We start from the raw sequence: 71,664 nt of genomic DNA, 5'->3' as shown, positions 1-71,664 counted from the left end.
TCTTTTATGGGAGTTTCCATGTCTGGACTCAGAAGGTCACACACAGCAGATGGGACAGGATATGGTGCTTTCCCACTTTTGGAGTACCCTGTTCTTCAGAAATGAATTTGACTTGTGCTTTCACAAGGCTTTTACAGAAAAGAAAGAAAACATGGACAAACATTCCTTTTTTATACTCACTTTTCCTTCATTTGAAATCAAAGGCAATACTTTAAAAGCAAAACAATTTCTCTTCTAAAAGCACAAAAATCCCCTTCTCAGAAGAGCCAAACAAAAGATCATGACTCAGACATGGAGCTTTAACTTCCTCATCCTGTGATCCAAACCTTTGACCTCCAACATTCTCTGTGTCTCTGAGGGCATCATAGGTCTGCCTGATCTCCATTTTGTTGGATTGATCTCAGAGATCCATGGCACTTCTCAAATACATTTTGGTCAATTCAACAGCCCTCAGAAGCAGCACCTTGGAACTGGAAAATTTGACCTTCCAATTGTGGTTTTCTTTTATACATAAGATATTTGGGCGAGTAGGGAGGGCAGGGTAATGACTGGTGGAGAAGGTGCTGTGTTTAAAGAATACAGCCATCAAAACCTCTCTGGCTGTCCATGGACTTCAGGGACCACTCCCCTCCAGGGCAGGCCAGAGGGAGTTCCTGGCTGATATCAGGTAAGGAAAGATTTCTGCTGAATAGCTGCATGTTAAGATGTATTTTATAACCCCCTGGTTAGCCCAGAGGAATTCACTGGCTGTCAGAGGATCAACACGTCCACAGTGCTGGGATGCCTTGGTATTAAGTTACAGCTTTGGCATCACCCTTAAGTTCAGCAAGTCAAAGGAAATTGTTGCAGGTTGTTTCATTTACTGAGCACCAAACAGGCAATAAGATTACAGACATGCAAAATCAAATTTTTAAAAACTATAAATGAACATTTAGAAGGTGTCTCACATTTTTTAAGGATTCAGCAAACAAAATGCTCATTAGTTTAATACAGTCCTTCACAGCAAGGGGTTTTTTTGTGGTACAGGGTGTTTCAAGAGATCCAGCCTTCCTCTCACAGCCCATGGGCATTCCAGGATCACAAGGATTAAAAACCACTAATTTCCCAAATCTCAGGTCAAATCAAGAAAGAGCTTTGGACCTTCCTAAGTCACTAGATCAGCTACATCCTTCAGAAACATCCATGCCCCCTGCAGTTCTCCCAGGCCCAGACTGTGAATGCAGCAAGGTTCCTACTGCTTAGGGCCTTGCTGAGCTCAGGGTCAATTCTGACCACGACCATTCTCTCCCACCTCATAGAACAGCTCCCAGAGGGTGCTCTTGCTTCCAGCAAGAGTCAAATGATTCCCCAGCTCTTACATTCCCAGACTGGTCTGGAGACAAATTCACACAGCCAAGGCTGAAAATCAGTGAGGAAGTTCTCCAGATGAAAGTCTGTGCAACCAAAAGGAAATCACATAATGCTTTATGATGGCATTGGGAACTTTATTTAAAAAAACATAAACAAACAAAAGGAGCAGCAGTGGAAGGAGAAGTTTCTGGCCATATTGCCACCAGAAGAAATGCTCAGCAAACCCTGACCTCAGCATGAAGCCTTTTCAAAGACCAATCCCTGTTTCATAATGAGCTTGAACCACCACTCCACATTATACAGAGGTAGCAAGGCATTTAACCTATTGTAATCTTGATTGCCATCCACCAGCTCAGAGCAATGTGTTAGGAAAGCACCATCAAGGAGAAGGAAATAGGGATTGCTGCAGAATAGCAATATTTACATTAAAGAATACTGAGCACCCTTAAAATTACAATTCTTACATTTTTATATGTAAAGAAGGGCAGCAGGAATAATCATATTGGTCTCCTGCATAAAAATGTTCTTAGACTTCATTTGATGTCCCAAACTACTTCTGGCTGAGATAACAAGACATGGATTCTTCAGAGGCTTGAAGAGACAGAACCACCACTGTATCCCTTGGTAATTGGTGCCAATAATTATTTAATTGTTGCTATTTAGTCACTGTTAAAAACCACGTACCTTCTTTTACTAGCTCACGTTTATCTAAGTTGAATTTCTAGCTGCTGGTTCACATTATGCTTTCATCTGTTTTTCATCCACACACAGGCATTGCTTTACCAATGAAATTCACCCCTGCATTTTAAGCTGACACAGCAAATGACATTCAACAGTTTTGGCCAGAAAGGAAAGGATCCTGCACCATGCTTCATGTGAAAGGCTGCCATTGAATTCAGACAACAAAGTTGAAAGGTGACATCTGCCCTGTAGTTAAGGCTTGCTTAATGCAGTAAGGACAAGCATCACCCCCCCAGATGTTTCTGGAGCTTTCTGAAGGGGTGGCCTGAAGCAGCCAGTCAGCAAGGCTGGTAGCAGTTGACTACTTTTAGCATTGCTGTTGAATTACTGCCATCATCAACTAAAGTTATGAGTATATGGGAGTCCAATAAAAGACACCAAGTGCCATCAAAGTTGCAGAGAAAGTTTTGTAACCATTCCCTAAGGGGAGACACATGGGCAGGGGTGAGGACATGAACCCCTCAGCAGCTCTGCAGGATGTGGCTGTGCTGCCAGGCTTTGCTCTTCCAGTCATAGCCCTGACACAAGCCACGTGGGCAAGATGAGTCTTGGCAAAGAGGGCAAGTCTGAGTGCTGAGATTAGGAATTTCCCCACTCTGGGCCAGTGGAGAAACAAAGAGCAAAGGGGAACCAGCCTGCTACATTTAACTGCGTGGTTAGACCAAACAAATCTATTTTCCTTATGTCTGCTGTCAAGATGTGGAGGATTTTTTCCATAAAAGAACTGACAGTGAGATATGCATGTGAGATACAGGGAGCAGGTCTCTCTTTTTCACTGTGCTGACTAGTTTCTCCCAAATGACATTTTTTATGTTTAATTCCAAGTACTTCTTAGCGTAAGAGAGGCTCCAGACAGGACTGATGCTTGGACAGCTGGGAGTCACCCCCACAGACCAGAGCCAGGACAAAGACAGTCCTCCAGGTAGACTGTTCATCACAGCCTAGGAAAATTCCTGTTTTCCCTTGTGCCTGAGGCATGTGCACACACACATCCCAGATCCAGCTGCAAAGCAAACCTGCTCTAGTTTGGAGTTAGCAGGCACAGGAAAAAGGCTGAAACCTGACTCCAAACCTCTAGTATTAATTGGGCCCAAGTGTTCTCCTTTCCATGTCTTGAGACTTTCTCTCCCCCCTCTCCCACAATCACCCCTTCAGTCACTGGATCACCAAGATGAATTCACCAACTAAGCACCCCATGTTTCCCAGCCTAGCAGGATGGAAAACCTGTCTGACAGCTGAAGTTCCTGCTAGAAGCATGATGAGGTGCTAAGAAAATAACTGTGCTTACAGATTCTTTGGGCTGAAACAGCTGCTTTTGTAGCTGGACGGGTTTTTGGCTGGCAGTCAGCTCTCCCTACAAGGCATCTCCACAAGACACTCCATTTACTTCCTGTTCCCTGGCAAGTCCCTGCAGGAAAGCAAAGAAACTGGGATTAAACATATATGACAGACCCAGCCAAGACACACAATCTGAATTCCCAGACAAAGTGCAAGACAAATATAAGCATCACAGAGGAACAAACGTAATATGGGCTTAAGTCTTGTATGAGCCCTCTGTAAATGTGATCTAACAGCAGGCTGCACCTTCCAGCCTGGCAGATTCCATAAATGCAAGAACTCATAAAGAGAGACACAAGGAATCAGGGATTTAGAAAGAGAACTTAGGGACTCACCACAAACTTAAAGGACATAGAACCCCTACACTCAAATGGTGGTTGGTGCACTGACATAAAATGAAGGGGTTCTCTGAGTCCCACCCCAGTTCTGCAATTGGAGCTGCACAGCTCCAGGCTTTTGATTGGGAAGGGAAGAAATTAGAAACAAAACACTTGCCTGAATTCTTGTCTCCCTGTCTGTCTGGGACAGGCACCCAGTGGCCTCTAACACCATAAGAGCACCTGATGTCTGAGACATTATCAGTGTACCTCCAGCTGTACTACAGACATGTCAACACCAGGGTAAAGAAGGAATAAAGGAGTGAAGCAACACTGCCCAGCGACAGCCAATCTTTTATTCTTAGTTTTCCCAAAATAGTTCTCTGTGGTCTCAGCATAACACTCCAAAACCTACATTTCCTTCATAACATTAACAAATCCAAGGGCTGCCTTCCACCCATGAAGGATTTAACATCATACCTACTAGCAAAACTCTCAAGTGTGAGAACCTTGAGTATTTAAGTTGAATGTGGTTCTTGACAGGTTTCTGCTCTGCTCAGGAGGAGCCTGAGACTCGAGGTACCGAGCAGACACGCCATGTCCTGCTCCCCACAGGGGAAATCCCACTGAATCCAGCAGCATTGTCAGCCCAGCAGGAAGCATAAATCTCACAGGAAAGGCTATTCTAGTGATGTTTCCAGGAAGGTTTTCCAGATCAGAGACATTTTGGGATCAAAGCCAAGGCAGAGCTGGCCAGCACCTCCAAGATGGCAGCTAAGTGGAAAATCTCCACAGTGGTATAAAGAATAAAGGGTAGACACTTTTTATGAAGTTTCAATTACTCCTGAAAGCAATGGGAAGTTTCTCTCCCTAAAATGTTACATTTGTTTTGGCAGTGGGGAAAAGGATCCCTTCTCCATCATGCAGACATATTTCCATACTCCTGAAGTGAAAGAACTGAAAAAGGAAAAAAACTTCTGCCACCAGAGTAATGATTTTTAACAAGTATTTTTAGTATTCACCATGAATAGGGAATATCAAAAGCAACCAAGTCTGCTTGATACTGTTGACACCTTTTCAGGAAGCAACCATCAGGGCCACAAGGACATTTTCTGTCATGCTGGCAGGGGGGCAGTGAGCTGCACACAGCAGCTCAACAAACTCCATTCAAGGGCTTTGTTGAGCTGGGGTCTAAGCAAGGAAATGCTAAAGGAAGCCTGGAGCCAGAGCACTTCCCATGAGACAGTGAATCAAGACCTTCCCCCTCCTGTGAGTCAGTGTCACAGAGGCTTCTGGCTGGCTGGAGCTGCAGCCATGGCACTGCAGCAGACTGGCCCCTCCGGACACACGGAGACAGGACAGAAGCAGGACAGGAGACCTGCTGGGGAGGGCCCCTGTTGCAGCTGCTTCTGTTCCAAAGCCTGGCGAGCATCAGTCATGCTGAGAAGATATCAAGGGGGTAGCCGGCACCGCTGCTTCATGCAGAAAAGTGGAAGAGAATAAGAAAGAACAGCTCAGGAGACTCAGAGGAAAGTACAAGGGATGAGAAACACACAGGTCACAAAGGACACATGCAAAGTGCACAAAAACCATGCAACTACCTGCTGCAGAAATGACAGCAGGATCGCCTCATTTCACAGATCCCTTGAGAAAAAGCAGCCTTTCTGCCACTCCATCCTGCTTCAGAGGCTTTCTTTCATGCCTCTCCTTAGCCTCCTGATTGATCCTCTCCACCCAGCTCTCCTGCATCTATGAGCAGAGCAGGGACACTACTGAAGAGCAAAACAGCTGACGTGCTTCTGAGAAGCCTACATTCCTCTCTAGTCACCAAAACAGCCCAAAACCAGCAAGAAATGGTGACTTCATGACAGAAAACAAGAGCAGGGAGAAAGGAAGATGGTTTACAAAGCCAGCCAAATATTAGAAAGTAAAGTCATTGCATTCACATATAACACAAAGCCTCCGGTTCAGTGTGACCACATCAGAGCCTGTGAGGATTACTAACAGCCTCTGCATGGGTTTGCTGCCCACACCCATTCAGCAAAGGGTACCCACAGCTAAGAGAACACGTGTCTTCCTCTTGCTTACTTATTTGGAGCTCTTGTTTGGAAACTCAGACTCAGAAAACTAAGAGCAGCAATTTCCAAATACTTCTTAGGTGGTTATTCACACACTTGCAATATTCCATAAGGATTTGTCATTGCTGATTATCTTAACAAGCACTGTTTGCAAAGCAGAGGTGAAGAAATGGTGCAGGGCCAAGCAGTTCCCATCCCATCTTAAAGCAAGCCTCACTTTTGTGTAGGATGGCTGAAGCACATGGACAACCTCTTCCTAAAAGGTTCCAAGGACAGACACCACAAGCTCTCCTCTGATTGACAATCTACGTCTTGCTTCATAACCCTCAACTACCTAACAAAGCCTTCCCTCTCCAAAGTTTCATATTGTATCAGATATAACAGCCTGCCTAAAAGAGGGAGAGGTGATGAAACATCAGAAGGAAAAAAAGTATGAGTGCAAGGAAACCCTGCAATTTCAATCCACCTCATGCAGTCAGCCTGAAGAACAAGAGGTGAAACGCCAGCTCTGGTGAGAACCACAGGAGTCTGGCAAATAATTTAAGAGCTGCTTAAGGTACTGTGCTGAGGAGGTGCTGCAATCTCCACCCCAGCATGGAGAGAGCAAAAACTGAATTTAAAAATCCACTGAAAGTGAAATGGTGAAGGGCTGTGAGTTTTCATCAATTCCCACTGCAGGGTCTCCTTCTGTGAGTAGCCCTCCAACAAAGGAGACACTCCTTGTTTTCCTCTTTCACTCCAGGAGTTTCTCTCCAGCTGTGAGCTACTCACTGCTAATGTGCTTTCTCCTGAGCATCTCACCAGCAGCAAGTAGTGCTGCATGGGTCATGCTGGAAAGCGCGGTCTCCACTTCTTCTGTCACCAGGGAGAGTCCTGTAAATTGCAAAAGTTCAGGGATGCCAGGTCCCTGAACAAAGGGAAGAAGAGGCACCAGGACTGAGTAAGTCAGAGTGACTGGCTTAATGTAATAGCTGCCCAAAGGGCCAGTCTCAATTCCACTGTTACTCTGTCCTCTGCTGATGTTTCCAGCACTGGAGATGCCTACATGAGCCAAATTCAGTTCACTGAACTGACCAAAAATTAACACTACAAAAAAACATTGCAGCAATGATGGGCTCAGTCCTGGTCTGGCTGCATCCACCCAGTGCATGTGAGACTACTGCAATGAGTGCCCAAAAGAGTTATTTTGAGCTGAAGGAGCACTGAACACTTACTCTCTTGAGAAACTCATTTTGTGCATGCTGAACAGACTTTGTGTAGGCTGGGCTTACGTGCCACTAGCCCTCCAAAAAGCCATGGGACACTCGATAATTCTGTGCAGCTTTTCCCAACTTTCCACTTATGTATTTTAACATATTTTTCCTTGTGATTTAGAACAATCTCTTCCTACCTGTGCATGCCTCACACAAGAAGATCCCATCTCTGATGGGAGGGCTTTGCACATCATGGCAAACAGCAGCAAAGCCCTGCCCTCCACTGAAAAGTCCATCTCTACATACAAGTGGTCACTCCAACCTCACTGCTGGGTGAAGGTGTTTCTTCCTCCCACAAGAGATAAGCTACAGGACCTGTACAAGTCACACTCCCTGCAAGGCAAAGCAGGGGCAGGTAAGGCCAGTAGACACTCCTTACAAGGAAATGGAACGTTCCCTCACTTACGCACAAGAACAACCATCGTCACCCTAAAGGGTGGTGGGAGAGACAGGACTGTGAGCAGCACAAGGAGATTACACAGAAAACCAAGAAATGTGTGGATTCATTGTATTGTTCAGGCTTGAGTTCTTAGAAAAGATTTCTTTCCCTGGTCTTCAGCAGCTTGAAACATCCTTCAGATGACAGCAGCACTTCCAAACCCTTACAGCACTTGGGGGGAGCTGGCAGAACAAGTCCTGGCCACTTCCAACCAGGCACCTCTGGCTTCTCAGCTGCCACACTGTCTGTCCCATCTGACCACAAGAGAGCTGGGTAATTCATTTAGTTTTACAGAAAACTGTAATTTCACAGGGAAACATATGAAACTCTGCAAATTCCCAAATAATTCTGGCAATAAAAAGTCTGAGGGTTGGAAACCCTCAACTATTTTGAAGCAGCCATTTTAAACCACACTTGATTTCAGCCGAGAAGATTACTTAGAGATGATATACTGCCTCTTGAACAAAGGCAAAATTTGAGGTGAAATCACTCAAAAGGACAGTGGGGAGGTATTTCTACTGGCACACCTGCAAAGGCAACTAAAAGAAGTGACAGAAAGCCTCAGCAAACATCAGTCTCTGCTCCCACTAGTCCTCCCAAAAACTCACACTGAGAGACAGAAGTCACATCTCCTGGTTCTACTGTCCCTGGCCTCTGGATGAAAAGCATTTCTGGGTAAAAAGAAGGATAATTCTAGGTCTTCCCTTACACTTCCAAGTTAAAATGAGGAAGGCAAGCCAAGGGCCTTGTCACAGCTACCAGTCCCCACAGTATTACATCAGCCACAATGCCACAATTCCAAAGAGAGGCGAGCATGAAGGTTAAAAAAGGAGGCTGAATCAAACCTGTGATACTCCTAAAGATATCCTGAAGCTTAATTATTTTTAATCTGGGGTGGATTGTGTCGTCCTGGAACTGAGTCAAATGAAAAGCAGACATTCAAAGCACTTTACTCTCCCCCTGCTGCCCCTCTGCTCTGTGTCAGTCATCACTTCTGGGTTTGTAAAAGCTTAGTGGGATTTGCACAGGGCCAGGCGAATCAGGCTTCTCCATTTACTGCTATACAACAAATGTATTCCGGTAACGGGCTGTTCTCCTGCCAATGCCTTCTGTTTTCCAACTCATTTCATTTTCTTTAGTGACTTTATTTCAGACAAGTGGATAACCAGAGCCTTGAGTTGACTCCATATGGATTCTGCCTCTCAGCAGTGCCAGTTAATTCTTTGCAGAAATCCTGCTCATGTAGGACACAGGTACAAAATCTCTCCTTCCCATGCCGGACCCAGTTTATTTGCTCCTGTTTCAGCTCCCTTTTCACTACCAGTCAGCCCACAAAGCACTGCCTGCTTCTCTGCCTGAGGCTTTCCCCTGCTGCCTCTCTGCCTTTCCTGTCAGGCTCTTGCCAAGGAAACCTGTCCACACCTATGCAGGCTAGGGCAGTGCCTTTGTTTTGGGCAGTGACGTGTGCTTGGGGTGGAGGTCACCATTGTTTCAGCTCCCTGATTCCACAAAGGAGTGTTAATAATTTCTCAAAACTGCAGTAAATGAAGAGTGGCAGCTACACCCAGTCTATAATATTAGACATCCTTGCTTTTCCTCTTACCTGCCAAAAAGAGGGGCTCTTTCTTTCACCTTGGGGAAGTGCCTGAGGTTGCAATGTGATCTAGGCAGAAGCCGCTAACTTTAATGGGCTTTCTCTCAAATGTATCAACCATATTGGTGCATAAGAGAGGGCCACCCTGCCCTGAGCCAGGCCTAAGAACTCCTGGGACTGTTTGGATCAGAAATAAGAGCTGAAGTCCCTCCCTCATGCACCATCACATCTCCCCTCACAAGGAGGGGATGCAGTGGATAATGCAGCTGCCATCTGTGGTATTCAAACAAAACAGTTACAGTGCTAACACAAAAATACAACCGTGCTGTGGAAGGCAGATGCACGATCACAAGAATTAAGTACCCTTCATGGAGCCCATAAAAGATATTTCTTGCAGAGAAATTGTCCAAGAGTCAGTCAGAAGATCTCTAATTTGTCTCAAGAGGTACCCAACTTTTAAGGTGCTCTCTGACTTAAAGAGTGCAATTCTACACCAGCCTTTGGCTTCTTTGAGCATCATATAAAGAAAAGAAATCAGTAGGAAACATCTCCAATGCCCCTTCCCTGCCTTGTGTAGCATGAAGGTTATGTACAAGAACTAAAACATCAGAGCCAGAAGCCCTAATTTGCAGAAAATAATCTCATTTTTCATATTCAGAGCAACATTAAAACCATCCTCCCAAAACTCAGCTGTGCCAAGGCTTATGAGCTTAGAGTGAAATTATCCCTCAAACAGAAAATTTTCACTGCCCAGTAAAAAATGAGGAGCAGTGGAAAACAGAAACAAAATTACGCAAGTGGTGAAAAGTAAAAGGAGGTGGTTTAGACACATCCCATCTTGATATGCAGTGTTTCAGTAACCAGGGTGAGGAAATGCGTTTTCCTTTTAAGGAAGGGTGGGCCAGATCCTTGGCTGGAATAAATCAGTGGCCCTGCTGAAATCAATGGATTGTTGCTCATTCACAGCAGCTCAGGGTCTGGCACATGGTTTTCTCCTGACAGTATCACAGTAATGTAATTCTAAATTAAAATCATGTGGAGATGTTGTTTTGATAAAATGTTGTTAAATGCTAAATATACCAAATATGAACTGAACTAAAATGAACCCAATATGAGAAAGAGCAAAGGGAATGCCTTTCTGTTTTAATATGGACTCAGAGGGTAGAAAGAATTACAGGACAATTTGATGAAACCCCTTGAAGCATTCTCACTGACTAATTAGTCTCTACATTCTGGAAGGTTTCAGGGTTTAACACATTTCCTCACGCTCACTAAGAGCTCACTGTAATTCCTGCAGCCAAAAGCACCAAGGATGCAGAGCAGATGGACCAGCTGGCAGAGAGGTGACTGTAATGGTGATCCCCTCACTAGCCCCCAACAGCCCAGAGGGGCCTGCTGGGCTTGCAGCTGGTGAGTTCTGCACAGCATCCCACTGCCAACTGAGCTGCTGCAAGCAGCTGAGAGAAACTAAAGGATATTCTTCAGCTGCAGACTTGGAAGCAGCACCCTGGGAACCCCTTGAGCATCACAGCAACCAGACAGGGGAGACATTGCAGTCATTTATGCAACTCTGTCTCGTTTAGTCACAAGGTGGATGTGAGCAGGACTATTGCAGCCACACCAAGTAGGGAGTAAGGGATTTCTCACAGAGCACCCCAGGCACTCTCCTCCCAGCTGATGCTCTCCCTCCTAGATTCCATCCTCATGGCCATGGCAGTGACATGACAGAGACCCACCTTGCCCTGTCTAGCCAAACCCCAGTTCCCCTTGGCCCCAAGCAACCAGACTTCTCAGCCTCTTTCAGGATCAGTCAGGAAGATGCTAATTCCCTGCTGAAGTGGGTGGCAGTCTTTATGTTTCAGGCCTGAGAAATCTCACCAGTGCACTGAGAACCACAGGGCGCCTTCCTAATTAGACAGCAGAGCACTACATGATTAATGTCAGCAGCTCCCCAGCCCCCTCAGCTCCATCCTGGCTGGTGTGACACAACAAACCCAAGTGGAAGTGATTAGCAGGTTGCAGCCAGGGCCGCCTGCCTGGCAGCACCATTGCCAAACACTGCACCCCAAGGAGCCTGTTGAATCACTGCTCCCCTGCATTGCAACATCGGAAGTTGCACTTTAAAGCCATCACTGGGCTGCTCTCCCATTTCCCAGTGGAGCTGGAGGAAGATGGAGAACTCAGGCTGAGTACATTATAGATGCATTTTTGAATTCCCAGGGGAGGCTTGAAAATTAGAACTAGCTCTAGGCGCCCTTTTGTTTTTCCCTTCCCTCCCCTCTTTCCTTTTGGTCTGATTAACTTTGGTGACTGGCTTGCACAATTTTATCAAGTTGGGCCTGATGAATCATTCATCTCCACCAAGCAACAGTGAGAGATTGCAGGCCAGGCAGGGTCTGTGTTGCAGTAACCAAAAACAGCAAAAAACCACCCCCACCAGGAGACAGGGAATGGGGGCAGGGAAAAATGAGACAGTGGGCCAACAGCACTCATGGACAGCTTTCCGATGTCTGGTCGCAGACAACTAGCAGCACATTCATTTGTAAGCCTGCCAGACCTCCTAGGAAACCTAAAAGGCTGCTGTTATTTATAAAGCAAGATATAGTTATTCTGCCTGTGTGCAAGACTAGCTCATTGTATTTATAGGTACCTGTCCCATTCACCTACTTCTGGGCCCTCATTCCCATAAATCCATGAGGCTGGCAGGATCTGCCTTCAAACACTGAGATACCTCTCCTTTCCAGGCAGGGCCATTTGGAAGTGTCTGTCACCACTGCAGGGCTCAGCAGCATGCACATGTAAATATATACCTGAAATCCTCACATTTCTGTCAACATACGGGAAAACAGATTCAAGAATTTGTCTTCCACGTCGAGAGCACCAGATTTTACATTTCATTTGTAAAAAACTCCCAATAAATCTTAACGACAAAAGTTTGATTTAATGATGGTTTAAAACTGTCAGCTGGCTTCAGTAAGGAAGATATACAAGCCAGTCCCATCAATTCTGGCAGCCTGGAGTCCCAGTCCCCCTTAAAAAAAATCAGCCATCCTAGATTTTATGCCTGAACCTCAGACAATCTTCCCATAAATCCAGCTTGGAGCTCATGTGAGCAGGACAAAGAGCTTTGCAAACAGTGAAGCTGGGGCTGTGGGCAAGCAAAGGCAGCTCCCTACAAGTTGCACTGGGGACAGGAAAAGCAAGAGATTTGGCCTTTCTAGTTTGTGGATGTTCACACACAAACACAAGAGAACTTTTCTATTTTGAAGGTGAAAGACTTATATGTCTTCATATAACAACAAAGCAAAAAAAAAGTAAACATGGCAAAGACAGCTGTATGTCATGTCTCACTGTTGAGACCAGCTGGGCTCACTCCTGCCAACCAGAAGCCTTGCCCAAATGTAAATACAGAAACTGAGGCAGTGCTACTTCCAATTGCCCATACATTCAGAAACTTTCCAGAAGAACCAATGTTCTACCAGTCCAAATCCCAGATTTCCTAAGTGCTTCAATTTGTGCCATTTTGGACTAGCAGTTGCTAAATCACATCTAAACCCTCATGCAGTTGTCCAGGCCTGGCTTCCTCAAGCAGGCACACAACCATGGCAAGAAGCATTTTGGCTCTCTGCAAGCTTCAACAGTGGGCACATCTTGAGAAGAGTCTCAAAGAGCCCCCTCAGAGGAAGAAACAAAATCCAAAGGCAGATACCATTTTCCCTGCTTAATCTCTTGGAATAATTCCCTCTCTCTCAGTCACTGATTAAAAGTCATCCAGAGAAAAATATCTGCCCTTGTGTAGTTAATTTCAGGGACTGATTATATAACATTTGATGTGGCATAAATTCAAACCCTTAAAAAACCCTTAAAATACAAGAACCAAAGAAAAATAAAGGTACTCCCTCAGCTTAGAGCATACCCATACCCCACATATCTATCCAAGAGAGCCAACAGTCCAAAGCCGAGGGGGAAATAAGTTGAGATCTGTGGGGCTGGATCTGGAAGCAGGAATTTTCACACCTTCGTTCCAGGGTCTGACTCACTGCTGGAGTGAGCAGGTGTCTCTCTACAAGAGGTAGCCATAAACATTTTAACCCAAATTTATATTTCTCTATTAAAGTTGTTATCTACATAATGTAGCATTTACTAATAATCATCTCAAAAGATTCCCAACCAATTCACCTAGGAACATAAACAATACAGCTTTGGGTTAAGGGTGTGAGAGAGACGAAGCAAATCTGACTCAAGCTGCTTCCAGTGGCTAAGCTGAGTAAAATACAATAAATACAATCAAACCTGATTTTCCCCTTGCTGCTGCACACAATATTTGCAAGCAATTACACTGGCTGCTGCAGTTTAACACACAGGAGAATATCAAGATATTTTGTGTGTTATTTACACAACTAATTATGAAATTCAGGTCATAAACTGAAAAGAAAACTAGATTTTTAAAACAATTTTATGCTTTAAGATGCCCATTCCAGGAACAAATGGAAACAACTAAATGCATTTGGGTTCTTTTCTCTGTGAACTTCCATCTCAGATGATCATTTGTACCTCTCTAGGATTAACAGCAGCTCACAGTTCCCTCCTCTTTGATCATCATAGATTTTACTTCATCACTTCTACCTTATAATCCATAACCACAGATGATTTATAGCATGTTCTTTAGAAACCCTCCAGTCTCACTGTAAGGCAGTGAGGAATCCATGTTCTCTGCTAGGTTAAGGCCACAATCAGTTGACCTCAGAGGAATGAAATGCCACCAAGTGTCCTGGGAGAATGGAAAGACAACAGCACCTCTTGGAAAGAATGAAGAAAAAAAAAATCCGTGCAGAGTTTATTTTGTTATCAAAACCTGGCCATACCCCAGGGACCTTAGAGGATACCTGAGGACCTCTCTAGCAAAAGACATGTAGGACTGGGTGACTACCTGGGCACTGTGCACTCACAGCCCAGAGCTCAGATTTCATAGAAATAAATTAAATAGAAACCTACAGCCACCACTGCCTGAAAGCTGAGCAGTGACCATAGTTCAGCTCCTAGAAAACAGCCATACCTGCCCCAGCTCAGCAGCAAATCAAGCCTGGAAGCCAAGCAACCCCTCCATCTAAGAGCTCTTTCCTCTCAATAGGAGCAGACACAATCTACAATGGCAGGTGGAAGCTTCCCTGGGTCTGTATTTGAGGGACACAGGACCCTTTGGACCTCTAGTTTGCCCTGCCCTTCTGCTGTCATGCTTTTAGGGAGCTGGAGACTGGGCTACAGCAAGCACCAGACATGGAGTGCCTCTGCAGGTCACCACCCCATCTCCTGATCTTCTCTGGTGTGGCAAATGCCAACTCCCTGTCTGCAAAGCAAGCACAGATTTCAGGAGAATCCTTTTTCAGGGGGAAAGCACCTTCTCTCCCCACTACCCCCCATCCTTGAAGCAGCACTCAGCAGCCTCTGGAGTCTGCTAATATTGGTGTAGCAAGATTAGCTCTGCAGAAGGACTTGTAACATCATCACCAGGACACCTTATTTTTCAGTTCTGAAGTGTTACAAGAAGCACACCTCAGGAACAAAAAAAAAAAAAAAAAAAAAAAAAAGAGGAAAAAAAAGAGAAAAAAGGAAAGAAAATAAAAGAACATTTACTGCCAAAGTAAAACTAAAACAGCAGAAACAAACACTTTCATTTCTGGAGTCTGGGGAAGAGACAAAAGAGTTTCTCTCTCAGGGTCTCAGCAGCAGAGCTGAGCAATGGATGACAGAGTAGCTCTCCAAGCCATTTGAGGAACATCCCACAGAGTCTGAAAGCAGCATTTTCAATGGTGTTTTGCAACTGGGAGAAGAATCACAGTATGATCCAGTAATCAAGGAAAGGAGTCAGATTCATAGAATATTTTTTAACCCATAATAAATTATAGTTTCCTAAACTTTATTGCGGTCACAAAGTCAAGACAAAATTTGATAAAAAAATACAATTATTCTGCACAGAAAATCTTGAAAAATGTCACTAAATACTCAGGGGAAAAACAGTGAGTGCCTTTTTAATGAAAACCAAGCCTGTGGATTGCTGCTTTCTGAAAGCAGTTTGGTAAATGGTTTTGTTTTCCAATAAGCAAAACAAATACTGGAATGGGCCCATAGTCCTTTCTCTTCTCTTGCTCCAAACCTCCCCATTTTTCAAAGTGGAATAAAGGATGTCTCTCCTCCAATTTTAAAACCAGTAAATTGCTTCCAAATGTACTGTGAGACAGAAGAGAGATAGGGCAGTAAAGGAAGGTCAGGAGGCCCTGATGTATCCCAGGAATTGCAATGAATGGACAACAAAAAGCAAAAGCAAAACCTGCTCCTGACAAACTAGATTGGGAAAGTGCCTGGAGATGGGGCTTATCATGCCCCAACTTGAAACTCCCCAAGCAAGGCACACACCCATGTCTCTACATGAAAGCAATGAGATGGGAAGGAAGCACAGTTAGGGTTTGGTGCAGCTCAAACCCCATGCAATTACAGGCAAGAGTAAACACCTTATTCAAGGATGAGCAATCATCCCTCAAGGGAAAACCCTGGAGCTTCCAGCCCTCCCAGGAAGGTCACAAATGGGTACAGGAAACAAGCGGAGACTTGCACAAAGGAATGAGCTAAACCTTACTGCCTGTGAGTGAGGATCTGAGCAGACAGGTCCCTGTGCTCCAGCACTGGGCACAGATTTCAGAACAAACACATGGGAAGCTGTGGTGTCACTGAACCTTTTATTTCTGAAGCTCCAAGATTATTATTTAATCCTTCTTCCTAATACAGCAACTGCCATAAAAATTCCAGTTTGGCAAGAGCACTTAATTTAATGCTCCTGACAAAGAGTGTTTCCTCCATGGCAGAATAGTTGGCAGCATGAAGCTGTGAGCAGATCTGTTCCTTATAAAGGCAGGGGATCATCAAATTGTACCAGCTCTCGTCAGCCCTCCCTTAACACGTCCACATCCCATTACTTAGGCTTCAACATCTCCCAAACTCATGGCTTGAATAGTCTTTAAATTCATTTTTCACTTTCAGGGCTATCCACTTGGTACAGCCAAGTTTAGAGCCTTGTAGATGCCATTTCCCATTCATAAGGGCCCAACAAGGCGTGAGCTGTACAGTGTCTGATCCAGGAAATTCATACTCTGAAGCCTTACTCAGGGGAAGTGATTGAGAACACTTCTGCACAGCTGTGGGGGTCCCAGGAGAGGAGCATAGGGGCTCCTCTGTAGTCACATCCCTGCCACCATCCCACACAACAAGGCAGCTCTCATCAGGCTCAGAAGTCCTTCTTCTGTGGAGGTATGAAGTTGGCCGCAGAATTGTTCTTCACAGATGTAGGGGGTCATGAAAATATAGCCAAACTGTGGTCAATCCTCCCTTAACACACCTACATACCCTCACAGCCAAACTGTGGTCAATCCTCCCTTAACACACCTACATACCCTCACATGTCAGCACAAAACATCTAGGTACCAAATGCCTGAGGAAAAGTCTATTGAACTCCTTCAGCAGGCTCAGGAAGGGACAAGTGACAGCTCATTTGTTGCCATAAGTACTTGTTCCTCAGATGCCAGGGCCAGTCAATGTGAGCTAATTAATCTCCCTGAAAAAAATGAAACCATCTGGCTGCACAGCAACCACTCTTCCTGCCTGGGCTCCAGAGCCCTCATGGCAGATCACAGAGGGACCATATCAATGAGATACTCTTTGCTGCTGTCACACAGCCCAAGTAGCCACCTGGGAAGGCCAGGTAGCCACCCAGCCTGCAGACATTTCCCTCCTCTGCCCACTGTCCTGCTGCATGGGAAGAGCCTCCCTCGCCCAGAGACAGAGCTGGCAGCCAGGTGCCCTTGTGCCATGGTGGTGTGTGCCAGGAGGCCAGAGCAGGCCCTTTCAGCACAGCCAGAGGAGCTGCTGCTGCCTGAGGGTCAGTGAGATTATGGAGCTCTGATCACAAAGAGCAGGGCTGACAGTGCCAGGATGAACAGGGGCAGCCCATCTGCCTCCAGCTCACCTACTCCTATTGATCCTTGTCTGTGAGCACTGACTTCTATTCAGTGCTGGTTTCCTGGCTGCATGGGGAGAAGGAGTTTCCTGCTCTGCAGAGCCACAACTCGGCAGAAGCACCTGCAGCTTCCATAGCCCTGGTGATCACGAGTCATTGGCTTTGCCCCTATATGGCCAAAGTCATATCCAATCCCCAAGGCAAGGTGCCAGGATCAGGCTCACAGTGATGATAGATAATTACCAATAATCACTCAAGCTGCTCCCAACCTCCCACCACTGCTATGAGCAGGAAAACCAGTGGAGGAAACAAGCCTTCGCTGGCAATGCCCCAGCTAAACTGAATCAGCAACACATTTTGAAGGATGGTCAGACTGGTGGCCACTAAGGGACCTCCAGAAATGCCACTGCTTCCCTTACATTGCTGTGTATATCCACTATCCAAAGTTTTCACATATTGAGCACATGAACAACATTCAGGGCAGTAATGAGACAATCAAACCCATGGTTCACTACCACCATGGCACTTGGTGAAGGTTTTTCCCTCACTAACCAAAGTGCAGCCCATCACCAAAGCAGGAGCAGAGGTTTCTTTATCAAATTTTTTTTTCTCATTACAAATGATGGCAAAACTAAAGTGAGCATACTAAGAAACCAACACTTGTAAACTACAAAAATTCCCTGAAGGAACCAGAAATCATACTCCATGAAAATCTGCTAGGAAAACTAGAGCTGCACCATACTTCTCCCATGCCAGCTGCCTGGAGAGCCTCATGTGTATGGTTTGCAAAGATCTTCCCCCAAAACAGGAGGTTTCAGCTTTTGACAAAGAACAGAGTTAAACTCAGCTCAAGTCGGTAGCAACAGGCAGAGCTTTATTTCAAGCATGTCCCAGTTGCTCAGTGCAGTACAACTGCAAGAGCTAGGAAGAGGGAGGGGGGAGGAAAAGGCTTTGTGGTTAATTATGAGTGTGCTAACATGGTGAGAAATAAGGCAGTGAGGATGGCAGAGATAATTACTCTATGAGCTGCATTTCCCTTTTGGACAGGAGATAATGAGACATCCTTTGCTATGCAGAGGAGTCTCCTAGCAGAGGAAACCAAAGGGCAAGCAAGGTGCAGCTGCAAAAACCCACTGTCTCCTCACCAGGGCCAAGCATTCCTAACAAAAGGGGAACAGAAAAAAAATTAACCAACTCTGGGCAACCAAAGTAGTTTTCCCTTCTCCTTGGGCAGTCCTCATGATCCCCAACATGGGCAACTGCCCCAGGTGCCCACAGATATCATAGATGCACCCTGCTTGGCAGGGACCTTGCCTCAGGGAGAGGTACAGAAGGGACAGATGCACTCCACTCACTTCTTGAAGCCTGGGCAGGCAGAAATGAGCTACTTGGGCTGGGAAGCCCCAGAAGATTTCAGGGAAATGCATGGAATATCACAAAGCTGTAAAAAAGAGCCACAGCATAGCAGCCTGCACCCAGGCACAGATTATCCTAAATTCCTTGGTCTCAGTGAGCCAGGGACCACTCCACACCTGTCCCCTCCAAGAGAAAACTGATCTTCAGTATACTCAAGCCCCCAGGAGCACTTCCAAGTGCTGCAGCCTTGTAAGGTCTCCAAAGCATTCACCTGCCCAGGGAAAACACTCAGTGTGAGAACATTAAAACAAACCTCCAAAGCTATGCAAGCAAAATCATCATCAGGTACACAGTTACTCCAGGCAGTGGGGATGGAGAAGCCTCCTTTTGCTCAGAGATGGAGACAGAAAGCTTTGCTGGTGTGTTGCTTTGCAAGTCCGAGTTAGTCCTGGAGCGGTCAGGGCAGTGGGATGGAGTTTCCTCTTGTTTATTTACATCTCGAGTCCACCTCAGCACCTCCTCCCCAGGAGCTCCTTTCTGATCACGAAAAGTTTCAGTTAATGACCCTATTTTTAGCACCCACAGCTGGGAGAAGCTAAACCTTTTAACAAAGCCTCCTCAACACTGTAACGAGCACATTATTGCTGAGGGGGAGGAAAGAAAAAAACTTGCTCAAGTTGGGGGTTAGCCTGTATCTAGGTCAGCAGCAATCTCTCTCTGTCACCTATAGTCTTGTTTTATGGGAAGCACGTGGATAATAAATGGTGATTACAGAAAGTGAAGGGGAAGAAGCAATCCTGAGAAATTCATAGATAGGAGAGAATTCACATTAATAGCAGATAATACAGAGCTGCAAAACTGTTATAAAAAAGGCATTAGAAAAAGCTCTATAATTGGGGTTATTAGACACAACTACACCAGGGTGGGGTTTTTTTTCCATTCTGGGTACATGTCACAGTGATGTATGTCACTTTTGATCGTGATAATAACAGTAAAATATCCATGTTAAAGCCAAGTACATTAACTTCTATATTGGTGTAATTTACTGCGTTATGAGTTCCCATCATTCAGGAGCCAGACAAAATGCTCTCCTTACAACGTCAATAACTGTGCACACATTTTACAGGAAGAAGTGTTTCTTTAAATATCCATCATATGTTAACAAATTCTTTTAACTTTCCATTACTCTTGTCAGAAAAGACAGGGAGCAGGAGAAAGGGGGAAGCTATTCCTACTGCTAACATACATCATGGGCTGGATTTGCCATTGCCCTGTGTCTGTGTCATGCACAGCTGCTTTTCCAGCCAAACACATGAGAGATTAGTTTGCTATATGGGAATGGGCAGAATGGACTGGATGGTAGCTATTATTTTGGAAAAATACATATGCATCAATATGATATTGAAGGAAACATTAGGCATTACTCACTTGCCAACAAAAATAGTCAAGAAAAAGAATTCTCCTGATTTACAAGTGTGGGTCAATAACAGGAAGGTATTGAACCCGTCTCAGAATTGAAGGGATGCTGTACCTGGGTAGGTGCTTAGAGTTATAAATAGAACAAGCTAAACCTCAATCCTTTTCTGTCTGATCTCCATTGCAGGAGCCAAACAACTGCTAAAGGACCCACAAACCTGGTCATTCGCAGGCTGCAACCAGAAATTGCAGAGGCATCTACAACACAAGTGCTGGGTGAGGCTTGGGCTCCCTGAGGAAGCAGGGAGGAGGCTGCTAATGGCTGAGCCTTTGGCTCCAGTCAATGCAGAGCTGCAGTCTACTCTCAGGCGCCTCCCCAGGCACCTCTGCACCCTGGGGCAAGTCACTCCTTTACTACTCTTTCCAAAAAGTGAACGCCTCCAGCTAAAGGCTGTGATTGTACAGGGACAAGCACAATGAAACCTCGAGGGACTGCAGCAAGAATCCTTCCTGCTTCAAGATAAACTCGTTCTGAGACAGTGTGGAGCTGTAAAACAAACCAAACTACCCATCCCTAGGGCAAAACCATCCTTTGAGAATCTCCTTCAAAACTGCATGGAAGAGGACTTGATGCCAGTGGGATACCAAAAATGGGGTGGGCATTCAGATGCTGAGCTAGAGCAAGTTTTAATGCTTTAAAAAAAAATCACATAAGAAAATGTTCCTTCTTCCTGCAGTACAGACAATACAATACAAAGCAATCACTCCCAGTTACTCTTAGCCAAGAGCCCCTGTCCTAACAGCAGAGACTTCCCAGCTCCCTCCAGCTGCTGTGTTCCTGAGGGCCAAGGGGTCTTTAGGGCTCTGAATGTGAAGGTAGTTCTGTTCACACTCAGTTTGGCTCATGAAATCGATCAGTTCACTTTCACAATCAGGCACTGAGAAATGCAATCAGCTCCCCCAAGCTGCACTTTCAAATTGCAAATTACAGAATAGCTTCAATGTTAAGAAAGAATTCAATTACTCCAGCTTTTTTCCAAAACAAAACACTGCAGTGAGGCATTACTGAACACCATCCCACCCAAATGGAATTCAATACTCCATTCAAGCCCAAACATTTTGCTTCCACATGTGCAGATTAATTAAGGATTCAACCATTTATGCCCTACTATGTGCTGGTCTGGGGTTTTATCTTTTAACAGTAACTGCATTTGACCAGTTGGACTCTTACCTACACACATCCAAAAGACTTAAGCTAGTGCCTTGGAAGTGAGACAAGGAAACCTGGAGAATTCTCTCCTTCCTTTACCTCTGAGCTAGATGACCTCATACCTACTGAAGACCCTGCCTTTCTTTTGCTGTTCCTCACTGTGTGAGCCACACTCTGCTCTTCCCACTCTGTGCAGCGCAGACAGTTCCCTCTCTGAGTGATCAGGAGGTCTCTGTGCTGGCTTTCCTGGTGTCATCCACCCTGGCACCCAACCTATCCACAGATAACCTGCCACCTCCCCTACTGTTGCTTTCACAATGGCTTGTCTGCTGAGAAAATATTTGCTTTGCATTTGAGAAAAGGTCATTGACTGGTGGTTTAAACCACTCTCCCCTGGGACAATGGGAGTCAGACTCTAAAAGAGAAAATCAGCCTAGAGTCTTTTTCCTCCTCCCTTGCTTCCTCCCACATCCCACTCAGATGGCATGAAAAGGCTGTCAGTGGCTCCAAGCTCAAAGAAAGGAGACATATTTCATGTCCCTCATGAAATCCACCTCCATTGGGCCCTTGTTCAGCAGGAAACAGGGCTGGCCCTAATTAAAACCAAGGTGGGTAACAAAACAGAAACATTCATTTCCTGTAGCACCACTGGGCTGGCAGGAGCTGTTCCCTGTCCTCAGCATTCTTTCTAAGGACAGTCCTCCAAGTAAACACATCAACTGGAGCAGGAACCAGTTCCATTTGACTCTCCCTGCCTTTGAAATACATTTTGTCAGGTGTGCTCCTTATCCCCAGCTGTAGAAGCAGAGACACAAGAGCACATCTGTTGCACCACAGTGCTGCAGCACAGCAGGACACGTGGGACATGAAACAAATTTGGCTACACAACACCTGGTCAAAGGAAGCAATGCACCTTCCTGTGCACAACACAGTGGTTTGTATCAATGGCAAGTTCACTTCTTACCAGGAACTTGGAGGTTCCTATGTGGTTAGGTACACAAAGAGAAGGGCATAAACACTCTATAATTTCAATGAAAAAGAAAAAAAAGCCCACTCAAATGAAAGGAGCAATAAAGTTAACAAACTATATCATTACAATCCCAGAGTACACATCTCTCTGTTCAAAATACCCCCAGTACAGTGACCAGCCACACAGAAAACCTGTGTCCTACAAATAAAACCACCTGAGTAACACCAAGCCTAATTCAAAGGCCATTAAACAGAATGTGAACCTGGATGTTTCAGTAGCTTTGGACCACTCCAGCTCATGAAAAGTTTCACCATTCCTTTCCTTGCATCTGTCCATTCAGAGCAGAACAGCTGTTTAACATGGGCAGTGGCTGGAAAGAGCAAACATATCAGGGAGGAAGGGAACTGAAAGAATCCATGCTTAGGGAAAGGATTAGGAGCAGAGAAGTGGAATTTTAACAAGGATGAAGATTGCTGGTACACAGATCCCTCCTGGCTTTAAATAACTTAGCTCCCATGCTGTAACAGCACAGATTCAGCCTGTGCAGCTCTTCCTGCCTCAAATCCAAAAGATGAGGTTTCACAAGATGGTTGGTTCAAACGAAGACCTCATTTCACGTCACTTTGTATCCTGTCCCCTGCCCCCCAAAGCACAGCCTCCCTCTTCCCCTGGGCCCATTCCAAAATTAGTGTAATCCCCTGTGGACCTGCTCCATCTCAAGAGACAGCAGCAAGTATGCTGTCAGGGAAAGAAGTCGTAGTTTTTGGCTGAGTGTGAGCAAAGCAATTTCACAGACAGGTAGGTGAGTAAACAAGATGTTTGCTTTTTGCAAGGTAAAGCAGAGTTCTACAGAAAGTACCAAACTTCTTTCATTCACCTTTGGAATCATCCTGCCTGCCTGCTGCAGAGGGATTTGCATGGCCATGCACTTAAGGAAGGGATACTATAGAAAACAATCTGCACCTCAAATGCAAACAGAAAGAAATTGTAGCTGTTTCAGGACTTCCAATCACTTTGACACCTTCATGATTACCCAATGTATTTCAGGCAGGTCATATTCCCTGCCCGGTACTTACCGGTTTCTCTCTCCTTCCAAGAGGCTCCCAGTCACCAGTTCCTTTCTGTAGAGCACTTAGCAGCACCTCAGGGGAACCACACCATTGCCTGGCAAGGCTCCCACTGTGTTTTGTTTGCAGCCAGCTCAGTAGTACAGGGGCAGGATGAAAAGGTGGGGTCACTTCATCCCTCAGCCTGCAAGACAAAATGGTCAGGGAGTGCAGAGAAAGGGCAGATAGGGAAGTTGCCTTAATTAAAATGCTGAGAAAACAGAGTTGCCACTACAATAATTTATTGCAAGGTAGATCCCCCCCTTAGATAGTTTTCTGTGGGCAATAAGAGCGCATGGATATGGGAAGGAAAGTACTTGGCTCTTGCTTTGCTTCAGTTCCCTAATCCAGCACAAATGCATTTGGGGATTTATGGGTTTTTGGAAGCTTCCAGCAAAGCTCAGGGCCTGTTCCTTGGGTTATTGTTTTCCCATCTGCTTCTCTTCATTTTATTCCATCACAGAGGCCCCATCGTGGGACACAAGAATGTGACCGGAACAATAGGCAGAACTTGCAGCCTCCAGGACTGCAGTGAGGGCAGAGCCACCATTGCAGGATGGGAGCCAGCAGCTTCTATATTTAGCCCTTTCTTGCTCATTCCAGATCACATTCTAACCACGGACTCAAGAAGTCAGGAGGCTTTCACCAGACCACTGTCCCCGAGCACTGCACATCCAGCAGGGCCCCCTGAACATAAACCATTCATTTCCCTTCTAATAAATGCCAACAGGAAGACTTCCTGCTCCCCCCTCTTTTCCAGATCCCTAGTTTGACAGACTTATTTCTTCATATAAGCAAGCTAAACAAAACCATCTTCTCCTCTGCAAGGCTGGCGGCCTTGGAGCAGCCCCAGGACTCCAGACCTTGGACAGCACAGCACTGCCTGTCAGAGCAGGGCCCTGGGAAGAGGCAGAAATGGGCGAGCTCTTTTTCCCCCATGTCTGAGCCTGTGTTAAACTCACCAATCCACAGAGACTTGCCCAAGCCAATACCCCAACACCTGATGGCAGGGCAAGTGGGGGACAGCCAGGTCTGAGCACCCATTTGGCCTCAATCACCACCACAGCATGTGCATATGCCTCTCAGACGAGAGGGGCCTGCTGAGCAAAAGCTCAGGTGTTGCAAAGTCAGCCCTTTCATGTCCAAAGGCACCTCCCTATCGCTTTGAAGGCCCTGCAGGGAGCCCAGCTGACTGTGACACTGACCATAGTGCCATTTAACACGTACCTGAATTCTATCATCAAGTGAGGGGATCCCACAGAGCAAGAGGGAAACCTGTCATGTTTCCAGAAACACTTACTTAAAAGCTGTGTCACTTGAAAGCAGCTTGGCTATAGACAAGTTCTCCTTCTGCCACTTTCACAAGGGTTGTAGGTTAGGACAACTGTGCACTTTGTTTCTCCAGCCCTACCAAAGTTCCGTCAAAGGCTGCTGGTGCCCCAGTGAGAGGCTTGAGCACACAGGTGGCCTCCTGGGAACCTTGTTGCTGTTCATGTTACTCCTCCTGTTTACCAGTGTGTTTTCACACCCTGCCTTTTCTCCTCTTGGCATTCCTACCACTACCAGTTCCCCGTTCCTTCTAAAAGCACTGTAAGAGGTTGTGTGAAGAAGATGCAAGAACAGAGTTGGTTTTCACTTGAATGTCTGTCTGTAGAAAATTAGTGGTACCTAGCAGTGCCCAAGTGCAGATGGAGAAATTACATCTTCTGGTCATATCTCAAACCACACAAGTAATTTACTTTGTAGCCTCAAACTCGTGGCAGGTTAAATTTCCCTCCCTAAAGTATGTGTTTCTGAGGATTGCTCTGAAGTAGGGGTGCCCAACGAGTGTTTGGAGAGGCCTGGACAAAACTAGCATAGTTATGAGGCTGAGCAGTCTGTCTTTCTGCAGCTTAAGATCCACTGAACACCTTTGCACTGCTAGCACTGGCACATCAGCTGCCTTCATCTGCCACACAAATCCCTTCTCCTTTACTTTTTTATGTTCTGGAGCCTGGCTTCCCTCTGCTCATGCAGGGAGGCAGAGCCCAGTCAGCTCTCCGAACAGCTACCACACACCAGCAAGCTGTAAATGAGCCCTGTGTGCCCAGCCAGTCTGAAAAGAAGAGAACACTTCTCCTCTGGTATTCCTGCAGGTCTTGGGACAGCAATTATTTGTCCAAGGTAGACAAGAGAAAGGAACTGGAGTTTCCAGTGGAAGAAGCTGACAGAGAGAAGCACTAGCAGCACTTGAGGCCTTGCTTGGCCCACAAAAGCCCTGAATAAAAAACCCCTATGCTGCTCCATTTTACAGCCAAAACTTTCCCTTACATCTTCCCCTTCCCTCCCAGATTTGCCTCCCTGGAACACATGAAATGAAGCTCAGACCCTTTGGAAGCTTTAGCTTTTAACCACAAACACTGAGTTTTTACCACCTCAAAACCAGAGCTGTGTTCTGACAGAAAGCCTTAAGAGCAAGAGAGGCTGCTGCCATGGAGAGAACAGATCCAGCCAAGGAGAGACAAGGAGAGGTAGCAGAGAGCTTCCAGGAGGTCACACAGCAGCTCAGGGTAGGACTGGAAAATGACCTGAAACTTTGATAAATCCTACACCACAAGGATGCTTTTCCAGAATATCAAACATAGAACTTACACCACCTTTCTCAGAGCAGGGGATGCACAACCCATCAACTACACCCAGACTATTTTTACATGCTCCCTTTCCCTGTGTGACTGAAACACCCTGAAGTGTTGCCCTGCATTTATAACTGGCCTTTACCAGTCTCATACCAACTTTTAGTTCTCAGAGTTCTTCATCTCTCTTCATCCTGTTTTCCTACCATCCATTTAGGAGAAAGACTAATAACACAATTGTTCTCCTGGAAGTCAGATGTAGTGTATCTCCCTACAGACACAGGCATATACCTCCTTTCAGGGAGCCAGAGAACAATCATGATCCTTTCTGGATGCCAAGGAGAGAGTCTGGGTCCTCAGTCCTGCTGCTCCACCAGCCTCAGACACCCCAAGGAAATCACTTCTTTCCCAAAACACAGCTGGGTAGCAAGGTCCAGTGACACAGCCACTTTCCAGCTGGGTGGGAGGCACAAGAGAATAAAGACAAGCATGCAGCAGGGCAGGAGGTGGTTTAGCAGAGCATCACAGAGCAGAGAGAATAACAAGCAGATGTATAATACCAGAAGCTTTAACCAAGCAGAGATTATAACTTTACAGATAAGTGCAATCAATGCATATGCACAAAGATTTGTGGTCAACAGTGCAATTCCATCCCCAGCTGAATGATCCACTGGGTACACATGTTCAAACGTGTGCAACACTCACTGCTCAACTAAAACTCCGTTCCCATAAAGCCACACAGACTCCCTTGGGCAGAGGCCAAGCAGTTAAATAAAAAAGTCTATCCAGAGTGAGAATTCTTCAGAGACATTCCAGCATCTGGAAAGGGGAGGGGGTCTTACTCTGAGAACTCTGGGAGAGCCCAACCTTCTGTGGTTAAATACGTGCCTCATGCAGGGCTAATTCCTGGGGAGCAGCCTCACATCATTCTCACTGCCTGTGCAGCAGGACCTGCAGTGAGCAAATGGGCCTGATTCTGCTCCTCTCTCCAGACAAGAGTACAGCCAGAGCCCAAGATGAGATGGCAGCTGGCCATTCAGTATTTGCTTTTTAGTGAGGCCAGACTCACAGCATTGCTGGTGACAAACAAAAGCCATTGCTGTTAGTGTGGGCTTCTTCACTTCCTTTTATTATATCCCCACCCATGGCATGTAAATAAAGTTGCAGTCAACTTCCTCCAAACACTGGGGGTGCTGAAGATTGTACAGAGCATCAGGAGGGAGCCCAGCCACAGCCAAGGCTGAGGGCATTACCTCCTTCCACCATTCCCTGAAGAGACCAGGCACTCCCAACTACAGAAAAAACCTCTTAGAGTGAAAAAGGATCACAGGACCCTGCTCTCAACATGCCTTTGACATGTGAGCTGGTTTAGGACAGCAGTGGTCAGAAGAAATTAAGCTGGATGTAGGACTTGGCTCCCTTCAGAGACCTGCCCCAGGAGGCTGTGTTCTGGTAAAGCACAGCATGGGAGATGGCTGTATAAAGGCTCTGTATTTCACAGTCACATGAGATCTTTCTCCTGGTGAGCTTCCAAGAGCTCAGCTAGATAGAGGGACCACCCATATACATGCAATTGCAAGAGAGTGACCTTGGAGAGATACAGCCCAGGAGAAATTACCACATTCACTAGGAGCTCTCATCCCATTCCCTTCCTGCCAAGAGACACAGGCAGCATGGAGGAGTACTCAACCAACATCAGAGCTCTGAGCCATGGCAAACCAGAAAGAAAACCACCTTTCTATAGGTGAGGGAAGAGGCCAAACCCCACTGCTCTAAAGCTCGGTGCATGTCATTAGTCAGTATCTCTTGAGACAGACCCCAGAGGCAGCTCAGCCTAAGAAAGCATCATTCCAGTAGAAAGTTCCAGGGAAACAGGATGAGAAAAGACAACAGGGCACAGCTCTCATCCCTATAGGACAGCATACAGCTAGACACAGGCAGCCAATGCACCAAGTGTTATTCAGCACGAACAAAAAAAGCTCTTTCCAGCCTGTGCCTCACAGCTGCTCATCTGTATTCCAACCCTTGGACCCTGACAACCCTTCTGGCTGAAAGAAATGGAGGACATAATTTCATCTGCTCCCTCCTATCACTCTCCTGCTCCAGCACCCTTAGCTCACCCATCCCCACTCACTAGAAATCGGTTTGTCTCCTTCATAGGGTCACCTCCCTGCAAAAGATGAACCTCTCATCTGGACAGCAAGTTTCCTGGATGTTATCTGACCAGGATGGGGAAGGAGGAAAGAAAGGTCTTCCTCCAGAACACAGAGATGGAATTGGTTGAAACAGCTCCAATCAATTGGGCTACAGTATCTGAGATGGTATTTTGATTCCAGCCCAACAGCAAGAGACAGCACAAGGCCAGGGGAGGGCAGATTACATGATCCCTCAAAGCCGCCTTTCAGTGCAGCACAACATGTCCTCTGTGCTGTTAGAGGGCTTTTTGGGACTGAATGAAATAACACTCCACAGCTCTTGATTCCTACCTCAGGGCAGCAACAGCATCTCCTGCCCATCTTTCTCCAGGGAGGAGATTAAATAGCAGAGATGAATCAAAATGCAGCAAATCAGACCAGGCAATCTGCCAAAGCAGGAAAAAGGAAGGGAGGGAGCAGAAAAGGTACCTCCATACTGAAGTGACCTGTTTTAATGCTGCTGCTGAACATCAAGCTGCTGGATGGCTCCGAGACAGGAAGAGAACACAGAAGTGGGAGCTTTTCTCCTACCTTGGAGGATGGGGATGAGCACACAACACTTCTCAAGCATGAGCTACACTCGAGGAAGGGAGGGGGCATACTCAGCTGGAGGAGCTGAAGACAGTCCAAGGTTAGTCCAGTCTGGGTCTGGCAACTCAGACTGGCAATGACCTACAGAGGAGAATGAGGTTCAAATGTGCACTACTTCAGGAACTGAGGAAAATGCACCCCTCAGCCCAAGGAATTTCACAGCTCTAAGGCCATCCAGTAGGTCCCAGCCCACAAGACCATCTCTGAGTAGAGGTACAAAGGTCAGGCCTCCAGACCTTCCTGGACCTTGATGGGTAACTGCACACAGGGCATTTCCACTTACCAGCAGCAGAAACATAGCTGGAGCCAGCTCCTTTAGCCACAAAAGCACAAGCTGCTGGGGCTGGAAGCAAGGGAAGTCGCTTCAGTGGCTCTCTGTATTTCAGCCACATTAGGCCAAAGACAGCTGAATCTGGGAACAATTCACATTGTGCTACCACATCAGAGTCCTGCTCTGAACCAGAGCTCTGCTGTGCCACAGTGCTTTGCACAGACGCAGAGAAGGCTTTCCTCTTCCAACAGCATCTGCCTGCACTGGCCATCTGGATAACCTGAAAAACACAGCAACCAATTGGCAGGGATCACTGCCAGCACTGCAGGAGCAGGCTGAGCTCAGAAAGCCCTGCAAAGTCTTGTCAAAAGGGCCTGAAACCCTGACCACCACCTCAGAAACCCTGTGCCATCAGGGTGCAAGGCCAGGGAGCACAAGGCAGAGTTCTCAGGAACAGATTGTTCACATATCACCCATATCTTCAAGTCAGGCAGCAGCAGGTAAACCACAGCAGGAGGGGAGACGGGAGAGCAAAGCAGAGAAACACCAGAAACTCTGACGGAAGGATAGAAAAACCACACCAAGAATGGAGAAACAAGCTGTGGTCTCTGAAAGACGTATTTGCACTCACACACAGGCACAGTTTCTTGGACTGTTTATCAAGTTCAGGAAGGAAGAGGGATCAGTCTGCCAGAAAGATCAGAGATGCTGGGGCTGTCATATGATGCTCCCTCTAAGAAACAAAACCCACAGAGTGCACATACACAGACAGAGAGGAAGCTACAAGGAAAGCCTTGAAAACAGCAGAGGAAACCCTAACCCCACCCCAGAAGTCCTACCTTTAACTAACCCCCCTCCCAAAAGCTAAAGAAAAGCATAGCTAAACCTGCATTATTTTTTGTACTTCCCTGTCCCCTCCTGCCCTTTCAACACAGCAATTGGACAAATTATTTCTTAGCCTGGCTGTGTCAAGGACAGGAGGCTCTGCCCAGTCCCAAGTCTCTGCTAAGGGTGCTCAGCTGCATTTGGAAGAAACACTTGCTATTCAAGACCACAGACAAGCCAAATAATCCTTTTTTGTTCCCAGGAGCTTTTAGTCCATCTTGTATAAAAATCAGTAGAGTCAATAAAGCTACTGGCTGTGGACCCAGCTAGAAATGAAAGAGTTGGCCAGCAAAATGATTGTACCCTGGATGAGGCAAGAGAGTTTGCTTCCTACCCTGTCAGGAAAGCCCTGTGCAAACTCCTCATACAACCATACTCCGTTTACAACCACTGTAGAGCACAGGGAGAAAACCCTCAGTGGGTGAAGAGGACACTGGGGCATGGCTGAGACTCCCATGCTTGCAAATTCAAGGACACCCAGGCAGGGGGGCCAGAGTGGGCAACACATCACAGGAGCCACACAGCATCAGATCTCTCCTGCTCTGGTTTTCAACCACTTGCACATGAAGCCCAGATGGTTTCCAGAGTGAGGGAGAAGGGTGTGCTGCTTACACAAGCAATGCCATATTTCAGTAAATATCATATGCCATCCAGACATTCTGGACTGGATCCAATTTCCATTAGGCTTTGCTCAACTGGGGACCTGGCTCCTCCAGCAGACAGCAAACTCCATTCGTGCTAATGCATGTCTAAGGCTGATCTGTCTCAGGCAGACACATTTTTACCAGATGATCCTTGTTACACCTGGCATGAAGAGAGGATTTCCAATGTTCAGTCAATCAACCTCTGCTTCCAGCCTCAGCTCAGACAGAAGCGAGTTAACTCTTCCTCACCAGCTAAGTGTAGGAATGTGCAGGCCTCAGCAACCTGCAGCTCCCACTTGCCTCTCTGGCCATCCTGAGTCTTCTCAGGTTCCTTTGGGTGCTTCACATCAATGTCTGGTGGGTACCTACAGTGCTAGGAAATACCTACTCTGTTTGATAACTATCACAAAAGACACAACACAGTTGGCAGTGCCTGGAGATAAGGTGTGAAAGTCTCTTTGTAATGTCAGAGAGAAAAGAATATCTTGAGTCCTTTCCTTAGGCGCTTTTCAAATTATAATTATTCAACTTGTCTCTAAACTACTGAGGAAGAGCAGAAGTAGGAAGTATTTCAGCAACCCCCTATTTAAAATGTTAAGTTTAAGGAAATGAGGACATTCTCCAGTGTATGCATAGTCCCAGGCACAGACTTTTCTTTGATACAAAACTCCAAACACAATTTTAAAAGATGGTCTCCCTAGTCGTGATTACTGCTTTGCTGCACTAGGATGATGCAGATCTCTGGATACAAACTCTGTCCAGCAGCCTATGTGGCTTCAGGATCCTCTACTAGCCAAGGGAACAAGGTCTCATCCAAGGCATTCTTGCAAGCACTCACCATTTCAGGGCACAGCTCTCCAAAGACATGCTTCCTTCAACCTGCCAATGAGCAAATGTGACCATGAAAGAATGACAACAGTGAGAATCAACACAAGGCAGGAATCATTCCCTGAAAGAACCAACATATATTTTCTCTGACCATAACTTCATCGCCTACTTCTCTTTCAGAAAGCACAGCACATACTCCAGGCAGCTTTAAAAATCAACTTCCTTTTGAAAATCAAGCAGAATTCTTGAACAGCAGAACAAGCTTGGCAGAGGGACTGTAGATGTCTGGCTCACTGGCAACAATGACAAAAGCAGGGCTCTCCTCCTACAGCCCATATGCATGAGACACCAGAATGGACAACACCTTTGTAGAAGCCAAACCAGAGACCCAACAGCTTTTTTGGCATTTCTTTTGGACAGTGAAGCCAAAAAACACATATACTTGTAAGCCAGGATGGCATGGGTTTAATGGGAAAAACTGAAAGCAAGTTTTGTTCCACTCAGCCTCTGAGTTCAGTTGGGGTTTGCCAGCATTAACACTCTGGCCACCACACTTGAGCTGCAGTGGCTGCACAGCCATGTCCTCCCCACGCACACCAAGGGCCAAAGGAGGTGGCCACTGATAAAGCCACAGTAAATGGCACTGCTGAAGCTGTGCCTCTTAAGGGGCAAGAGCCACTCTAGCTCATTCTTTGCTCTTCTGTGGTTTCCTAGCCCATGGATGGCTGAGAGCCTTTCCTCTCCCCAGGCCTCCCAGACCCTGTGTACTGGATAACCTCTGCCTTCTCCCTGGTGTTGCGTCCAAACTCCTGAACAAAAGGAGATGTGTCATTCAGAGCCAAGCCTCAAATAAACTTTTCTCTTTGGGAGCAAAGAATTTTATTTAAAAACCCAAACCAGATATCTAACATATAAAGCAGTTCTCAAAGATCAGAGCCCCAGGCATGCTAGGCTCAGCCCAGGAGCACAGGCCTCTGTAAACCCTGGTTCCAGTTGTCACACTGCTGGTAATACATGACCATCCTTACAACAGAGAGGAACAAACCAAAAACAACCTTTTAAATCAGCCCAGCTGGTGACATATTCCTCAAAAACTCTGACAAGTTGTAACTGTTTTAAAGCACATGCCCAACAGGGTGCAGGGCATCTCTCCAGTTACTTCCATGGCTTCCTTAGCACTCTGAAAGAGGATGCTGGCCTTGCTCAGACACTTTGCTACATCCTTTTGCAAGCTCTGAGTGTCTGTGTGTGTCTCTCACGACTACTCCTTCTGTGGGACTCATGCTGTAAATCTTGGTATTGCTACAGCAATTTCCCAGTCTAATCACATGCCTTGTTGCATTACCACAGCAGTGATAGCTGGTTGAACCACACACCACATCCTTGCAATTGTTTCTATTACTCACAATTGACTTATTTATTAAATTTCAGCTTGCCCAGCCTTGCCAGGAGATGAGCAAGAACCCTGTCACCCCTCCTTGCTATTGATCAGAGTGGCAGAAGGCAGGTGAGTAGGCTGTGAGTCTGAGCTGTGAAACAGTCCCAGCAATTTTGCAAGTTCATGCTTTCTCCAGCAGTCAGGCTCCCGTGTATCTACACACCAGGGCTTGAGTCCTGGGAAGCAAAACCTTGAGTTGCAATAGAAATCAGAAGGGAAAGTAGATACAAACAAACACAGAATTAATTTGGGCTTTTAGAGTTGGCAAGTACTTCCACAGACTGCTTGTGGCATGGCACCAGGTGCAGTGCACACATCAACCCTTACTTGCAGATGTAACTAAGAGCCGTCCTTCACAGCAAAGAGAAGTGCCTCTGCATGCAAGGAACTCCTGTTGCGGGGGATTTCCAAGGCTTGGAACAAACAGCCTGATAGCTCCTGGCTGCTTCAGAGGCCCAACCCACCATCTTATGCCCTCACAAACACTCCTCTGACAAAAGACTTTGACTCCTTGCTTTCAAAGGGGAGCAAACAGAAGGCAAGTTCAGACAAGGCTCATGGCTGCTTGCCCAGCCAGGCCTCAGCTAGTCCTTCATAGTAAATATTTGTTCTTAATTACACTGTCGTTTGCCCCAGGAGCTTGCCTGCAATCTGTAGGAGGGAGGGGGATTATGTTGTTGATAGGTAAATAATAGCTCTTTCATCCAGAGAACCCAGTGCATTTTCCAGAGATGAAAGCCTCCTGAATGTTTCCCCATAGGTTAGGGTAAGGATTTTAAATCTCTGTCCCACTCAAGGACATGCCAAAAACTCCCACATTCAGTTCAGAGAGAGTGAGCTTGGAGCTCCACTGTGGCAGCTTCCTCTCCAGCCTTGCTGTGAGCTGGAATCAAGTGGGAGAGGCTCAGCTCTGGCAGCATGGGTTAGGCAGGGTCTGGTCAGCCATTGGAATGTGACAGGAGGACAGAGTCTGCTGCTGACCAGCAGCACCCAGCACACGCTGCTCTCCATGTTCTGTCATGCCTGCTCATCACCCTGAAGCTAGGAGTGAGCTCCATCCCTCCTGTGCCCAGGTGCTGCTTCTGCCCAGCACACAGGCATGCTGCTTCCTGCCAGCTCCTGTCTGGAGAGCTCCCCAGGAAGGGCGAGGCACTGTCCAAGCACAGAGCAGCCATGTGAAGCAATCCCACAGACAACATGTGGGAAGCAGCCAGTTCTCACTCTCCACAAAAGCCAGCAAGTGTGAGTTTTGATCTTCCAGCACTCGGCTTCCAAAACATCAAAATTACAAATATTTGTCAGCAGAACTAAGGGAAATGTAAGCGAGACAGCAGACCTCTGCTCTGTCTGAGGAGGAAGTGAGAAGTGACTTCCTCCCACCCACCATGAGAAAACCTCTCTGGCCTCTGGGAGGGAAGGAGTGGAGCATTCCCCCTCTCCCCAAGCTAATGTCACTGCCAAAGCATCCAGCAGCTCAGAGTCAAGCGAACTTCAACTGCACATTACCCATTTCTTCCATAAAGAGGAGAACCAAACAGAAACAGCAACAAGAAAACCACCACAGGCAATCAAAACTGGTATCTAACAATGCTACAGCTCCTGCATTCCTAATCCCATCCCAGTTACCGAGCCAAGCACAGAGGATAAGTGCTTGTGAACACCAGAAATGAAAGGAGCCTTCAAAGGCTCTGCACTTGTAGGGGAGAGGCCAACACACAGAAGTCCGACACTATAATATTTAAAAATCTAAGATAAACTGCACTCCTTTCCTCCCACATTGAGCCCATCATTTACAACAGATTTTTTGCAAGTCCCAGCCAGGCAGGAGCAGTTACAGAGCTGATACTGCACTTCTCATGCTCAGGAAAGCAACAGAACCCCTTCAGCACCACCTCTGCTCTCTTGCCCTCCTTGTCTTATCATGTACAAGCAGATTTGCTAGGCTCAGATTTGTTCCTCCTTCTAAGCATCATCCAGGCCTTTTATTTTTCTTTGCTCTAAACTCTGCTTAAAAGAAAAATATATTGTCATTGTCTGCTTCCAGCTGTAAAGGGCTGACCTGAAATCTGTTGCCAGCATGCAATAAATATTTGTACAGTTCCACTGTAACTTCATTTATCTCTCTCTACTGCAAAACTTGAATCATTTAGCAGTTTCCCCCTCTTACCCAAGGGCTTCAAGTTCCTAGACAGAAATTTAATGAAGCCTCTGAAAATCCCCAGTCCAATATCCTCTGTTAACACCCCCGTATTGAGCTGGAGTTTTCAGCTTGACCCACGTATGAAATCATCTGCGATGAGAGCAGCAGAAAAGAGAAAGATTTGCTCCATGCATCCTCCCCTCTACAGGAGTACGCCCACAGCTGGGGGACAGCCAGTCCCAGGCCTCGCACAAGGACTTTTACACGAGCCCCAGCACCATGAGAGCTCAGACAAATGGTTCATTGGATTATGCCCAGTAAAGGACAGCACTAGAGCTATGCGACCAGAAATGTAACTGGTGTCATGTCTTTCCTCTGGCATGTTGCTGTGTCCTACCCACCTGAATCTCTTTATTACATCCTTTAGATGTTGACTTTGCTTCCTGCCACTGAATTCGTCAGACAAGCTTCCTTGCTATTATGGTAGTTACAAGGTGCATGGTTAGAGGCACATTTTATAGTGTGCCTAAACAAGGAGTTAAACCTATAAATCTATGTAAGAAGCACATTACATTTAGAACAAGAAGCGAGCAAGGAGGGAAGTCTTGAAAGGCCACTTTCAAACAATCCTTGTTTATCCCTGACTGAGGCCAACCCTTTAACACAAGTCTGCCAACAAGCCCTAAATCACCTGTAGAAGCAAAAGGCACCTTAAAACCAAAAGCACTGGTAGGTCTGTGCTTCTTGCCAAGAGTCCCACCCCAAAGCTTTCCAAAATTAAATCACCAGTTACAACCTTGTAAAAGATGAAAAAAAGCTTGGATTTGGGGTTAATATGTAATGCTCCTTTTGAAAGGGGAGTGGAGGCAGCCAGGGAGCATAAACGTGTTTACATACAAGGGCTTGAATCCTAAAGAAAGAATTCCAACGAAACAAATTACTTTCAGTTTAATGTTTTGGGGTTTTTTTCCTTTTCTGATGCAGGACAAACCACCTTTAAATGCCAGCAAAAAGGAGGAAGAGCGTTTCTCCTAACTCTGCTCTCTAACGTAGATGCAGAGTACTGCTGGGGAAGCAGAGAACAGGGCTTAACAGATTTCTCAGCAAAATCTGTAAGCCTGAAAAGAACTATCAGCCAAGAGCAGCTATTGGTGACTTCTGGAGTGAACTCACCTTGAGACCAAAGCAAAAAGCCCAGCCTCTTGCTCCTTACAAGTCCCTAGAAATAATGAGAGGAAGGATGCACATATATTTAAGTTAATTCATTCAGAGTCTAGGTGCACACCCCCTTACCTTCAGCCATACAGAGCATAAATATTCACCAGGAAATGGAACAGGGCAGGGGAGACCAGAAGAAACACTGCACATCTTATGAGTCACAGCAAGCCATAACAGAGGATTCATTAACTGGATTCAGGTGATCCTATTAGCTTTGCAATTGCTGCACATCAGGCTGCAGAGTAATTAGGGCTGCAATTCAGACAGATTTACCAGAACATTTTTTATTAAAACACAGTGGTTGTTAATCAGCCTGACTAAAGCCTTCAGAGCTATTAGCCTGCTGCATAGAAGTCGTAATTACTTCATCCACTGGGGAAGAAAGCATCAAAGAAATTGCCTGGGATCATCTGCAGGCTTAGAGGACCAAAGGAAGACTGAGGAATTTATTGGGACATCTCCCTTTGGCATCACCACAGGTTTTTGATCAAGTTTCCAAGTGGAGCATTTGAGAGGCCATCAGAGAATGTAAGAACATCAAGCCTACACAGGAAGGATTTGCCATCGGAAGTATGCCAAGGCAACACCCAGATGTATTAGCTGACTCAGAGTTACTGTATAAGTGCTAATTGCTGCCTAAAAGTTTAGTGGTCCACCTGAATTACATGATCTCTATCTGCTGAGGATGTTTGGCCACCCTGCAGCATCTCAGAGAAGCAGGGCCTGCATTTCCTCTTCCGGAGGCAGAGCATTTTTCAGTGCAGACAGACTCAACCACACCAGAGAGGGGTAAAGGGCATCTCCTGGCAGCAGCATCAGCTCCTGGGTTTTCCAGTGTAGAGCTAGCCATAGAATATCAGGCTGCATTCCAGCTCCAGTCCCTGACCTTGCTTCCACCAGGTTAAGGCAGGTTTGATTCAGGTGACAGACAACTGGCCTCAACTCTGGCCACAGGACTGAGAAAGAACAAAGCATTTGGGCACCTGCTGCTTTGCCTTGCCCTGCTCTGCTTCCCAGACACTACACACACAGCCCTGCATGAGAGCAGGGGGGCAGAGGCACCAACACAGGCCAGAGAAGAAATTATTTCCCTCTCCACTCTTTCAGACCAGACTTGGTGAGTGTAGCACAGGGGCTTTGCAAGTCAGGCTGACCCTCCTCTGCCACCAGCACTGCCCATCCCTTTCCTAGCTCACTTTGCTGAGAGATTTACTACCAGTACACAGAACATCCTTTCCCACTTTCACCCTAGCACAGCAGCTGGCAGGCACACCTCTGCTGGGAGGCACCCAGCAAGCTCCACTGCCCAGCTGATAGACCATGAGACCACACTGTGATAGCTCCTCTGCAGGGAACCCTGCCAGACCCTCCAAAACCAACACCCTCGCCCATATTAAGCAATACAGTTTATCAACAGTCTAAAGGGAAGCTCAGAAAGGAGAACACAATAAAAAAGCAAGTGGAAATAGATGTGCACAGACAAGCTGTGAGGATGTGGAAATAACATTGGGACAATGACAAGTAACCAGCCCTGACCACAGGCTCTAGGAGCGGGGGGAGATCCTCTTGTCAACCAGACACCTTCAGGAGAGATAGTTTGACTTATATGCGCTGCAGAGCCAAGAGTTTGATGGATTCTGCTTTGCCTAATGCTTCTGAACAACTGCTTCAGTGCCCAGCCTGGGTGTGTGCCAGTGGGAATAGCCCTGTGGACAGGGTCTCCCTCAGAAATATCCTGCTCAGACACAGAACAGAAGACATGAAAGAATTTCTAAACTGTGCAGGCTTTACTTCTGCAGATAACTATTCCATTTAAATCAGCAAGCTAAATTAGCATGTTAAATATCTTACTATTCCAAGGGGAGAAGGTAGGGGAGGCTTTGCCAGCTTCCTCTCCTTGAGCGCCTCAAACACTTTTGCACATCTGCCCTACAGGGAAGCCTGTACAGTGTCCAAACCTGGGGCAGGCTTTGTATCATTAGCCATGTACAACACCTAGCACAGGAGAAATGATGTAATGCAAATAATTAAACATAAAAACATGGTTAGCAGTTGATAGAAGAAGGGTGTTGGTTGGAACAGCTCATAGTGACAGTTTGTTCTTCCTTTGCCCTAATTAAAGTTGCAGAGAGGAAAAGCACTGTCCTGACTGGCTGGGTCCCAGTGCAGCAGAGACAAAGACCCCTTCCAACTTCCAGACCAAAGAAATTCCTTGATCACTGTTGTCATCTTATTGCAAAACTCCCATACCTTCTTGGTGATTTCTCATAGGCAACTCCTCACAGCACTTACTCCTTCTTCTTCACAGCACAGCCAACAAACTCCAACTCTCTCCTTAATCAGCTAATTCCAACTCTTTTGTAGCACTCGTCTTCTTATTGGACACAGCTGTGGCCTATTAAGGGCAGACCTGTTCCTAATCTTTGGTGATTTGTACAGCTGCAACTCCTCAGGTGTGACATTACCTTCTGCACTAGCTTTATTTTCTTACATTCTATCCCTCCACAGATCACTGTCTGACCAACTGCAGGGAATAATTGCCTGGTTCTGATCTCCTGACATCTTGCTGGAAGGGGTTAAAAAAAAAAATAAAAAAGACACTCCAAGGACTTCTCAAGTCTTTTCCCAGTAAAGCAATAAAAATAGATCTGATCTTCATAAACCATCAATACTGAGCTTAACTGAACATTTTGCCCCTTTGCCATTGGACTCTAGAGCTAGGTGTACAACTTGGAGCCAAATGCTCATCAAATGATTGAGCTCCTTTGTCAGTTAACAAAGGAACCATAAACACACTTCAGTTTTGATGATTCTACTCATTGTGTTCAATTATTCAGGTTAAATATATTTCAGCTAATGGATAATTCACCAATTTTTGGTTGCCTAAATCACATGGTGACTTCCCAACATAAGATCCCATATTAAATTTGGATTCCAAGAGAAGACAGCCTAAAGGGACTTGCTTTTCTAGACACTGTTTATGGGCTACATAACCACTGGTTTGAGGGACCTTTCCATGGTCACTTTTTAAAATCTAGGTCAGAATTCTCTTTTATTTTAAAATTGAAAGCTGTGCAAAGGTTTCCAAATTACAGACTCATTCCAGTGACATTGCTGAGAATAAACTATCAGCATTCCCATGAAGCTCTTAAATTTAAAGTGGTGCATACAGAGCCGGAAGCCCTTCGAGCTCTTTTCCTTTGAATCCTCCTGAGTTGTTTTTTTCCCTAAAGGCTTCATTGAGATTTACTGGACATAAATAAAAAAGTTAAACATTTCCTTTTCCAGTATATCACATCAATTGATACTTGACTCACAGACCTTCCAGGCCAAGAAGGTTTTGCATTCTTAAGGGATTGTGTCTCCAAAATGAAGCTTTTTTTGATATGTTTTCCTGTTTATGCTTACATTGTGTTGCAGTTGTAGTTTGCCTTTTTTGTTTCCATGCACAGCAAGAAGCAATTTCAATTAACATACAACAGATTCCTGTAAATTCTCTCTACTTGGGGAAAGTAAACAGGAGGTTTATGGGGCAGAGGAAGAATTTTAAAAAAACAGAATAAGGGTTATAAAGATGAAAAGTAAACAGGCTAAGCTTCTTAAAAGTCCTTTGCACAGAAGACACCTGTCTTCCAGCAGTCACAGGAGAAGCAGTGACATAAAAAACCAGAAGGGGATATACTGAGATACAACAGCAACTCAAGAGTGTGTGAAAAACCATTGGCTTTTATCAGAAAGGCACGCCAACAGCAGAACCACCCGTTCCTCTCCGTCGGTGTCTGCAGGAAACATGATAAAAACTTTCAACAAAATATAAATAAGGAGTCAGGACTTGCCAGCTTGTTATTTTTTTCTGACAGCCATGCCACAAGGGTGCTGCCCAGGCTCATGTCCCTGCACTGGGGCACTAGAGATAGTGGAGAGCAAAGATGGTGCCCATCCTAAACTGGCTGTCACTGCTTATTCTGGAGCTACACACCTGAAGTCTTGTTTAGAGCCAGGAAGGAGGAAGACAGACTGGAGGCAGGCTATGCTTTCCATTCAAAGCTTTGCTCTGCTCGCCAGTAGCATCTGAATGGAAGCAATTGAAAGTGGTTCTCTGCTTTTTGGTATTGTTTGTTGATCTGTATTCTTGTCCTCAGTCTCTGGTAATGGAGCACACAGCAAAACTTCCCACTTTTCCTACTCTGCTCTTCCAAACAGCAGTTCACCCAAGCCCCACCACTGAGTGCTCAGCCAGGAAAGGCCTCCACTTTCAGGAAACTGATCACTTCCACCAAGGCTGCCTTAGTAGCAAGTTTAGTGAATGAAAAATGCCCCGAGGAGAAAGGAGACAAGTGAGAGTTTGGCACAGAACATGCACCCCGCCCTGCTCACTGAGCACCTGTCCCTCCCAGTGCAGTGAAGAACATTCACCAGGGCTGCCCCAGAGCTGGACCTGGAAGTCAGCCTGTCCTCAGACCCCACCTCACGATCCTCCTATGTGCTCCCCATCTCCCCCAGCCAAGCCTTCTCTTCTCCAGGGCTTCCCACCAGGCAGGATGCTGCTGTCTGCATTACTCCAGGGAACACCTTCCCAGGTGAGGATCAGGATTCCAGCAGTTTGGTACTCTGGCCTGACACCTTGCTCCTGTGCTCAGAGGAGGCCTTGGAGAAGAAGGGTGAACCATAAGGTCATGGTTTGTTAAAAGCTCAGAGCTCAATCTTTCTGCTGGTCTCTTGGTCCAGTCTGTTCACAGCCAGTGCAGGGCATCCTTTTCCATCTGTCCCCTGCTGGCTGAGCACCCTGTGAGCTGGTATGCTCCTTCCACAGCCAGCAGCACAGGGACTCCCCTTCCTGCAGCCTACCCAACAGTACACGCAAAACAAGAATTCTTGAATCTTCTTCCTCCAGCAAGCCTCAACTCTCACTCCAGTTCTTCCGCCTTCCTGAAATCCAGTGCCATGCCAGGTGACTCAGGGCTCGGCAGAAATGTTGATCCCTTCAGCCTCACAGCTCTTCACTGCAGGGTGTCACCTGTAAGGGGGGAAATGCCACACAGCAGCACCTGCTCAGCAAAGCATTGACATTCCAACAACCACACTGCAGAAGGACTGAGGGAGAAAATCAACAAGGGCAGGCTTTGAGCTGTGAGAAGGAGCAGAGCACCTGGCAAGGACTGACAGCAAGAAGCAGTGAACTCAGTGACCAGGCTCAGCATTTCAGCAGTGACCATGGAGAGCCACAGTCAGTGTATCCAGACTTGACTGGTGACCAGGCAGTATCAAAGCACCACTTATATAATTAGGAGGTTAATAGATGTTACAAGCGCGTTACCAGGTGTCATGACTTGCTGGAAGCACATCCCAGAAGATAGCAGAAGCAATTATACTCTGCTCACTATTCAGCTGTATCAATCACCTGTAGGCACTACTTAGCAACCCTTTATGAAAGGAAACTTAGCACAAAGGTGATCTGCTGTGCCCACATCACTGTGGATGTCCTCTGAGCCAGCCCTGCTCCCTGACAATGTTTATCTTAAACATAGCCCAAAAAAGAAAACCAAACCAGCCATCAGAGTCAAACTGTGTACTGTCTGTCATGAAGTAGAACCCTTGGATGACATAACCTGCCATGGTGGACAGAAAACAACAGAGCCAGCACCTCTGGAACAGCTCAGAGTTCACAGGGCAGAACATGGTTGTTCTATTGACTTTCAGGCAAAAATCAATTCTCCTGGGAGAGCCAGAAACAACAGGAAGTGGGAAATTAAGATACAGGTGGCATTTAAATAGCTAAAAAAGCCTTGTCCTTACTCATAAAGGAAGCATGGGACAGGGAACTACTGTATCACTGGTCTTAGGTCAAGCTTTGCAAGATCTTCTATTCAAAAGTGACTGGAAGTTTCTAGGGAGCAGCAGGGGTTTGTACATCAATGTAGCTTCACAAACCTGGTCCAAGGCAAGGCCTATAAAGCTTCTGATGGAAGAAGCTGTGATCAGCCCAGAGCTGGGCAACAAATAAAACACCATCGCCACACACCCTGTGAGCAGGACACAGAGAGTGAAAAGCCAAACATGTCCAAACTCGCGAGGGCATGACGGCATTTTTCAGGAACTTGCAACACCACCTTCAGGGTGGGGATGAGCAATCAGTGTCCACACCTTGTTGCACTGTAGTCATTCACATGGGATCATGCTGGAACACCCGCTGCACATGAATGCGCAGTTAGGGACCCTCACACCCCCACAAAGGCAATTCACTTCTCACAAACAGGCACCAGCTCTCACCCTGCTTGCCAACAAAACACACAGAGCATCAACAGCCTCTGTGCATGGTGCTGGGATGTGGACAGGACAGGCAGGAGGCAGTTCAACAGGCTGTCTAAAATGTTCATAAAAGCAACTGTTTGTAGAGAAGTCCCCACCACAAACAGCTTCAGCACACTCCACCCAGCCCACATGAAAGGTGAGCATGAGGGACAGGCCAAGCCTCTGACTGGCGCAGGCTCCAGCTATGGGTCTAGGTAGGGGTAAGAAACACCCACCCCAATAACCCACTTACACTAGAAGAAAAGATCTGTGGGCCTCTGCATTTTCAGCAATGCCATGCAACTTTAAATACCCAATGGGCATATTAGCATGTCTGCTTCAGGAAGAAAATCACACAGCCCTCTTCTTCTCCTTATTTAGTGTCTTATTCAAATAAAATCCTGAAATTAAACACTCCATCCATGCACTGCAGCTTGAATCAGTATACAAATGACAAAAAATTGCTTTTAAAAAAAAAATGCCTTTCCCTTGTTTGTTTTTTTTTTTTTTTTTTTTCCCTCAGGTTATTCCTCTTCTGGTAACACAAAGCAGAATCTGTCTCTTCCCCTCTGCTGAAGCTGACATCAAACAGCAACTTCACCACATCATAAGTTACAATTCAGGCTACTCCTGGAAAAAGATGTTCCTTTCCTAACTAAATGCTAAAGCTGTCCTGGCATTTCTCTTCCTATTGTCTGTATGCAACCCTGTATTTATAAGATTAACCTCAAATTAGGACAGTTTCCTCATTCTTTCTTCACTCTTACTACAGTCTAGCTCCTGGGAATCTGATCCTATCTTCCCCAGAGGTTCCTCCCTGTTGATAGGAAATATCTAGTGTATGTGGGCAGGAAGCGCCAACAGAGGATAATGAGGATTAAGAGAGAGTCCTTGTTAGGACTTATCACCAGAGCAGATCAGGAGACTCAGAGGGCCATTTGATCAACAGGAACATTAGGAGCTGTCTCACACTCCCACACAGTGTCTCGCCCCACTGTGGTGTGTGTTAAAGTAGCACATGAGGGCTTTGAGGGCAGGATGAGTCGGCCTGACCCATCCAGCTCCTTCCACATCTTCCAGTTCTCCTTTGCTAGAAGCACAGTACTTTAGGAGGGAGGGGAGAGGATGGGCTTAAGAAAGCAAATCCTTTTGGAGCTGGTTTTCTGCCCAGATGTTTCTCAGAGGATACAAGGGTCATGTCTGTTGACCCAGGCAATGGCTTTCCATCACCTAATGATTCTGTCCATTTCAGAGTGACGGGTGCTGGTGAAGAACAAGATGCTTCTGTTGGTACAAAGCCCTTCTCATTGCTTGGGCTGTCTGTCTGCAATGTCCATTTGATATCAGATGTACAACAGCCTCAGGAGTCTTCTCTTCCAGCAGCTCTCTCTACTGAGAGAGCACAGTATCTGCAAGCTCCACAAAACCCCTTCACTCACACACACACACACATAGTCACAGAGTACCACACAGCTTATTCCAGGACAGTAATTTTTTGAAGAGCAGAAGAATCACAGCCACTAACTATTGTTGGATCAATCTTCATCCTGCCCTGTAGTCCTGTTTCCTATGGTACTTCACAGCAGAACCAAGGGTAAGAACAGGCCATGCAGCTATGTAGCATGTAACTATGTTACATTATAATGCTTGCCCAGGCTCCAGCCTGGTATATGTGGGTATACTGTGATTGATATTTAAAGATACTGTGTTGTATTGTAAATATCAATGCACAATATTGAAGATACTGTGTATTGATATTTAAAAGTACCCAATGGATTTCCCTTGCATAAACTATTCTAATGCCTTCCAAACCCCCAATATGTTCACCACATATCCATACAATGCATTTATCCTGTTTGTTCTTAGCTCTTTTACAAGAGGCTGACTGTTTGGAGCTTTTTGACCATACTCAAAGACTTGCTCCCACAGCACAGTTTATTGTACTTCTGAGACCTCCCTCCCTTGTGACATTATCCCATTCTGAGATGGATTGCTTTGCTTTGCTCAGCATCCTATGCTACAACTCCACCACTCCATATTGCAAGGACTTCCTACAGCTATGCAGTGCAGCTTTTGGATTTTGCTATTCTGAATAGTCAACAGACAACTTCATCTGCCACTTATTCCTATTTTTCATTAGCAGACACATTCAACAGTTTTGGCTTTTCACAGGCCCTTGTTGTATCTGACTGATGCCAATCCTCTACTGGGAAAGCTGGTCCCTCACCTCTCTATTTCTCATCTTTTGGCTTATTTTTTGCTCAATAGGGACCCCCTGATGAGATGTCCCAAAGCCCGAGAGCACAACAGGACCTCTGGCCATGGTCCAGCCATCCATGGAGTATCTTGAAAAAAAACTATTTTCTCATCTGGTCTCTCAGCCCAACTCCTCATCTTCCAGGCTGCAATAATGTTCTCCAGGAGGGCTCCCAGTTGTGTCAGGGAGGAAAGGAGAAGAGCTGCAGCCCAATCCTTAACACCAGGACCCACACCAGGCAATGGAGCAGCCAGGCAAGGAGGCTGAGCTCCTCTGTTTGAGCATCCTCGCCTCTGCTGAGCCTGGCCTAAACCAGGCCACTGCAAGAAATTTCTGGAGTTCAATATCTTTTTCCTGGGGTGAGCTTGAACTGGTCCCCACAGAAACACTACCAGAACTTCCTCCTGCAATGCCCAGGGGCAGCCACAAAGAGAAGGGTCATTAGTCAGCAACCCAACTTGTTCCCAAAGCCTGGAAAACATCTAGAGAGAGAAAAAAAATGTAGTTCTTCCTATTATCCCTTTCACTGGATATTATTCCATAACCCATGGAGATTACTTTTTCCTCCTAGTAACAACCTCCCATCCTGCCAGCCATCCCCAGCTTCTCCCCAGCTTGTCCCCGTGGATTTTAGTCTTCAATTCCCAGCCACACCATGCTTTGGCAAAGGGTGCCTTCAGCCTCCTCCACCCCAGGGCTCCCTGTGTTCCAGCACCCAGAGAACAAGCCTCAGGAAAAGCACCTTCCTCTGTGTTCACAGGGAGAGGCCGATTGCTTCAGATAATGACATTAAGTGAGCACGTCGGACACTGAGCAACATGATTAGTTCCCACAAAGACTGGGCAGTAATGAGAGTGGTTAAAGACAGGTAATGAGTGGGTGGCACCTGTCAGCTTCATAATGTAGATTATAATTTGTTTATTACTCTTGCTGCTGCTTTCGCTGCTGTTGGAATGCAATTAATTAATAGCACTGATGAGTCCTGCCGAGTATCTGTCATCCCTGACCCACAAACATATCTGGGCTGCCACTGCACAAGCAGGAGCACTGGGCATGTGGTGGCATCACACAGACAGTAGGAAGGATCCCACAGCTTGAGGAGAAAATTTAAGCATTTGATAAGCAAACCCAAATGCTTCCCCACAAGGAACAGGCTTACATAAATTCTGGAGATTCAAGAACCATCATCCAGAGATTTGTTGACTGGAAACTGAAAGCATTGATTCTGTGTCAGGGGTGCATACTTGCAAACTGCAGGTTCAAACATGACTGACTTTGTTTTATTGAAAATACCCATATTTTTAAGCCTCACTTCATGCACACACACTTCATGCATCTCTCTCCACTTTTACTAGATTTAAAACTAGACTGGAAATTTCTCTAAGTTGCCTGAGCAGCTTTACACAGTAAAGTAACAAGCTGGCTGCTGTGGGCTTTTTCAGATACGGGGGTTTTGCAGATCCCCCTTATCTGAACCCCCATCAGCGTGGCACTCTTCAACACCAGTGCCTTCAGCATGTCCTGCTGCAGGACCCACAGGATGGAGCAGCCAGGGGGAGCTGAGAGCCTCAGCCTCACTAACTTTCAATAACAGCTCCCCTCCCCAAACCACTTAAATCCTTCCCCTTGCAAAGAAAAACACACCGCAGGGACATAAATAACAACCAGCGGTGAACTTCAGCACTGAACTGCACTATCAGTGCATGTTTGGGCACAAGCTAATGCCCACTGAAGTCAGCAGAAGTTTGGAAAGACAAAACACCTCCCACACAAGGGAGAGACAGAGGAAGCAGTCAGAGCTGCCAGGCAGATAAGCTGCCTGTCAGAACAGGCTTGGACTGTCCTAGCAGGAAGATGTCCAATAAGAGGGAAAGCTATTTGTGGAATGAATTAATAGAGAAGCTTCTTGTTAAAAAAAAAAAAAAAAAAAAGAACAAAAACTCCAAAAAAAACCCCACAAGATTTTCCCAAACATTTCTCACTCTCAGCTTTCTGCCAAGAGGATGCAAGGCCAAGACATGCAGGACCCTGCCTGAACCTCTAACACAGGATCACTCAAAGACAACAGCTGGAATGGGGGCAGAGGGAAGGCGAAGCATGGCAGAGAGGACACCGAGATGGAGCTGACAGCAGAGCTGATCTTTGTTCTGTCAGAGGAGAGGGCAGCTTTCTGCAGGCTCAGCACCCTGAGTCCCATCAAACTCTCCTCCAGCACCTCACATTGCAGAGCTCTGAGAGGATCCTGCCTGGACCACTGCCTACTCCAAGCAGCAGGGAATCAGCCACCCAGGGAGAGGAAATGGCAAATTTAGAGTAAGACCCAAACAAATTGCATCACTGGAGCAGGGCTGTAAATCTTTCACCAGGTACTGAGCACTTAACTGCCAGGATAAATGCATGGGGAAATGATGGGCTCAATTCAGAGCCACATTGGCAAAAGGAAGGAGAGTGCTAATTCCTCTAACTGCACCCCCTCATACATAATTCAATTCCAAATCTCCCATACAGAAAAATGCTGTGCTTTTAGGATGCAATCAAAGCTCAGAGCTCAGTTTTCCCCTGGCACAGGGCTTTCACTAATGCCAGATCAGTGACCAGGGTCTCACCAATGCACCAGTCTGCTCCCTCCCATTTTTTGCAGGGCTTACCACAACAATTCACCTCCGGGAAGAAAGCAAGTCAAAACCACAAGTCAAACTGGAGCAGTTCTTTACAAGAAAATGAAAGAAAATAGAAGAAAAAGACAACACAGACCAGAAACAAAGAGTAAATTTCATGAAAGCAAAACCCCAAATCATGAAAAAATCTGCCCCTGAGGCAACGATGGGAGATGAGAAGAGCAGAATGCCTGATTGCAGAGACTTTCAAAATAAAACAGTGAAAAACCCACCAAATGGCTTTACATAAGCCAGATGTTTCTCTAAGGAAAGAAAGTTGGAAAATAAATCTGCCTGGATTTCCCTTTTTTCCAGTCTTGGGTCCCTCACCAGATATTTCTTAGAGCCCTACATGCTCTTGGATCCCTTGTACCCCTGAGCAGCACAGAAGTGGTACACCTATCCCCTCCAAACCTCCCCATAGCGCAGCAGGTCTCTATTTCCAACATGTCACACTGTCTCTGAGAGGAATCCAGGGTTCCCTTCTCCTGCAGAAGGACCAGAGCTTTGCAGGAACCACTGCCACATGACATCACCTCAACTCCCAACCATTTGATGAAACAGAAGGCAGTGGAGAAACCAGAGAAAGGAAATAAGGATAATGCAGAACAAGAGCAATTCCAGTGATGAGGACAATTGGTGGGGGAGAAAGAAAGGCCAACAAAGTACTGGTGGTCTCGCCTTGCACCAGGCAGACAAGGGGAATCTCCACTGCCCCAGCACCAAGGGGTCTACACAGTCCATGGAAGCCAGGTCCCAGCAATCCAGGGCCAGCCAGCCAGCCCAGGCAGCTGCTCCTGCTGCAGGAGTCATTCCCAACCCATAATTAAACCCCAACCCATGAGAGAGCCACCAAAGCTGAACCACAGCTTCCTGCCTGACCCAGCTCCCACCCCAAACCAGGATAGTGGCACATCACAGCAGGGCATCAGGGACATGTCAGGGAGGAGCCCAGAGACTCCAGAAACTTGCAGTTCTTTCATGAGCAGCTCTCAGTCTCTCACAGCAGTGCCACCTCCATTGCAGGTTGAGGGATTCAGCTGGTTCAGAGCCATCCTCCATGGGCTCTTCATCCTCCACAGGACCCAGCCACTGTGATGGTCACAAGCTTTTCAGGCCTTCCAAGGCCGACGGTCAGGGTCCCTTCAGGTGGCACCTGATGTGTCACAGCATCTAGTGGGGAGGCAGAACCCCAAGTGCCTGCCACTACCCATGCTGGGGACAGCTGCCCTGAGGCTGGACACCGATCACTGCCTGCCTCACAGTTTCTCCCTCATGGTTTCCTGCCTCATGGTTTGCCTTCTCATAATTTCTTCCCTCATGGCTTCCCACCTCATGATTTCCTCCCTCATGGTTTGCCCCCTCACGGTTTCCCGCCTCATGGTTCGCTTTCTCTTAATTTCTCCCCTCATGGTTTCCCGCTTCATGGTTTGCCCCCTCACGGTTTCCCACCTCACAGTTTGCTCCCTCATGGTTTCCCCCATCAAGGTTTCTTACCTCATGGTTTGCCCCCTCACGGTTTCTCACCTCATGGCTTCCTGCCTCATGGATTCCCCCCTCATGGTTTCCCACCTCATGGTTTCTCCCCTCACGTTTTCCCGCCTCACAGTTCTCCCCTCATGGTTTCCCGCCTCATGGTTTCTCCCCTCACAATTTCTCTTTTCACAGTTTGACCCTTCATGGTTTCCCCCATCACAGTTTCTCCCCTCATGGTTTCCCCCCTCACGTTTTCCCATCATTTTGTGGCAGTTCCCACCCAGAGGCCACAGAAGCGGCTGTTGGACGTGAGCATGGCCCCCAGAGAACAGCCACGTTTAGTGCTGACACCTGTCAGGTGTGGCAGCCAGGAGCCTGGGCCAGTTGGTGATACAGCAAGAGACCAGAGGACAACACCACTAGAGAGGGGAACTGTGCAGCCTGAGTGAAGGAACTCACAGGAACAGGACATGGAGGCTGGATGGGACTCCCAGGAGCTGCTGTGCCTGGTGAACAATCCCCCACACACCTTCTCACCATCCAAGCACTCCACAATGAAAAGACAGATTTGAGGAAGCATGGGAGCAAATGGCACAAAATTCAGAAGCAAGCCCCTTTTCACACACATTCAGAGCAGCCCAAAGCACAACTATTGCAGCCTATGCCAGTAAATACAGGGATGTGTTTATTAGCTGAACTATTTGCATGCCTTTATAACACTGCAAATGGCCTGATTTCCTCACATAAAGGATAATACAAGAATGCAACAGCCCACAAATAACCTGGTTACCTTGGAAATGTGAGCACCCAAACTCAGATGGTAGCAGGAAGCGTCTGCTTTTCCACGTGCGTCTCTGGGTGTTGCAACAGCAGGCAAGTGCAGAGCTGCAAAGGTTGACTTGCATCATGCTCAGGATGTGTTCGATGCCACACCAAGAGAAGGGTAGAAACAAGCAAGAGGAAAAATGCTAGAAGTAACCATAAAGAGCCTTCCCTGAGTTTGTGTCCTGCTCACAGGGCTCCTGATGCTGGTCTTCCAGCAGGGAATTGCAGAAGCTTAGCTTTGTGCTTTTGCCATGACTTGAAATGGAGGGAATAACTTTTTGAAAGCACCTGAGACCTGTGGTCGCTCTAACTGTTCAAATTAGTTAAGATAAAGTCATCCATGGGGGAAAATAAAGATTAATTCCCACTCATATCCCCTGAAGGCTTGTGGCATCACATGTGAAAACCCAGGGACAGGAGATCTCTCTGCCCAGGCAGATTACTGGGTTTTGGAGAGTAGAACACCACAGAGCATCTTACAAACAGCTCATCTGGAATCAATGGGTTAACCGAGGAGCTTCTCCCTGCTGCGTGTGGGAAGCTCTATCTCCTTGCCAAATTCCACCGCTCTGAACATAACCAGCTTTCTCACTCAGCCTGTGCTCCTACGCTCAGCTAGTGCTCGTGCCTGCCTCTGCAAGGGAGTATAGACAGACCCCACGCTCTCTTCTTCCTCTGTAACTATTGCTCCAGCACTACCCCTAGCCTGATGTCAGTTCTCTTCTCCTCCTCACTGCATTTCAGGACATCAGGTCTCCAAGGAAACCCCTCCAAGATTTGTAAAACACTGATGGGCTGAAAACCAGCCAGGCTGCTGAGGCCAGGCAGCTTGGAAAAAGCTCCTGTGTGTCCTGTTTGCAAGTGGCAGGATGATTTTCAGACAAGTAATCTCCTTTGTTTGGCATCAGGGCTTCTGAGCGCCACAGTGCCAGGGCACTCACAGCATGACCCAGGATCAAACAGCAGCTGTGCTGCTGCAGACAGCCACAACTCAGCTACCACACAAATGTGCTTACAATGCTAACTGCAAATACCCCGCTCCACGCTTTAGCAGAAAAACCTGAGAGGAAATTAGATGGAAGCAAATACAGCCACACACCTGACAAGCTGTTCTGCACTCCTTCAGTGCACAGCCAGCCTCCAGCACAGTTTCCTATCTTCCTCAAGAGCTACTCTACCATGTAATTACAAGGGAAAACCTAAAGGTCTTCTTTCCCCTGCAAACCAGGTAAATTTTTGTTTAGCCACAAACAGGTGTCCAAATCAATACATAGATTCCCATCATGGAGGCCAGGAGTAAACAAACTCATGCACACACTTGCTTGGCTCCTGCTTCAACCTCTACCTCCCCTCTGCATCCACTAGCCTGAGCTGCTTCTGGAATAAAACTACCTTTTGTGCTCAGACCCCAGGATTAGAACAAGATGACACAGACACTCTGAGGGACCGCACAACTGAAGTAATTTAATTTCTTGCCATTGAGGTTAAGACAAGGAATGCTGGGGGGAACCCACTCCTCCCCAGCTACATGCAGAGTCACAGCTCACTTAGACTGCACTCAGATGTTTAGAGCCACGTTTCACCCTAAAGCATCCTCATCAGCCCCTTCAGAATTCCCACAAACCATGCAGGGAGCACAGTGGGACACAGCATCCCTTCCGCAGGGATGCAGGAGGGGGCTCCAGCTCTGCAAGAGCCCCAGGATAACCCATCAGGTGGCTGCCCACAAGCCCCTGACTTCTTGCTTTCCTACCAAAATAAAGTCTGCTAACACAACAGTTGTGGGCAAGGCCTTGCGATGCCTTTGTAGGCCAGGCTTAAACAGTGAACAAAAGTGTCTTTAGTTTATCTATTTATTTTTGGCACAGAGGAATGGCTGGGGTCAAAGCCAGTCCCATTCTCAAGCTGTTCTTTGTTCTCCAGTTTATCCAATACCCCCTATCCCTCTCCTCGCCCGCCCACCTCCCCCTCTCCATTTTACCACAGGTCTTAAAAATTAAGCTGTGCATGAAACCAAACACCACACTTGAACACAGCCCAGCAAATGCTCTTCATGGTCACACAAGGATCCTAATCAACCATAAAAAATGGATAAGAGCAGCGTGCCCTTATATGGGCAGAGGCTAGACAAGGATCTGACACAAACATCATTTTTAAAGAAAAAATAATATTTATTTGCAATATAAACAAGGTCCCAATATTGGATCAGTATATATAGGGTCACTAATTTTCCTTCATAACTCAGAAAGCAGAACCATTCCTCACTAACAAGCTCTCATTTTTACTAATCAGAAGATGCATCTTATTTTTTTCCTTTAAAGAATAAAGACCACTAACAGCACAGGAAGCCTTTACAAACCAGCTTAGCTGTAATGCAATAGAGATGCACTGTCAAAAAATCCCTGAAAAAATAAATTCCTCCATGAGGTAAGATGCAATTAGGATATTCTCAATTTTCTCACTCACAACTATACGCCCATTCTCCTTTCCAATGACCCACAATCCCAACATTGTGGCAAACAAAACCCAACAAACAAACAAAAAACAACCAGAAAACAAGAAACAGAAGCTCATTCCAACATTCTGATAACATCTTTAACGAAAAGAACAGTTTCAGGATGTGACCGCGTCAAACATTCCTCCAGATGGAGATTTTTTTAAATAATTTTTTATTTTTCTTGAAAAAAGTACAAAAAACTGGATATTTAGAAAAAAATCCGTGGCTTTTTTTTTTCACTAACATGAGAGTTAAAGTGGACAGGGAGGGGGGGAGAAAGGAGGGACTACATTGCAGCCAATAAAGAAATCTCTAAATCCGTTCTGCCCTCCTCCCAGAAATTATTACCACTTCCTCCCCTCCCAGCTTGGTAAAAGGAGTTTGCCAAACACTAGCCAGAAATACATACAAGTCTTCTCAGAATAGAAGGCACGGCATAAAGTTATTCGAAAGAGGAAGAAAAAAAATCAGAACCTCTGTTGAAAGCTCCAATCATCTCAGAATTTGCCAGTTAATATATATATTCATATATATATATATATATATAAAAATTCTCTGTTACAATGCTCTCCTCATCATTTCCACACCTCTTCACTCCCCTCACGCGCTCCGTGCGTGACGATCGAGTCCTGTCCCGCCACACAATCCTCGCTCTGCTCCAGGCGCTCGCTGCATTCCCCCTCCACCCCGCACACGTGGGAAAGAATCCAGTGTGCACAAGAAACGCCAGCACTGCAACTACCTTCTGGACTCGGGAAGCTGGAATGGTTTCAGGCCAGCTGGATGACGTTAAATCAGTCAACAGGCAGCAGAGAATGAAGCCGGGCTCAGACATGCTTCTACCAGCTCTGGAGGCTACGAGAGTTTTACCTCTGGCAATAGCAAACAGTGTTTTTGGCAGGGGTGGCATTAAAAAAAAGCTTGCGGCTTAGTCACCTTGGCTGAATCAGTGCAGAGTTTGTGATTGTGAGTGCAGGAGTGGTGAAGGGGTTGCGGTTAAGCCCAACTGGCCTTCACACATAACAAAGCTTCCTACCAGATGCTAACAACAACAGCAGCAGCATGTATCTCTCTCTGGAGTACCCAGTAATATGCCAGGACATACCAAGGCTTCACAAAGTGTGCAAAATGCATTTGGTCAATATAAACATTTGATTAAAAAAAAAAATAAATGATCAAACAAGAAACAGAATAAAATACTGGTTTTGCAACCTGGTCTGTACAAACAGTCAAGAACTTACATATCTAAAAAGAGTTTGAACCCAAAGCTCGAGTAAGATCTACCTTTTCTTATTTCTTTTTAAATCAAAAAAAGTAAACTTGGGTTTTAAAACAGTCTTGGCCCAACACCTTTTGTTCAAGGTTTCCAAGTGCATAAATCTCCTCATTTTCCACAGCAAGCTAACCCCCGGTAGCTCTTCACACGTGTGCGTGTTCTGACAGTCTCAATGGACCCAGGAAAGCGGTTATTGCCGGTGACAGCTGCGTCCGAAACGCTGTAACATCGCCCCTGTTAAATAACCCCCTGTAAAAACACTACCTCTTGAAACCACTTGCATCAGGATACCTAGTGAGCGGCATTAGCCTTCCTAAAGCAGCGACCAGGCACCTCTGCCCAGAGAAGCTACTCATCTCAGAGCTGCCTGGCTAGACAGATATTTTCGTAAGAGTTGAAATACTCAAGAGAAGCGATTTGATGCTCGAGGTCCCGACCAGGCAGCATCCTCTTCATGTGGACTCCAGAGTGTTCAGCTGGAACAGGTTGTGGTTGGTGGGGGTGGTGAAGTAGAGCTGTTCACTGGGCGAGCGGTTGTCACAGGGGCTGTTGAGTCCCAGAGTCCTCTCAAAGTCCAGGAGTTGGCCCATGAAGTTAAAGTTTGGGGAAATGTTGGATTTTTTCCTTTTCACAAAGTCATAGGCATCGTTCAGGGACAAGTTGAGTTTTTGCATCAAGTAGGCGACAGTGACTGTTACGGACCGGCTGATGCCAGCGAGGCAGTGAACGAGGATCCCACACTTCTTGGAACGGGCCTCATCTGAAACAAGACAAGGGGAAGGGGAAGTCTATTATTCTGCACCAAAAACACATGGCTTTGGAGCAGGGCCAGGTGGCAGCTGCAAGCTCCCAGCACCACAACGACTGCCAGAACTGGATCCCCTGCCCCTAGTGACACCATCTCATGTCCCTTGGACACCCACATCTCTCCCCACAGGGCTCCTGAGATATTTCTGCTGCATGGCAAAGCTGCACATCCCCAGCAAGGCCAAGCACCTCGTGTGCTTGAGAATTATCAATCAGGTCTAGCAACAAATCCCTTGCCTAGGGAACATCAGAACCCTCTACTCAAAAGAGTTGGAGTAACCCAAAGGAGGCAGATGAAGCTGTGGACAACAGCTCCAGGGAGATGCTGGTGGCTAGGCACAGCACACCCACCTCAACTCCAACTAAACCAGGGAAGGCTGTGCACTCAGAGCAAGGCTGCAGCCCAGCACTACATGACCTGTTCTCTTCTGCTATTCCTGTCCTCCTACCACTAGAAAGTTACACGAATGCAGCCAATGACAATTTAAGCGGAGTCTGAAGTGCAGGAACTTCCCTTATTGTGAAATTGTTCTTTAGGATCGACAGAAATGCACTTCACCACAAACAAACGCTTGTGTTGGAGGAGGCTCTCAGGATGAATGGTAGCGGGAAGCAGGAATGCAGGCTGGACCAAAAAATGGCGAGAGAACAGCAGCGAAATTTCCCCTCGCCACCAACTGAAAAGCACACACACACTCATTGTCTCTCGCACAGCCGGAACAGCGTGATCCCTTTATGAATTGACATCTCAGTGCTGAAAGAGGGACACACCACTGAGAGCCCTGAATGCACGCAAGTACCCAGTGCTGCTTCTACTTCTGGGCAGCCCTTTTTGAAGTCAGTCATTTGACTGAGAGCTTGGCGGGGAGCGAAAAAGTGGCAGGAGAAAGAGGATCCTCGGGCAAAGCCGGAGGGAAGAGACACTCTGGCAACATAAGTGCAGGGAAGGGCAAAGAAGAAGCAGGCAAAACAAAAATCCAGAACCAAGCCACAACAGGTTTTCTGCCCAGCCTCGTAAACCAGGCAAGAATTTCCAGTAGGGTGGGCAATCACCGCCCAGTGTGCCCAGCCCTCCCCCCAGGCTCTCCTGTTCAACATTTTTCCAGACATTTTTGCCTTTCATCTGACCTGCACAGCATTTCTTGGTGTTTGGTTTTAGAGTGAGGTAATCCTCCATTTCCTGTCATTAACTGGAAAGTACAAGCTCAGTGTTCACAGAGACACGGGCTGACTGGAGCAGACAGATCCCAAATGCCACATGTCAGCAGGGACACTGTACCTCACCCCTGACGTTTAAAGCCCTGCTCACGCAGGAAGTGCAGATGGGACATCAGACACACTGAAGCAGCAACTTATGACCACAGCCATGCTACTGGAGGGCAGAAGCCAGGGGCAAAGCAGACTGTGTGGGAATCAGGGTTTCTGACAGCTGAAGATCAGCCAAGGATCCACTGCTGCTCTGCCCCATTTCAGGCCTTACAGCACAGCCAGCACAAGCTACGGGGTCTTAAATAGGCTGCACAGGCTTCAGTCTGCAGGCAAAGGTCCCCCTCTCCTTTACCCATACAAGTGTTTGTAATCAGACACGGAGCCACGGGGCTTTCAATAGTTAACAGTGCTATTACTGCCTGTGCCATTCACCCCCATAAAACAGAGCTGATTAGGCTAATGACTATTGTGAGCAAACAGCACAGGTCAACCTGGAAGTGTACAGCCCTGTTCAGCCCAACATACACTTCCCACAGAATAAGAAGCAATTCTCAAAGTCAAGGCTGGCCTGAGAGAAGAGATCTTCCTTCCTGAACCCCACCACCAGCAGCCAAAACTGTAGGGGCTGCCTACAGAGCAGTTTTTCCATCCAAACTCTGCAGTGTAATTATAATCACTAACTCATTGTGTTGACACTTACCTTAGGAGAAGTATCCATACAAGGAGTTAGTTATGCTAGGGTGACTTACAGCAGGATCCCAACTAGACTTACAAATCCCCTCAGGAAAAGAAAACACACACACACTCCCTGATTTTAACCACATTTGGGGCTAAGGAATTGCTGGCAGCAGTCACACTAAAGCAGTTCCCATCCCCAAGCAAAGCAGCAAAGGAGCTCCCCACTGCCTGGTTCAGCCATTTCACAGCAGTGCAAATCCCCACACAAAGGCGAGAGGCAGTGGGGCCAGTCCAACCACTTGCAGGTAGCTTGGCTAAGGTGCTGCAAGAGGGCTGAATTTTGGAAGGGGAGACCTCCCTGAACACAGCCAGGGTGAGATGCACCAGATGTGCCCCCTCACAGCGTGACACTCGGCTGCTAAGCTGATGCTGTGCCCCGGAGAGGTGAGGCTGCAGACAGCAGCAGCCCTGGGAAGCAGCACACCACATTCCCAAGCGGTGAGTATGAAAAGAGATGTTCTGCCAACTACCTACCAATGAAAGCAATGGCCTCGGGAAAGAACTGCGAGAGGTTCTGGCTCCAGTGATCTGAGATGGGGATCTGCTTGTACTTGAACTCTCCGTCATGCTCAAACATGTTTGGCAGGTTAGGAGTCACATTCAGGATGTACTTAATGCCGTATTTGCCCAGGACATCCAGGTTGGTGGAATCTTTGGCACAGCCCAGGTACAGGTAAGGTAGGATCTGGACTGGAAAGGCAGGCTGATTGTTGGGGATGGGGCTCCCGTCTGACTCCGTGGCACTGCTGGGCTCCCTGTCGGATTCGCCATCCGAGCAGTCAGAACTTATCCGCAGCCCTCCCAGGCCAAGGACTGATGCTGGGGGAGAGTTGCTGGGTGAGGAGCTGTCAAGGTTTGTCTCGCAGTGCTCAGAATATTCAGTCTGAAACTTGTTAAAGCCACCTGGAAGGGGGAAAGGAGAGAGGGAAAGGGAGAGGCAGAGAGAAAGAAAAAGATGTTTTAATCTTCAGGATGGCTAATCCTTCCACCTGTGAACATGTTACTCAGAAAGTCTTTACCAGCAAGAAGTTGGTATCCCTTCAACTTCACAGCAAGAAAAGCATTTCCCTGCTCCCTTATCTTCCCTGGGCAAACTGATACTGAGCAAACAGGTCCCAGGAGAGTAAGGAGTGGTTCTTGCAAAGTTCAATATTGCTTGTGAAAAATAGGGCCAAATCTCAACCACAAAAGAAAAACATCCGCAAATAAAATCAATGCCAAGACACAATATCGCCTTGCCAGCCTCTCAAAAATAAGGGTCTGGGGCAGCTTAGGCAAGAGCTATTACTGCCACTTAGAGAGAAAAGTATTCATGTCTGAAAAGACAGATCAGGGACAACCACCCCACACTCACCCCAGGCACTAAAACTCCACGAAATGATTCACCTCCAAGCACGAAAAAAGACCCTAAGTTTTGCCACAGACTGATCCTCGAAATTATTTTATTACTACAAAATAGGTTTTGCAACAGAGCAGTGTCACAGGTTTGTTCTTCACCCAAAGCACAGCAGGGGCACAGAGGGATGAGACCCTTCACGTCTGCCCTTAAGACTTTTTCTGGCTCTTCAGCTCAGTTGCTTGGGAAGGAAGGCAGAGGCGCAAAAACCCCACCGATCTACCTCCTTTCCAGGCGGTATTAAAGCGGAGCTCAGCCATCGGGATCTGACACTGACAAATGGTTTAATTAGAAAGGGCTCCTGGAAACTTCGTTAGTGGGTTCGGCGGTTGTGGCGGGGTCACTGAGCAGGACAGACAGCTCCTGCCACATCCATTCATGAAAAAGGCTCGTCCTCGCCCTCCTCCTCCCCCCGCGCCGCCAGACAGCGCCGAGGAGCCATTTTGGAATTTTAATTAGAAACATTTCCCACCGAGGCTCCCGGAAAAAGGCAGAGAAAGGGGCTCAGCTCCTCCCCTGCCCATCGGGGAGAGCTGAGGAGTAACTTTAAAACCGCTCCTTCCAGCTGGGGATGAGCACGACCGGGAGAGAAGCGGGAATGCAAAGCGAGGAGGGAGCAACGGAGCCCATGGGGATGGGCTGATAGGATGGGAGACTCGCCCACGGGCAGGGATCGGAGGGTCGAGGGGGAATGGGATCAACCCCTGTGCTGGCCCCTCACCATGTTTTGAAGGAGGCGTGTGCGGGCTGCGCAGCCCCGAGGGCCGGTCCCGAAATACCTGACTGTCCCCCTGCCGCCCCACCCCGCCACCAGGGCTTCTCCGGCTCCCCAAAAAGGGTCTATCAAGGAACAGCCGTGTTTTTTAAAGAGCTGCAAGTGGCAACTTTCTTGACCACTCTCCCCCACGCACGCTCCTCCGCTCTCCTGTTATTCCTGCCTCAAAGCCGCCACCCAGCGACCGGATCGGGAGCACTGGGAGGATGGGAAGGGTCCCAGCAGCCCAGCTGCGGGCTCTGCTCAGCCCGCTGCGATCTTCCAAAATGGCCAAAAACACCCCAAAAAACCAAAGCTCCCAAAGCACCCCCGCCCTGGCGGAGGGGCGTGTGCGGGGTTCGGCTCCCCCGCAGCGCAGCTCCCCGCTCCCCATCGCCGTGTCCCGGGGGAGCCGGGCTGCCCTCTCCCAGACCATCACTGCCTGGCAAAGGGGGAGGAAAACCCTAGCGAGAGCTTTTAGGTTATGTGGGGAGGTAAAAAAAAAAAAGAGAAGGGCTCTCTTGCCCCTCAAAATCCAGCCATTCCTCCCGGAGGGCTGGAGAGGAGCCTGGTGCCTGCGCGGGGAAGCTCCCTCCGGGGAGCGGAGGCGAGGGGCGCCCGGCGTTGCCCAGCCGGGATCGCTTTGGGACGGGCAGCGCTGGAGGGGCCGCGCCGGCGGCGAGCCTGGGGGGCTCCTCCCGCCGCTACCGGGGAGGCGACGCAGGAAGGAGCGGGGCGCTCCCGGCCGCTTCCAGCCTGCGACCATTTTGTGCGGGGGATTAAAGCGGGATGCAGAGGAGGGGAGAAAAAAAAAATCAAAGAGAAAAATAGAAACAAATCAGGCAGAATGGATAAGAGAAGGAAGCAAAACGAGTCAGCCACCTCCGTCCGACCAGTGGATGAGCACCCTAGGGATGGAGCGGCCGGCCAGGGGCTGCGCAGGGGGACACGGACAAGGGCTGCGGGAGCGGGACGGGGCAGGAGGGAGGGCGAGGGGCGCCTCACCTTTCAGGTAATAGGCTTTGCAGCCGTCATCGCGCAGCTTCTGGAGCAGGAGCCCCAGCACGGAGGTGGCGGCACCGCTGTCCTGCCAGTCGGCGGTGGCCTCGTCGTAGAGCAGCACCGTGTCGGCCTTGCAGCGCTTAACGAAGCGCTCCTTATCCTCGTGGTTGGGAATGATGGAGCGGATGGGCAAGTTGCCCTTCTTGAGGCGGCGCAGCATGAGCCCGGGGATGGCCAGGTTGATGGCCGTCTCGATGTGCGAGCTCTCGAACAGCTCGTGGGGGCGGCAGTCGAGCAGCAGCAGCGAGCGGCCGCCGCCCGACTCCAGCTCCTCCTGCAGCCACTCCGCGCTCTTGCACGGCATCGCCGCAGCCATGGGCGCCCGCGGGGAGCTCCCCCAGACCTGCGTTTTCATGGGGCTCGGCAGCGGCGGCCGCCAGCGCCCGGCCCGCCGGCCACCCACGCGGCGTCCGGACGCGGCCCCGCTCCGCTGGGTCGGTCTTCCGCTACGCCGGACGCGGCTCCGCTCAGCACGGCCGCGGGTGCGCGGTGTGTGCGGCCCGGAGCGCGGCGGCCCCCGTCCTGCCCTAGGCGCTGCGCCCCATGCCGGCGGCCTCAATTAAAGCGGCGCTCGGCCGGCGGCTCGGCGAGTCATGCCTCGGGAGGCGGGGCGGCGGCGGGGCCGCGCCTCAGCCCCGCCCGGCGCCGCGCCGCGCACACGCCGGCCCCGGCCCCGCCCCCCGCGCCCCCACAGCCAATGAGGCGCGGCGGGGGCAGCGGGGCGGCCCAATATGGACAGGGGCGGGGCCGCGGCGGGGGCAGAGCGCGGGAAGGGCCGCGGGGCCGCGGGAGCCGCAGGGCGCGGGCACGGCACCGGGAACCGGGCACGGCACCGGGCACGGCACCGGGAACCGGGCACGGCACCGGGAACCGGGCACGGCACCAGGCACGGCACCGGGAACCGGGCACGGCACCAGGCACGGCACCTAACTGCACTGCACGGCACCGGGAACCGGGCACGGCACCAGGCACGGCACCTAACTGCACTGCACGGCACCGGGAACCGGGCACGGCACCAGGCACGGCACCTAACTGCACTGCACGACACCAGGCACGGCACGGCACCTAACTGCACTGCACGGCACCAGGCACGGCACGGCACGGCCCGCCCGGGCTGAGCCCGGGCCCTTCACCCGAGCGTGGGCTTAATACAAAGGTCAGGCAGTGAAGTGACCCAGCCCACGGGCCGGAGGGTGCGCAGGCCCGCGTGGGTTCCGAGTGGGTCGTGCCAAGCCCTGTTTGGTCTTTGACAGGAACTCACAGTTGCAAAATAAAATCCACTCAGACTCATTAAGCCTCCGCATTGCCTTTCGTTCTCAGAATGAGCTACAACATAGATGTTTTTATCCGTGCATCCTTGTTTATTTTTAGAGTATCTTCCCTGTTGGTATCCACTACTATAAATACAAACCTTTTGTGCTGCAACACTAACATTTGAAGACAGGAATGTAACTGGAGGCACCCTTTGGTTTCCTTCCATCTTTTACATTCCTTCTCATGTGAATCAGACCTCTGGTACCAGAAGTTTTCCGTGCCTCACACAAACTGTTCCTGTTACAAAATAGATTTGATCTTTCTCTTTTTAATGAGCAGGATGACATTAAAAATGTGGTTCTGTATGAGCCACTTCTCCTGCAGTCTATTTTCACCATGCAGGCAGTCAAACACTGGTAGATTGCTCAGAGAGGTTGTGCAATCTCCGTCCTCGACTGATTTCAGGATCCAACTCAACCATCCCCAGGTAACCTGACCTGTCCCCAGGGCTGACCCAGCTTTCAGCCAGAGGTCTGACTGGAGCTCTGCTGTGCTCTCTTCTCTCCTGGGTTACCCTACAAGCCCCTGCTCTCCAAATTCTTGTAAGCATGAGTTGGAACCATTCCTTTTTCCCAGTCTAGGGCAGATAAGCCATTTCAATTCTCCCTAACTTTTCATCTCTTTAGCCTCTTAATATAAACTTTGTCAGCACACACTGTTTGAAGGGAAGAGGCAGGTCTGTTTCACCAGAAGATTCCCAGGCTCAGCAATCTGACTAGGTCTCCTCAAGTTTTTTTTCCCAGCTGGCTGAATTTCAGCCAGAACTGGGCTGTACCTTGTGTAACAGGAAAAATATTGCTCTTAAAACACTCCCCCACACGCAAACAAACACGTGCACACACAGTCTTAGTTGTAATGTTGTTGAGAACTGTGCTGTTCAAATGGCATTGTCTCTAGGCAGAACTTCACATTGATTTGTATCTGAAGACATATTTCTTCTGGTCAAAATCTGTTTTTCTCAAAGCTGAGATCTACTACTGAAACTATTTCAGAGCCATTGTCTCCTCAGTGGTCTTTTATAGACCCTTAACACATGAAATATACCAAGAGGGCTGTATTCCTATGCCTTTAGTACAAAAGCAGCTCTTGGATGTGCAGGGGTCCCTGCCTCCTTTCAGCCTAATTCCTAAGGCTGGATCCTAATGAAAATACCAACTTAAGACAGCATTTGAGCACACGCTTAACTTTGAGCACAGCGAGCATCTCATTGCAAAACACTCTGTGATTTCAGCGGGACCGTGCTCTGAACCATTCATGGATTTCATTTGCATCAGCAAAATAAATGTCTTGTTGTACATCGCTTTTTTTGTGACTCAAGTGTGCCCGAGAAAGCGGAACAGCAGAAGCTGTCCACTTCCCCTTGCCCGGTTTATTTTTACCACTAGTTGCTGTGGGAAGCCATTGTGATTCAGGATGGCAGTAGGAAGTTCCTAACACTGCTCTTTGCAGCAGAGGATGTTGAGGTTCTTATGCAAGCCACAGGCACAGTGAAAATAGCTGACCTTTCAGAATGTTTATCGAGGCACCTTCAATTCACAAGGGGAGCAGCAGCAGCAGCTTGTGCAGAGAACTAAAATCTGGGTCTAAAGTCCCTGTGGTGTTGAAAACAGCCCAGAAATCTTACAGGGATCCTTTCTGGTGGTGCAAGGGAGGCAGGTGTAGCCGCCAGCATGTGGTCCTGTGAAACCAGAAGAGAAATGTTTCACCTCCATTCTGCGGTCGCAGCAGCAACCGCATCAGTTTCGGGACAGGCTCCAGACGCGTCACCTGCGGAGACAAGCGCAGAATTCACTCTGAGAAGGGCCAAAGCAAAATAATGTCATTTAACAGAAGGGTGACACTCTCTGCCTGCCCAGCCAGGACCTGAGGGACACCGGAGGAGCTTTCCCTGGTTTCTGGCTGCTGCGGGCTGGCAGGGCAGGGTCGCGGTGCTGGTGCTGGGTGCGGTGCCAGCCGTGGCCGTGCTGCCCTCTGGAGTCAGCCGCTCACAGTGCGCCAAGGCAGCCCAGGCACCGGGATCCGGGACCGACACCCGCGGGCTTCTCCCGTCACAGGGAAATCCCTGCTCTGCAGAGAGCTGCGGGCACTGCCGGCACCCCCCGAAATCCCCTCCCATGGACGGGGCATCTCCACACCGCAAGGTTTCCTGAGACGTGGCTTGCAGGCTGGGGCCAGGACACGGTGTGCCAGCACCTCCTTCAGCCCAGCGCGGCTGGCAGGGCTCAGGGGTGCTGGTGGCGTTTGTCTCCCCACGCACAAGGCTTTGCTGACAGGCAGAACAACACCACTTGTCCAGAAATGGCCCCTGCCCTGCCAGCCCGCAGCAGCCAGGAGCCAGGGGAAGCTTTTCCAATGTCCCTCAGCTCCTGGCTGGGCAGGTAAGGATGTCACCCTTCTGTTAAGTGACATTATTTTGCTTTGGCCCTTCTCAGCTCAGGTCCCAAAAGCCCCAAGTGCTTGTGACAAGGACTGCACAAAATGATAACCACTCTACATGTGGATTCATTAAATCATAGAATATCCTGAGCTGGGAGGACCTACAATGATCATTGAGCCCAGCACTTAGTTCTGCCCAAGACCATCCCAAGAGTGCCACCACGTGCCTGAGAGCATTGTCCAAACCCTTCTTGAACTCCAGCAGGTTTGGTGACCACTGGCCTGGGGAGCCCAGGGATTGCCATCATCCCCACACCACAATACCAGACCCGACCTGGGTTTCTAATACAGGTTGTGTGCATCTTTCTGGCTGTTTTTCTGCTGTGGAAAGGCTCTATCCTCCAACAGTCCTTCTGCTTAATGCCCAGTGCAGTGAACAGGCAACTCCCCCTTGCCCACAGCCCCATCCTGCTGGTTTGGCTTCAGAGTGCTTTTGTCTTCACCTGTCCCCACCTCCCATGATGCTGGCGCAGATGTCAGCTCAGGTTCCTCATTTCCATCACCACCACCTCTCTTTTCCCAGATTCTGTGACTGCAGAGCCCACAGGCTGTTTTGATGTTTTAGAAACAAAGACCATGAGTCATGGCAGAACACAAGGTAAGTGCATCATTAGCAGATGTCTGCCCAAAACCCACTCCAGGCCCTGGCAGCCCTGCAGAGGCATCGCTTCCAAGCAAGATGTGAGTAAAGGGCAGAAGGTGTCACACTCCTAGAGGATGCATGGTACCACCTACAGTTTAGGTGAGGCAGGGGCTCCTAAGGATTTACAAAGTAAAGTAAATTAGAAGCTGGCCAGAAGTTAATATCTATTTTCTTCTTAAAAATGAACCTCTGGAAAGCTTTTCTTTTGTAACCTGCACTTTCTCCACAACACTTCACCCCCAAAGGATTTTCCTTCCAGCCTCTCCCCCAACAAACCTGGGCTACAGCAGCTGAACCTTCATAGGACTTACCTTCTCACCACTCATCAGCTGTTTGCTACATCTAAGAAGAGGTATTAGGTATGATTGGTGGCCCAGATACCAGCCCATAAAACTATTAAACTCTTCCAGAAGGATTCTTCACCTGGCTCAGGTGCCTATGATCAAATATCCATCAGTACCAAGACAGGAAGTGCCTTCCTGGCAGCTCAATGCTGGACTGGCAGCTCAAAGCCGTGTTTTGTGAGCAGGATTTCAGCTGGGAATTTGCTCAGGTAACCTGGGCCCCCAGGCAGCTTCTGGTTTGCTCTGTGACGTTGAGTGAATCCACAGTTTTGTGTACTTCCCATCTGTAGGATGGGGCTGATACCTCCCATCACCTTTGCAAGAGTTTGGGTGCTAAGGAACCAGGCAGGTGGGCTGGTGTGATGTTAACATCCTCTTGCAGTGCTGAATTTCTAGGACTGAATCACTTTTTTCTATCTTTAAAAATAAATTTTTAAAAAAGACTTTTTATTTAATTTCAGCTTCTCTTCCTAATTACTTAATGTAGTAGGAGTTATTTTGTCAGGAGAGGGCACTTGTTGATGGTTTACCCCATGTTTCATTAATGCATGGAAGAGGTTAACTCCTGGTAGTTATGGTAGCAGATGCATGGTTTTAACAGGGAAAAAAAAATCCCCAATTTTACTTTCTACTCTTGCACTAATTTGTGACTATTTTTATCAGTGTTAGCACTGAGCCAGGGTAAAAATACTCCCTAGAAAGTTTAGAATTTACATTTGTCTTCATATATATTCAGCAGAAATCCAGCTCCCCTGCCTCCGCACTGCCTAATCTGGACTCATTAACTTCACCCGCCCCCGAGAAAAATGTCAGATGACTTTGGCCTGGCGAAGCCTTTCACCCACAAACACTCAGCAGGAGGGTCCAAGTCTCCTGTCTGCAGCAAACAATCCCCGTGGAGCATCAGCTCTGGCACTGCAGGCATCCAGCTCAGCCATGGGAACAGATTCACCCTTCCTGACACAGCCCTGCCTCGGGGCAAATCTCCGATGCTGGGCTCCATCCCACAGGGATGCTGAGCCCTGGAAGCATCTTCCACATGGCAAGGCAGATGGATGGAGGATGGGGGAGAAGCACCACAAGGAGAAACCTTTGTGGAGCATCTCCTGAAACACAAGGCAGCCACAAGCACGTGGAACTGGCATTGGAGGTCCTGGGATAATCCGTTTTTCTTCTATTAAATGGACACAACATTTGGCTCTCTGAGCTGCCCTTTTGCTGCACAGCTGGAGACCTTCATGTCAATGTGTCAATGAACTCTGCTCCAAAGACAACAGAATTGTTCTCTGGCAGGTTCCTGCAGAAGAAGCAAACCATCCCTTCCTGTGCAGTGGGGCCATTACCATCTCACAGGGGCACAGCAGCCCAGAGGGGCTGAGGCTGGAGGTCCCTCTGAGGAGTGCCCAGTCCAGCTCCTGTCTCACAGCAGCTTCTCTTAGGGCAACTATTGTCCCTACTATTGGGTATCCCAATATCTCCAAAGATGGAGGCTCCACACCTTCTCTGGCCAGGTTGGTGCAGTATTTCATCATCCTCACAGTGAAAAAGAGAACTGATATGTCCTGTGCTTCAATTTGGTCCTGTTGCCCTCACTGGCCACCCCAGGAAAAGTCTGGCTCCATGTTCAGGGTTTGAGGAAAGCCCTGAATTTTTATGGAAATGGGTGTGTTTTCTGTGAAACCCAGGAGAGAAAGGGGTTCATGTTTAAGCAGCAGCTGAGAGCCCAGAGGCTCCCCCAGCAAGGGAGGGCAGCTCCAATCTAATTAAACTGAGAAAACATCCTTAAGCAACACCATTCCCCTTCTTCCCTGCTTCACTTCCTGGGCTCCAGGCTCCTTCCAGAGGAAGAACTGGAGAATATTTAAGATTATTTGTCCTTTTAGCAGCGAGTTTTAAATGAGGAGGTCTGGAAGCTGCTCCTTAGAAAATCCTCCCCTGCAGAGGACCAGAGGAGGGGAAAGCTCCAATGTTCCCTTTGGCATGATACCCTCCAGAGTCTGTCACTGCAATGATGGAATAGGACAGAATATTCATGGGACTTAAGAAGCCAATAACATCTACCATGGCTCAGGCATGTACTGGACACAGCCTGCACAGCCTGGAGTTGAATACAGACCTCCATTTCCCATTTATCCCTCCTTTTGCATGCCAGAAAAACCCTTCCTCCTCAGGAAAGAGTGAAGCAAGACAGAAATGGCCCAAGGCACGGGGTGCAGGACCTGTTGGTGCTGTGTGAGCCCTGGCCCTTGGCTCTGCTGGAGCTCCATCCCTCCCTGGCTCTGCAGATCCAGCACCTCGCCCGGCCTTGCACACGTCAGTTCCTCAGCAGCTCCTCCAGACAGCCAGGCTGTTTTCAAGAAGCAATTTCCTGCAGAGGAAGATTTTTTTTTCCAAGGAGCCTAAGTGGGGAACTTCCTGGTGCGGGCTTTTCATGGGAAACCATTGTGAGAGCAGCTTCACCACCCACCAGGAAGGGCTGTCACTGAGCAGGCTGCACCCGCTCTGTGTGCCCAGCCCAGCTTCCCAGTGCATGCCCAGGGCTGAGTTTTGTGACCCTCACTCATCTCCCCGAGCTGCTGCTGGGATGCTGACCTGTGGCAGGGGAAGGGGACAGATGGTGAAGATCTGGACTGGGTGCAGGCAGTGCAGAGCCTCCCAGGGAAGGTTCTGCATGGCCTGCCCCTCTGCTGGGAGAAGCTGTGAGGAGACATAAAGACTTCACCATACTTTGGCTCTCCAGCCTTTGCATTTTCCCTCTTCACTGTGCTGCTGGGTCTGATTTCCAGCAGGGCCATCAGCTACCAGGACAGGCTTCTCCCCACACAGATCTGGGTGTCACTGCTCCTCAGCCTGGTTCTGGGAGGCACCTGGGTGCTCCTCTGAAATGCAAACCCTGCCAGGGCTTCTCCCAGTGCTGCAAGAGAGGGGCAGCTCAGCTCAGCTCTGCTGTGGTGGAGCCAGGGCAGGCCCAGTGGCTTTGGGATTTACCCCAGAGCCCAGAGGCAGCCCCAGCCCGTGGCAGTGCCCCACAGCCCTGGCTATCAGTGAAACCCCAACATGCACCAGTTAAACCCTCAGCCAACACAGACACTGGGGCAGCAAGTTGCACTGTGCTGCTGCTTCTCACCATGGGTGGTGTAAAGTCAATCATTCTTCATATCCTTTTACTCCAATGAGCTGTGCACATCTCCCAGCCAGAGCAGGTTTCCTACAATGCTGCTTTTCATTCATGCAGTAGTTCTGGTTGGAGTGTATTTTGTGGCTATGAATGGATAGGCAGCCCAGGCTCATGCCCTGCTTTGAGCTCTCACACCTGTGCTCTCCCCTGGAGAACTTCTGCTGGACATCTGTGAAGATGCTCTGGTTACAAAGGTTTTTGTCTTGTGTCAAATTCTCTGGTTTTGCAACCCCTCACTGCACTTAAAACTAAACAACACCCAAGAATCCATTTCCATGCAGCATTTCAGGAGCAAGGGGCTGGTTCCTCTTTCAGAGCATCAAAAAACAACTTCTATTTTCCTCACAGTGTTAGCAATGTTCAGCTGAGCCCTGCTCTTTTTTCCCCAAAAAAGTTTAGTTTCCAGGAAACAGGACTTTATTTTGAACACAAAGCACCCCTTTGGCCAGCCTGAGGCTCTTGGGTACATTCACAACTTTTGAATGCACATATATGACCTACAAGAACAGGACCCAGCATAGAGGGAACTGAATCAGGTCTCGGGGAAGAGTCAAGTCACTTCCCAATCCACCACTGGCTTAATTGTGTGATGCTGGGCAGGTTCCTTCCCTCTGTCTGTGTCCTGCTTTCCAAGCCTTGAACTGGGGTTTAAGTTCCTTCATGCAGGACTCTGCTGGACCTCAGAGTTGGCAAGAAGTACCTGAAGCACTCACAATGTGCCAATCCAGTTTCTGGCAGCAGTGCCTCATCAAAAAGGATGAATCAAAACCTCCTTCCTCCTTCCCCCTTGGCCTGCTGCAATGCTCTTCTTAATCCAGCTCATGATGTTGCTGATTGTGAGAAGGCACCACTGGCTCATGGTCAGTTCGTTATCCACCAGGACCTCCCAGGTCTCTACCTGCACAGCTGTTTTCCAGCCAGCTGGTCCCCAGTTTGTACTGGGTCATTGTACAGGTGAGTGGGGTCATTCCTCCTTGGGGGCAGGAGCTCCTACTCCCTTTGCTGGACTTCACAAAGCTCCTCTTTGCACACTGAGGTCCTTGTGAATGGCACCCTGCAACGTGCAAAGCCAGGGGAGCAGGGAGAGCTCACAGCATTCCATAGCTCAGGTGGTGGATCTTGGAGAAAAGGATGGAATTGGAGACACACATCCCTTCCCTTCTGCCCCACAACAGCCTAGGGACACCCAGGGCACGAGAAAGGGGGATCCTGCCAGCAGCTGGTGCCGTCCCAGCACACACTGTGCCTGTGCTCCTTCACTCACCATGTGACAAGCAAGAAGCAGCGCTCAGGGAAGGAGGTGACCAGGCAAATTCAGCAAAGACATCCCAGGGAATGAGTCACTGGCTCTGCGTAAGAAGGCAGACTCTGGAGGGAGAAGGGCAGCAGGGAAGAGAACACTCCCAGGAGATGGCTGCAGGATGATTAAAAGGCTTTCACTTGGACCTTGCATTGGAGACCCCTCTGCCAGAGGAGTGAGAGCAGAGCTCTGGGTGTGCCCACAGGGACACAGCAGTGGGAGCTCAGCTCCTCAGGGAGGCTGCTCCCAGAGCAGGAGAAATCACCCACCTAAGCCAGGCTTTTCTCAGGAAAGGCTTGGCTCTGGTGGTGACATTTCTCAAGGGAAATATTATTTCCTTGAAAACCTTGGGTATTGAGGTCAGCTAAAAGCTTTCAGCATAGTGGCACCAGACACACTGAGCTGGCTGAGTCACAAGGTAATTTCCAACACATGTAAGGCAACTTCCGAGGACCAGAGAGATTCGTTACCATGTTTTCCTGGTGACACCTTCAGTTGTTTTGCTTCTAAGAATCAGCCTTTTGTTTACTGTTTTAGCTTATTTCCTTGTGGAAAGCCTTTCATTTACTCCCCAGCATTACCTGTAGCTTTTAATCCCAGTAGGTGAAGGAGGTGGAAGAGGAACAGCTCTTCAGCAGCAGGGCCAGTGTGCCAGAAATGGTAGGGTTTTTTTAAGCTGTTCATAAAGATAACAAGAGATGAAAAGGTTGTGTCAGGAGGGGGATCTTCTCTAGCTGGAAAGCACGAAATACAAGAGCACTGCTGTCTCTTCTGCTGGGGCCCTGGCATTTCTGATCTTACTGCTCTTAGGCTTTGCCCTATGGAGCAGATGCCCCAGAAGGACACCCAAGGTGGATGGGAGAGAAGCTGCCAAGGCACTCACACCCATCCTAGAGGGGCTGCAATGCCTCAAAGAGAAGAAAATCTGGCTGGAAAAAAAATCTCAGAGCCCAGACTTGTTGGGTGAAAGGTGTTGGAAATGCAAATCATTAATTTAAAGAACTGGGCCGGGAACCAGGGGTGTCAGGCTGAGCTGTTATCTGCTGCATCAGCTGCGAGCCTGGCTCGGGATTTCAAAATAAAATTAGACTTGCAGTATATGTCTTTAAATATTTAAATTACTTTCAGTAATTCATATGGTGACATTTAAACAAAGTACACCAAGCAAACGGCTCCCAGTGCTAAAAGGAAATGTTTGCAGGTAATAATATTTCATTTAAAAGGGAACAGCTGATATCAAGGCAGAATCTTAATGCTGAATTCAACCTACATTTCTCTCTCAACCAAGCAGGGAGGAATAAAGACCCAGGCCAGCAAATGGTTAAAGATGTAGAGTGGTGTGATTGAAGTGCTGGTCCCAGACACCCCAAAGAGCTGTGAATTACGTGGGTGCCCAAATGTTTTCAGATCAGGGCTGCTGTAGTTTTGTGGGCTCCCAGAGGTGGGGACAAGCAGTTTCCTGCTGCTGGGAAGTGAGGACCATGGGGGCTTGGTGATGCCAACCCCTCCTGCCACCCTCACCTGCCCTCCCACAGCCTTCCTGGGCCCTTTGCTGTGAGTCTGTTGCAGAAACTAAAGGGAAAATCCATCCTGGGTGCAAACGAGCAGAACTCAATGAAGTCAGCTCACACACAGCAGCTTCACCACGGTGCTGCCGGCCAATCTGGAGAGCTTAGCTGGGTCTGTTACATCAGTCACACTGGATTTCATAACATCAGACATTTCAATGAGGGTGACTCATTCTCTCTTGAAGGGTATTGTATGTATGAGCAAAGATGATTAACTTTTGCTGAATGGTATGATTTCTGGGATGGGAACTGCTATTAATTAGGAGCGGATCTCAGATGTTCACAAACCCTGTTTTCATGGCCTACTTTGTATATTTTTCTCCATTCTCCTTGTTTTTTTAGCTCAGGATAAATATTAAAGTGCTCTTCCCTGCTATCTGGCACTAAGGCAGCCAGATGTCCAGCAAAGGCATCTGACTTTCATAGTCAGGCACGGCCCAGGGCTCAGTTCCTGTGGCCAAGCTTCAGCTACTTGCCCTAAAAAGCTCAGTTTTCACATTAAAAGCAAACAAAACAAAATAAAAGGGAGCTTCCAGCCTGCACAAGTGCAGCAGATAAAGTACCAAGGGAGGTAAAATAAGCACAAGTGTCTCAGAATGCAAAATCCAAAGAATTATCCTTTCTCACCCTCCCCCCAAATTTTCTTTATCAAAAGAAAGATGGAGGCTTATGCTAATCTCACGCTTCTGGCTGTTGAGGGTTGAGGTTTGGGGGTTAACACCACCAAGGATCCTTGGGATAAAGAGTTTGCCAGGTTCAGGGAGAAAAATGCCCTTTCAGCTGCACTGGCTGCAAAGCTGGACAATGTACCAGCACAAGGGTCAGGGTGTTTGGTGTCTTCAAGCACATCTGCAGCACCCAGCACTGTGGTCCTCTGGAGAAATTAAGACCAGCCAGCTTGCAAAAGCCAAAGGAGGCAGGGATGGGATGGGGTGGGATGGGGTGGGGTGGGATGGGATGGGATGGGATGGGATGGGATGGGATGGGATGGGATGGGATGGGATGGGATGGGATGGGATGGGATGGGATGGGATGGGATGGAGCTGTCATTCCCCACCCCAGGCAGTGCTGGGGGATGCCAGGGAGCAGCCAGGCTGAAGCTGGGGACCTGACAGGTCAGTGTTTAACAGCCTGGCTGTTCAGTGGCACCTTGCCACCACCTCAGGATCCCCAGCATCTCTCCTGGGATGACAAAGTCCCCTCCCAGATCCAGCCTATCAGCTCCCTCTTGTCCTATCCCATGGCACTGGCAGCGAGCAACACAACATCCCACAGAGCCAGACATCCCACCCTGCTCCAGCCCCACTGCTGTGGGCAGTAAAACAGACTGGGAACAGACAAACTGTGGTCAGTGCCTCTGTCTGGCCAGCAGGGAGCTGGAGGAAGTGTCCTGTTCCTGGTTCCTGGTGAGACACCACCGTGAAAGTCAACTGTGACTTCCAGAGAGGGAAAGGAAGGGTCACAGCTCAGCCTGTATTCTACCAGCAAGGATGAAGTTCACGTGCTTTGCCCAATACCCCATCCCCACAGCCCCTCCAGCACTCACAGCACTCCTCAAATGTCAGGCAGGGACTGTGAGCAGCAGTGAGGCAAACAAAGGTCACTGGATCTGTGCTTTTCCCCTTTCATCAGCTGAGG

General features: G+C 48.0%; 1 protein-coding gene across 1 annotated transcript; it reads right to left on the bottom strand.

Annotated features, from left to right (window-relative positions):
• Positions 1–51,654: 51,654 nt before the first annotated feature.
• Positions 51,655–59,785, bottom strand: DUSP7 (dual specificity phosphatase 7). Its single transcript, XM_059479967.1, has 3 exons — positions 59,187–59,785; positions 56,506–56,934; positions 51,655–54,037 (listed from the first exon to the last, which is right to left on the bottom strand). The coding sequence occupies exons 1-3, from the start codon at positions 59,596–59,598 to the stop codon at positions 53,730–53,732; spliced, it is 1,149 nt and encodes a 382-aa protein (XP_059335950.1). The 5' UTR covers positions 59,599–59,785; the 3' UTR covers positions 51,655–53,729.
• Positions 59,786–71,664: the final 11,879 nt, after the last annotated feature.

This window comes from Ammospiza nelsoni, chromosome 11 (genome assembly GCF_027579445.1).
Source record: "Ammospiza nelsoni isolate bAmmNel1 chromosome 11, bAmmNel1.pri, whole genome shotgun sequence".
Lineage (NCBI taxonomy): Eukaryota > Metazoa > Chordata > Aves > Passeriformes > Passerellidae > Ammospiza > Ammospiza nelsoni.
The sequence above is the reverse complement of the archived record's forward strand: the minus strand, read 5'-3'. Positions and strand labels throughout refer to the sequence as shown.

Excerpts from the sequence above, each read along its gene's own strand:
- DUSP7 (XM_059479967.1), bottom strand. The coding sequence starts at position 59,598 with ATGAAAACGCAGGTCTGGGGGAGCTCCCCGCGGGCGCCCATGGCTGCG. Across the intron at positions 56,935-59,186 it reads CAAAGCCTATTACCTGAAAG|GTGGCTTTAACAAGTTTCAG; the intron begins GTGAGGCGCCCC and ends TCCCCCTTCCAG. Across the intron at positions 54,038-56,505 it reads CGAGGCCATTGCTTTCATTG|ATGAGGCCCGTTCCAAGAAG; the intron begins GTAGGTAGTTGG and ends GTCTTGTTTCAG.